A 72089-nucleotide genomic window follows, 5' to 3' on the forward strand; every position below is an offset into this window, starting at 1 on the left:
CACCCCCCCCCCCCCCCCCGCGCGCCGGCAGCCGAACCTTTTCTTCCGAGCGGGCAGGTACTCGCTAAGGACAATGCTCGATCGAGTGATTGTCCTTAGCAAGTATGCTCGCTCATCTCTAAATAAGACATATTCCATTTTTTTTATTTTGCTACAGATATCACAAAACAAGAATCATTATGTTAGAATTTTTTGAAATCACTAAAATAAAAAAAACTCACATAAATCTTAACTGCTCTTTCTGATCACTCAATATGTGACTAAAATGAGCATTAGATACTATATTTTGCATGGCAACAATGGAAGTATCTGAGAGGTATTAGGTTTTAATCTATATTTTTGATCTTCAATAACAGGAAGCAAACAAGACAAGGTGGCAGATGGAATCACTCAACCCTCTAACTGGCACTTTATCCTAAGAGAATACTTTGGACAGGTGATCATTGATGGACCATCTGACAGGAGTTTACAAGAAGAAATGTATACTGTAAACCTGGAGGACAATTAGATAAATTGTATATAATATATACAACACTGTTTTAGATAGATCGATTTTTTTTTACCCATTTTACCTATTCTTTGGATATGAAGATTTTGTTTTTTTTCCTCATGTACCTTTATGTACAGCAATATGGAGAGTTATGCAGATATCTGCTATAGTTATTTCTAATTAAAGAGGACCTCTAAGCTAAAATGATGTGTGCACAGCTAAGATGAAGAAAAACGAAAAGCTATCACAAGTGGTAGAAAAAAGTGGTGTGTCTTAGGGCTTTTCCATGCAAGTAGAATATTTCTGTAAAACACGGTTTAAGTCTTCAACAGACAAACGCATGTTCAAATGTAAATTGGCGCAAAGCAGCGAGTTTACTCATGAACAAGGTTTGAATATGGCAATAAACAGGCTGTTATGTGCAGGTCTGCGCATTGTACTGTCATTTTCGATCTCGCAATGACTGTTCACACGCGCATGTTACTCCCTTTCCGTGCAATAGAATGGCTATTTAAGCCTAGTAAGTGCCAGCTGTCTTCTTTTTCCTGCGTTTTACACTATGTCAAACTCTTACCCTTGCTTTTTTGAACCTGCCATAGACTTCTATGACAGCTTGCTGCGTAAAACACAGAAAGATAGGGCAGATCATATCTTTTCTCACAAGTAATTGCATGCAAGGGCCACAATCATGAAAACTAACCTGCTGAAATTATTGGGCTCTTTTTGTCACGTTTAGTGAGCGTGATTTTGTTGTCTAAGCCAATAGGGCTAATGCCAATGGCCGTATTTCTGCCGCGAGAAGATCAGGGAGGAGAAGATGCGGTAAGTAGATGCGGTAATTCCCGCCTGGGGAGGAATAGGTAAGTATTAGAGATGAGCGAGCACCAAAATGCTCGGGTGCTCGTTACTCGGGACGAAATTTTTGCGATGCTCGAGGGTTCATTTCGAGTAACGAACCCCATTGAAGTCAATGGGTGACCCGAGCATTTTTGTATATCGCCGATGCTCGCTAAGGTTTTCGTTTGTGAAAATCGGGGCAATTCAAGAAAGTGATGGGAACGACACAGCAACGGATAGGGCAGGCGAGGGGCTACATGTTGGGCTGCATCTCAAGTTCCCAGGTCCCACTATTAAGCCACAATAGCGGCAAGAGTGCCCCCCCCCCCACTGTCAGCATAAAGATCATTCTCCTCTGCCATAGCTGTAACAGCTGTGGCAGAGAAGAACGATGTTTGCCCATTGAATTCAATGGAGCCAGCAATACAGCAGGTTCCACTGAAAGCAATGGGCTGCCGGCGATCGCAGGATGAATTGTCGGGAAGGGCTTAAATATATAAGCCCTTCCCTGCAATTCATCCAGAAATGTGTTACAATAAAAATATATACCGGCGTATAAGGCGACGGGGCGTATAAGACGACCCCCCAACTGTCATCTTATACGCCGGCAATACAGTGGAGCAAAGAATAAAAATCATTACTCACTTCACCGGTGCTTCTGCGGTGCTCCTGCAGGCTGTCGCTCCCTCCTGGTCCCCGGCAAAGCATTGCTTTCTGGACGCAGTGGTTGAAATCCCCGCCTCCAGAAACACACGTGCCTTCAGCCAATCACAGCCATTCAATGACATCATTGTCATTGGCTGTGATTGGCTGAAGGCACGTGTGTTTCTGGAGGCGGGGATTTAAAGCCCTTCGTAGAGAAAGCAATGCTCTGCCGGGAACCAGGAGGGAGCGACAGCCTGCAGCAGCGGCGCAGAACACCAGGAGAAGTGAGTAATGATTTTTATTCTTTGCTCCGCTGTATTGCCGGCGTATAAGGTGACAGTTGGGGGGTCGTCTTATACGCCCCGTCGCCTTATACGCCGGTATATATTTTTATTGTAACACATTTCTGGATGAATTGCAGGGAAGGGCTTATATATTTAAGCCCTTCCCGACAATTCATCCCGCGATCGCCGGTAGCCCATTGCTTTCAGTGGAACCTGCTGTATTGCCGGCTCCATTGAATTCAATGGGCAAACATCGTTCTTCTCTGCCACAGCTGTTACAGCTGTGGCAGAGAAGAATGATTTGTCTTCTATATGTTCTCAATGGGGTCGGCGCTGCTGCCGCCGGCCCCATTGAGTGCATATAGAGAAGAGAACAGAAATCGCAGATCGCACAAAGGTGCGATCTGCGATTTCTATGGCCTAAGAAGGACCGTTGGGGTTCTTGAAGCCTAAAATCACTCCTAACACTCTCCCTATAGCAGCTCCGGCATCAACAACACTTTCCCTAAACTATGTCAGAAGGCATCTGTGGCGAGCCGCGGGAGGGGCAGATTTTAATACTCGGGTGACACCTAATCTCGCCAGCCACTCACAGCAGGGGGGTGGTATAGGGCTTGAACGTTGCAGGGGGAAGTTGTAATGCCTTCCCTGTCTTTCTATTGGCCAGAAAAGTGCGCAAATTTGTCAGGGAAGAAAATGAAAGTAACCCGAACACCGCGTGGTACTCGTTACGAGTAACGAGCATCTCGAACACCCTAATACTCGAACGAGTATCAAGCTCGGACGAGTATGCTCGCTCATCTCTAGTAAGTATAGATTTTTTTTTTTTAATGACAGAAACCCATTTAATTATAATTCCTCAGTTCTGGCAAGAAGAATGTGACTTAAAATGGGACTCCACAATCAAGTTCTTCGCTTCTCTTTTTTTTTAATGATATTGCTTTCCATGATCATGGATGGTGTGGAGGTATTATGATTGTTAATATTGGTCTCTATATCATGGCAGCATGGAGTTAATTATGTGGGTCATGATGATTACAGTGATACTGTGTGTGTGTGTGGATCTTTTTGTTCCACCAGGGACGCCACAATTTGATCACTTCCATAATGCTTTGGTATACTCACTCTAGTGAAGTAATCCCTATGCATGTAAAAATGCAAAGCAATTAATTAGGCTATGCTGAAGGCTCAGCTGAATAGGCATACAGCTCTGATATGCATGAAGGTCTTTCCTAGACCTCTTGCTGCCATGATGACCCAATGGCATCCTGTTGTTGCATTTCTGGGGGGCCAGATGGCATCTAAGGAGTTAAATGGCAAGGATCAGAAGTTCCTTTAATTCTGTCCATCACAGACGTGCAAGTGTGCCAGCCAGCCTGAATTTTGGCATGTTCGCTTCATAAGACCCCCTGTCCAGGGCAGTGATTTCGGTGGCGGTAAATCGCCGGCGAATCACGCTGGCTGAAGCTTTCCATAGCATTGCTATGGAAAGCACTGGCCCCATGTCCTCGAGCAGAGGATCATTGTGATTCTCCGCTCGCAGCCGGCAATTCGTAGCATGTTGCAAATTGCCCCGATTCTCCGTGGTCAGCCTATCTGTCAGATAGGCTGACCTGCGGAGAACCGTCTGCTGGCTCTTGCTCCGGGGCGGCGGCTCCCGTGGCTGAGATACGCCGCGGGATAAGGCAATGCCCATGGACAGGGGGCCTAAGACACCCGGCCCCCCCACCATACACACCTTGGGGGCAGGTTGGGAGTACATCCTCTAGAGCCAAAAATGTAGTATGTCCAGCTGCTTACTATTTAATTAGCGATTATGTATGTTCATGCAGGCAAGGTGAATAAGCCGTGTGATGAACGTAACAACCCACCTATAAATTGATACAACTCTTGCCAAGACAATAGCAATGAGAGTAGTTATTAGATATGAGTGCACTTCTACAAATTTACGTATATGATGTTTTGCAGACTGGGAGATTGTCTATTAGAGCTGTATTACATGCATATACGATAATAGAGGCTGAAATAATAAAATATTGTTCCGATCTATTTTTCAGTCTCTGCTTTCTTAAATGGGGGCAATTTGAAATTTGTTTACCAGTCAAATCAAATTTTCATATTCACTTATATCTCATAATTACTATTATTATTGTCATTGATATTACTATAAACCCCTTCATGGTAAGGAATAGATGCCCTTTTTTTTGCTCATGTCTAATAATAATTAGAAAATAAATTTTTTTGCTAATAGTTTTTGACATTTTTAGTATGCAGATTGCTTTCTGTGATTGCAAAGTTCACAAGAATAAGCTGGAGCTGTATGAATAATAAATAGAATTACAATATCAATTAATATTTTTATTATCACCATCATCATAATGGATGGCCTGAGAATACATAACACAAACAGCAGTTTGCATCCTCTGCAGTGTGATAGATGATTACTTATTCTGTAGGTGAATGTTGCAATCCTTATCTGTTATCTTCACACTTCAAAGCTTCTAAAGGATGAATTACAGGTCAAATTCACAAACTGCTAGACTTTAAATTTTATTAAGTGTTGTAAACTGATCCAATGACTTTAAGCCCTTTTTTACTTCTTATGAATGCATTAGTTTTCTGTTGCAAATGCATTTGGTAACAAGCCAGTGTTATGTATAAGGTAAAAACAAGGGTTTTCTTGCAGGTTGTATGAATGAATGATGATGTCACAGCAGTAGACTTTACACATGACATTTTTCTTGCTGCTGGTTCCTGCTGTTTAGGAGCAGAGCTGATTATAATCCAATAATTGATATTTCTATTACCCTAAAGACATTATAGGAGAAAACTAAAACAGCCATAAATGAAAGGACTAGAGAAATAACTTAATTTTTCAGACTTCTACTGCATTATGAATACCCTTGTCCAAACAGCAATATATTTTCCTCACAGCATTGTTTTAATATTTGAGTAGAGATGAGCGAGCACCAAAATGCTCGGGTGCTCGTTACTCGGAACGAAATTACCGTGATGCTCGAGGGTTCGTTTCGAGTAACGAACCCCATTGAAGTCAATGGGCGACCCGAGCATTTTTGTATTTCGCCGATGCTCGCTAAGGTTTTCATTTGTGAAAATCTGGGCAATTCAAGAAAGTGATGGGAACGACACAGCAACGGATAGGGCAGGCGAGGGGCTACATGGTGGGCTGCATCTCAAGTTCACAGGTCCCACTATTAAGCCACAATAGCGGCAAGAGTGCCCCCCCCCCCCGCACTGTCAGCGTAAAGATCGTTCTCCTCTGCCATAGCTGTAACAGCTGTAGCAGAGAAGAACGATGTTTGCCCATTGAATTCAATGGAGCCAGCAATACAGCAGGTTCCACTGAAAGCAATGGGCTGCCGGCGATCGCAGGATGAATTGTCGGGAAGGGGTTAAATATACAACCCCTTCCCTGCAATTCATCCAGAAATGTGTTACAATAAAAATATATACCGGCGTATAAGGCGACGGGGCGTATAAGACGACCCCCCAACTGTCACCTTATACGCCGGCAATACAGTGGAGCAAAGAATAAAAATCATTACTTACTTCTTCAGACGATCTGCGGCGCTGCTGCAGGCTCTTGCTCCCTCCTGGTCCACGGCAGAGTATTGCTTTCTGGACGCAGGGCTTGAAATCCCCACCTCCAGAAACACAGCCAATCACAGCCATTCAATGACATCATTGTCATTGGCTGTGATTGGCTGAAGGCACATGTGTTTCTGGAGGCGGAGATTTAAAGCCTTTCGTAGAGAAAGCAATGCTCTGCCGGGAACCAGGAGGGAGCAAGAGCCTGCAGGAGCACCGCATAACACCAGGAGGGAGTGACAGCCTGCAGGAGCGCCGCAGATCGTCCGAAGAAGTAAGTAATGATTTTTATTCTTTGCTCCACTGTATTGCCGGCGTATAAGGTGACAGTTGGGGGGTCGTCTTATACGCCCGGTCGCCTTATACGCCGGTATATATTTTTCTTGTAACACATTTCTGGATGAATTGCAGGGAAGGGGTTATATATTTAACCCCTTCCCGACCATTCATCCTGCGATCGCCGGCAGCCCATTGCTTTCAGTGGAACCTGCTGTATTGCTGGTTCCATTGAATTCAATGGGCAAACATCGTTCTTCTCTGTCACAGCTGTTACAGCTGTGGCAGAGAAGAATGATTTGTCTTCTATATGTTCTCAATGGGGTCGGCACTGCTGCCGCCGGCCCATTGAGCGCATATACAGAAGATTTATGGCCTTTAGAAGGACCGTTGGGGTTCTTGAAACCTAAAATCACTCCTAACACTCTCCCTATAGCAACTCCAACACGATAGCACTTTCCCTGAACTAATGTCAGAATGCATCCGTAGCGAGCCGCGGGAAGGGCAGATTTCAATACTCGGGTGACACCTAATCTCGCCAGCCACTCACTGCAGGGGGGTGGTATAGGGCTTGAACGTTGCAGGGGGAAGTTGTAATGCCTTCCCTGTCTTTCTATTGGCCAGAAAAGCGTGCTAACGTCTCAGAGATGAAAGTGAAAGTAACCCGAACATCACGTGGTGCTCGTTAAGAGTAACGAGCATCCCGAACACCCTAATATTCGCCCGAGCATCAAGCTCGGACGAGTACGTTCGCTCATCTCTATATTTGAGGCTTTACTGGTATGACTAGCAAATATTACATCTGACCAGAAGTGCACTTTATCAGTACCTGTAGCATAAGTATAGGGGGTGCACAGGGTGCTGTCGCACCTGGGCCCAGGAGGCCTAGGGGGGGCCATAAAGTTTCTCTTCCCCATATTGCAAACCAATATTATCAATGAAGCTTTATAAGTGGGGTCCCGGTTCAAGATTTTACACTGGGGCCCAGCAGCTTTAAGTTAGGCCTCTGATTGGTACAATTAAATTGACTAGGTTTAAAAAAAAAATTTGAGTATGATCTTGAGTAACAAAGTTTTTGTCACTGCTGGCCATTGAATTACTTGATATAGATACTAAATGTATAGTAAAATCACAAAATTCCACTGTGTCCCCGAAAATAAGACAGTGTCTTATATTAATTTTTGTTCAAAAAGGTTTAACTTTTTTACATGTATAGCTGCCTGGACACTATTTAAATTGACCTTTTAAATTAACTGTTAGCAGGGCTTAATTTTGGAGTAGGGCTTATATTCCAAGCATCCTCAAAAAGCCTGAAAAATCATTTTGCATCCTCAAAAATTCTGGAAAATCATGCTATGTCTTATTTTCAAGGTATGTCTTATTTTCAGGGAAACAGGGTATAATGCAGTATTTAGAGAACATTAGCCATAGAGGCGCAGCATTATTGGATTGTGACAACACCTTCTTTCATTCAAACAATCAGAACCAAAACTACAATGTATTCAAAGGAGAATAAAATCTGAATGTGGGTTTAAATAAAACATAGAACATTTTAAAGCTTAAGGGGGTTGTCCCATGAAAAGAAGTTAAATATCTGACGGGTGCAGGTCCAGTATGGGAGAGATAGCTAAGTTAGAGCTAAGCCTGACTATCTCCAGCAGTCCAATTGAAATTATTTGAGTGCGCAAACATGACCACCACTCCATTAATTCCTGAATGCTTAGGTCCCCATTCTCGTGATCAGTGGGGGTCCCAGCTGTTGGGTTCCCACTGATCGGGCATTTAACTCATATCCTGTTGATAGGGAATTACTTCTTTTCATGGAACAACCTCTTTAAATCTTCACTCTTTTACCCTATATTGCTTTTAGGTTCAACATTTTTACTGATTAGCTTCATAATGTATCTTTATAGCCGTTAGAGCTCCGTGTTTTATTACAGTCGCTCCACTAAAAGGAGCTTAGGAGCTTTTTGTATAGTGTTTTATTATTAGAGTCCATCGGAAAACACTATGCCGTACACTCCTAATTTCTCTCTAGTGGTGGCTTCTTGCAGAAAGTGCTGTTGTGGGGAAGTTAGTGAAATGAATGAAAACACATTTTGAGAAAAGAAATATCCTTTATCCTAGTAGTATGAAGTTGTTATTAGGGGGTTGGATGGAGGTTTATCGTATACTTGATTACATTGTCAATGCATTTTTTTTATTATTGTAACAGTTAGGGCTCCCACCCACTTGCCTTTTTTTTACGCGTTTTTTTTCAAGCGATTGTCAATGGGACTTTCTAATGTTAAAAATGCTTTGCAAGTTGGTGCGTTTTTAATAGAGATGAGCGAGCATACTCGTCCGAGCTTAATGCTCGTTCGAGTATTAGGGTGCTCGAGATGCTCGTTACTCGAGACGAGCACCACGCGGTACTCGTCTCGATTAAACGAGCACTGACCATTGAATTCAATGGAGCCAGCAATACATCCAGCTCCATTAAAAGCAATGGGCTGCCGGCGATCTCAGGATGAATTTTCGGGAAGGGCTTAAAAATATAAGCCCTTACCTGAAAATCATCCTAAAATGTGTAAAAATAAAAAAATAAAAAAATGTCAGCATAAAGATCGTTCTCCTCTGCCATAGCTGTAACAGCTGTGGCAGAGAAGAACGATGTTAGCCCATTGAATTCAATGGAGCTGGCAATACAGCCGGCTCCATTGAAAGCAATGGGCTGCCGGCGAGCGCAGGAGTGAGACCCCCCCTTCCTCGCACTGCGTGCTTGTTGTTAATGGAGCCGCGGCTGCTGCCGGCAGCTCCATTGAAAACAATGCTCTGCTGGTCGCCTGCATTCTTTTCCAGGGAAGGGCTTTACATATAAGCCCTTCCCTGAAAAAGAAACATTTTAGTGCAAAACAAAAAAAGAATTAAAAAAAACGTACCTCTCCGCCGCTTCTGTGACCCCTGCGAGCATGAAGAACACATCTGCCGCATGCGGCAGATGTATCCTTCACTCCCTCTAGTTAAAAGAATTCCCTGCTGCTACATCTGCGACATCTATGGCAGATGCAGCAAAAGGAATTCTTCAATTCTCAAACGCAGCTGTCACACATGACAGCTGCGGTAGAGCATCCTGCTGCCGGCATCCTGTCAATGGCTTTTCAGGGAAGGGCTTGAAAAGCCATTTAAAATAGTGCAAAAAATAAAAAAAAATAATTCTCACCTCCCTTCAGCTGCCGGGGCTCAGCAGCGACTTCTAGCGCTGTCCCAGGCTCTGTAGTTCTGAGCTATCAGCAGCTGGGGATTTAAAATCCCCACCTGCTGGTAGCTCTGATTGTGGTTGGCTGAATTGCCTCAGCCAATCACAATCAGAGCTACCAACAGGAGGGGATTTTAAATCCCCAGCTGCTGATAGCTCAGCAGCGCTACAGAGTCGGGGACAGCGGCAGAAGTCCCCGCTGAGCCCCGGCAGCTGCTAGTGGCTTTGCAGGGAAGGGCTTCATAAGCCCTTCCCTGAAAAGCCTTTTAAAATAATAAAAAAAAAATAGATACTCACCTCCCTTCAGCTGCCGGGCCACAGCCGCGTCTTCTCCTGCTGTCCCCTGCACTGTGGTGCTGAACTGCTGATCTATCAGCAGCCGGGGATTTAAAATCCCCGCCTGCTGAATGAGCTGCCTCTGATTGGTCACAGCCTCACCAATCAGAGGCAGCTCTCACACCCATTCATGAATTCATGAATGGGTGAGTGCTGCCTCTGATTGGCTCAGTGCAGGGACCAATCAGGGGCAGCTCTCACTCACACCCATTCATGAATTCATGAATGGGTGTGAGTGAGAGCTGCGTCTGATTGGTGAGGCTGTGACCAATCAGAGGCAGCTCATTCAGCAGGCGGGGATTTTAAATCCCCGGCTGCTGAATTCTACAGAGAGCAGTTCAGGAGAACTGCCGGCCAGACGCGGCTGAACTCCGGCTTCAGCAGAAAGGTGAGTATCCATTTTTTTTTTTAATTTGACACATTTTAGGATGATTTTCAGGTAAGGGCTTATATTTTTAAGCCCTTCCCGAAAATTCATCCCGCGCTCGCCGGCAGCCCATTGCTTTCAATGGAGCCGGCTGTATTGCCGGCTCCATTGAATTCAATAGGCTAACATCGTTCTTCTCTTCCACAGCTGTTGCAGCTGTGGCAGAGGAGAACGATCGTTATGCTGACAGTGCGGGGTCTCACTCTTGCCACTATTGTGGCTTAATAGTGGGACATGGGAACTTGATATGCAGCCCAACATGTAGCCCCTCGCCTGCCCTATCCGTTTCTATATCATTCCCATCACTTTCGTGAATTTCCCAGATTTTCACAAATGAAAACCTTAGCGAGCATCGGCGATATATAAAAATGCTCGAGTAGCCCATTGACTTCAATGGGGTTCGTTACTCGAAATGAACTCTCGAGCATCACTGAAAGTTCGACTCGAGTAACGAGCAGTCGAGCATTTTGGTGCTCGCTCATCTCTAATTATAGGTAGACATTAGAGATGAGCGAACGTACTCGTTACGAGTACTTACGCACCCGAGTACCGCCATTTTCGAGTACTTCGGTACTCGCGCGCAAAGATTCGGGGGGCGCCGGGGGGCGGGGAGAGGAGTGGCGGTGCGGGGGGTAGCAGCGGGGAACAGGGGGGAGCCCTCTCTCTCTCCCTCTCCCCCCCACTCCCCACTGCTACCCCCCGTGCCGGCATGCCGCCCCCCGAATCTTTGCGCGCGAGTACTGAAGTACTCGAAAATGGCGGTACTCGGGTGCGCAAGTACTCGTAACGAGTACGTTCGCTCATCTCTAGTAGACATTTGATCTTATTTAATTTGGGGTTTACAACAAGACCAGGATCATGCTGTTAGGGTTGTACTGGCTGGGATCTGTTGTACCACATAGGTTTCTAGCAGCACAGCCCTGCAGCTTGTCTTGCTAATGTAGGGACCCGCAAGACAATGAGGAGCCTTGATCATGGCTTACAGGCTTAAGTATTTTGGCCAATATACGAACCATAACCTCGTACTCTTACAGCTATAACATCTGCTTATGTGTTCAGGTATGCATGGCGAGTGTGTGTCATCAGTTGGTTTCTGTTTGTGTCTTCTGCCAGTATGTCCAGTCTGAGTCAGTTTCCTGACACTGTTCCTGGTGGTCCCTAACCTCTGTTTAAGCACGTTCGTGTGGGCCCAGTTTTTGTTTGCCCACATAAAGGTAACACATGCCCATAGCTAAAATACTTCCTGAAATATAGAAGTTTGTTGTGGAAGTGGAATAAACCTGCAGCTCTCAATCTTGTTGGTATTTCTACAGCCCACATCACACCCTAAATCCTAGTTAAATTTAAAACAAGCTGATGATCATAGATGTAGGTTGGATAAATCCTGAAATATAGCAAGTTGAGGTGTGTCCCCCTTTTTAGATGGCTTTTACTTTAAAGGGGTTGTCCCGCGCCGAAACGTTTTTTTTTTAAGCCCCCCCCCCCCCCCCCCCCCGTTCGGCGCGAGACAACCCCGATGCAGGGGTTAAAAAAACAAACCGGAGAGCGTTTACCTGAAACCCGGCGGTCCGGCGTCTTCATACTCACCTGCTGAAGATGGCCGCCGGGATCCTCTCTGTCTGTGGACCGCAGGGCTTCTGTGCGGTCCATTGCCGATTCCAGCCTCCTGATTGGCTGGAATCGGCACGTGACGGGGCGGAGCTACACGGAGCCGGCATTCTTCACGAGCGGCCCCATTGAAGACAGCAGAAGACCCGGACTGCGCAAGCGCGGCTAATTTGGCCATTGGAGGCCGAAAATTAGTCGGCACCATGGAGACGAGGACGCCAGCAACGGAACAGGTAAGTGAAAAACTTTTTATAACTTCTGTATGGCTCATAATTAATGCACGATGTACATTACAAAGTGCATTATTATGGCCATACAGAAGTGTATAGACCCACTTGCTGCCGCGGGACAACCCCTTTAACTTCAGTGAAGAAGGAGAAGGGAACTGCGGGGAACTATGGGGGGCATATCAGATCATGTTTCTGTATAACTGTAAATCTCCCCAGGGATAGGGTAACATGGACTTTTATTTATATTATCATCATCAACCATATTTGCTCTCTGATTGTCACATACAGATGATACATATCATCACATAGGTATGGTATTGTTCTCTGTATACAGTACTGTCAGGTTGCCTTTTGAGCATATTGTATTAAACCAACTTTATTTGTCTTTCACACCTTAAAACCATAAAATATGATCTTCATCTTGAGAGCCAGAAGGTGTTGTGATTTTACTGCTCTGTCTTTATCAGTACAATGCCAGTGCACATTGTGTGTGTCTACAATGAAATGCAGGCAGCAATGTCATGATTAGTGTCCTTCCTTCTCTCTATCAGTCTAAGTTCACCATTACAGTTAATCTTTTCTTCCTTTAGTTCATGTTAGTTGTTATTAAGAGGACAGGCAGTGTAGCGTTAAAGAAGCATTCACATCTTTTCATACACGTTGAGCATATACTGTATGAGGGACATTAGATGAGTGGAGCAAATATGGGGGCATTATAAATGAGTAGAACATATAAGGGGCATTATAAAAGAGTGGAGCATGTAAGGCGGAATTATTACTGAATGGGGTAAAATGGAGAATTATTACTGAGCAGTAGCAATGAGTTAATAATGGAATAATCAATTTGTGTTAGTATTGGGCGGATTCCACAAAAATTATTGGGAACAACAAATCACACTCCCAATTTTGATGAACACCCTTTCTTATAGCACACTGGCAGCAGGGCAGGCAAGCACTTCTAAAGCATGTTGTGTAAACTCTGGCCACTCTTCCAGTTTAGACACCCAAAAGTCAAAGGGGCCAATGCCATATCTGAGTACATTAACACAGGAGCTGACATACCATTGGACCATCATGGATAAGTGTTGCCTGTGACTAGTAGTACTACCCTGTGCTGTTGCTGCAGGCTGTGACAGGCTAAAAAACTATGCCACACTTCCTTTAGACTTCCCCTGCTACTGGTGATGGTGCTGTTGTGGTGAATTTTTATTGATTGTGGATGCATCCCCTTGGCCAAGGGGAAATGCTCTGCTCAATCTGCTTAAGGCCTCATGTCCACGGGGAAAATCAGGCCCGCTACGGATTCTACATGGAGAATCTGCAGCGGGTCCCTCCTGCCCCGCGGACATGAGTGCTTAAAATAGGAATTTAAAAGAATTAACTCACCCGCAGCGGGCCGGGAGGGTCTTCTCTTCCTCATGGCTGGATCTTTTTTTTCGGCCGTCGGATAAACTCGGCACGCCGGTGGCACGTCGCCGGCGTGCCGCGCGCATGCGCCGGGCACATCTGCCGAGCTGAAGCAAGAAAGATCCAGCCGTGAGGAAGAGAAGACCCTCCCGGCCCACTGTGGGTGAGTTAATTCTTATTTTAGGTCTCCCGCGGATCTGGACGGCTTCCATAGGCTTCAATAGAAGCCTGCGGGAGCCGTCCCCGCGGGAGACCCGCACGAAAATGGAGCATGGTCCAGATTTTTTCATGCTCCATTTTTTTAAAATCACTTTTATTGACCATCCGCGGGTATTTATCTACCCGCGGGTGGTCAATGCATCCCTATGGGGTGCGGATCCGCGTGCGGGAGAAGTGTTGAAATCCGCTGTGGATTTTAATTCTTCTTTTGCCCGTGGACATGAGGCCTAACAGTTTATCCTGATACTACTGCATTTTAAGGTCCCTTTCCACTACATAAATAAGATTTGTCATTTTAACCTTGTAGTGGGGATCATGGTAATGATCTGATGATTTGATGTGGGCTATGTGATAGTCCTTCTGCAGGCACTGCAGCATAAAAGCACTCATATGCATCAAAGTGCATGAGGGTGATGACCCACATTCCTTGGGTTGAGGCCTAAGAGTATCCTCCAGCTGGTCCCACCATCACATAGAACAGCTAGAGTTAGTGATTAATAGAAGGAACATTGTGTAGCCCCCTTCCCTGCCTCTGAACCTATTTTTTTCTCCCTCCTCCTCTTCCTCCTCTATACTTCTCCCACAGGTGGAAAAACATGTAGGAGAAGATGCTCCCCTTTCTTGTGCAAAGCTACCCTCCTTGTGGCAGTATCCCTTCTTCCTTCTCCTCCTGTAGCATCTGTTGCAGCAGGCAGACAACAGAGATGGTCATACTGATCAGTGCGTCAACATTATTGATCATTTTGGTGGCTTACTCAGAATATGCTAAAGCAGCACACAGGTCTTTCATCTACAGTAACTCCACAGGCGTCAAGTGACTGATCTCCATACAGCATCTACTAATGGTATACACCATCTGGTACTCTATGATCACTCTCTGCTGCTGGCTTAGCTTCTGCAACATATGCAATGTGGAATTCCATCCTGTAGGTATGTTACAGGTGGGACAATTGGGTGGCAGCCCAAGCTGTCGCTGCACTTCCACCAGACAAGAGGCAGTTGGCCTTTTTCATCAGTGGATATACACCTGGGTAATTGTTTAGGAAGTGTGGCACTACCAGGTTTGTCACAAGGTATGGGCCAGGCAAGTTACAAGTGTGAGACTGCAGAAACGAGGGGCTGCCAGCAGGTTGGCCTCATTGTCACACACGACCTTGCCTGACTTCTGATAGTGTAGTCAGCCATGTATCAGGCTGGGCCTGCAGACCATCAATGGCTCTTTGGCCATGTGGCATATGAGACATATGAGTTTTAAGACAGCATTTTGGCATTTACCATGTGCACTTCTGCATGGAGGCTGTATTTTGTCACATACGGATAATTGTGCCAATATGAAGGGTGTTGAATATTGGTATAAAGAGGGGAAGGAATATCAGGAGGCGGGGGTAAAGAGGGGACAGACAAGGGTTGATGTCCCACAACTCTTGGGGGCTACCATAAAATGGGGACCACCAGTTTCAGTTTCATGTCCCACCTGCAAGACATTGATCCATGTGCTGTTAAGGATATGTAACTTCCCTGGCTATTCTTGCTGGACCACATGTTCATGGCCAGGCACATCCTCTCGGAAATACTACCTGTACCTAAAGCCACACTAGAAAGGCAGCAGGATCTTAGGGAGGTAAACAAGTGGCTCCGGAGTTGGTGCAAGAAGGAGGGATTTGGGTTCCTGGAGAACTGGGCTGACTTTGCGGTCGGCTACAGGCTCTACCGTAGGGACGGGCTGCATCTAAATGGGGAGGGTGCAGCTGTGCTGGGGGAAAAGATGGCTAGAAGGCTGGAGGAGTGTTTAAACTAGGGACTGGGGGGGAGGGTAAAATGAGAAATAGTGGGGTAGCCAGTGTAATTAGCGATCTGGGTCCAAGCAAAGGGAATGGGGGACGAGCAGGGGGTGGGGTTAGTACAGTTAGAACTGATAGATCAGCCATAAGTACGAATAGCAACAAAACAAATTTAAAAAACAAAAAAAATGAAATAAATTGTATGATCACGAATGCACGAAGTCTGATCGGTAAAGTGGGCGAGCTTGAAGCAAGAATGACTGATGAAAGTTATGATATGGTCGGAATTACTGAAACATGGCTTGATGATAAGTGCGATTGGGCGGTGAATTTGCAGGGGTACAATCTCTTCAGAAGAGACCGAAGGAACCAGAAAGGGGGAGGGGTATGTCTGTACGTCAAATCGAACTTGAAGCCGAGGCTACGGGAGGATATAGGGGTAGGAGACGAACAGGTGGAATCTCTGTGGGTAGAAATACAGGGAGGAAAAAATAACAAAATCCTGATAGGGGTCTTCTATCGACCACCAAAAGCAACAGAAGAAACTGAAGACTTACTACTAAGGCAGATAGAAGAGGTGTCAAAACGAAACGAAGTAATTATCATGGGGGACTTTAATTACCCAGATATAACATGGGAGAACGAAACCTGCAAATCTCACAGGGGTGATAAGTTCTTGAGAGTAATTAAAGACAATTACCTGAACCAACTTGTGCAGGAACCAACAAGAGGGAGAGCCATTCTGGACCTAGTGCTAACTAACAAACCGGAACGTATAAAGGGGGTGCAGGTGGAGGGGCACTTGGGGAACAGCGACCACAATATAATCAACTTCCAGTTGTCAATCAATAGGAAGCCTTATCAGGGAGTGACAAAGAAACTAAACTTTAGTAAAGCAAAATTTGATGAGCTTAGAACTACTATCGGTAACATTAATTGGGACAACATCCTCAAAAATATCAGTACGGAGGAAAAATGGGAAAAGTTCAAAAGGATCCTAATCGCCTCATGTGAGCAGTTCATTCCCTTTAAAAATAAAAGAAACTCAACTAAAAGGAAACCAATGTGGCTCGACAAGACGGTACGAGGGGCAATAAACGAAAAGAAGAAAGCGTTCAAACTACTAAAGCAACAAGGCAGCGAACAAGCGCTAAAATCATACAGGGAAAGAAACAAAATATGCAAAGATACGATCAAAACTGCCAAGGAGGAAGCAGAAAGACGGATCGCAAAAGAGAGCAGAAACAACCCGAAGCTATTTTTCAACTACATAAACAGCAAAAGGATTTGCAGGGAGAGCGCTGGCCCTTTAAAAAACAATGCAGGAGAAATCATGGATGATGACGAAGGGAAAGCAAATCTACTAAACAGTTTCTTCTCAAGTGTGTTCACCAAAGAAAAGGAAATGCCATACGAGATGCAGGGGAATAAAACGAACCCCTCACAAAATATCTCATACCTAACGCAGGAGGAGGTGCGGAAGCGTCTAAAGAAAACTAAAATTGATAAATCACCGGGCCCAGATGGATTACACCCAAGGATACTAAAGGAACTAAGTGACGAGATAGCTAGGCCGCTATACCTAATATTTCTAGACACTATCAAGACCGGAGTAGTACCATTGGACTGGCGCATTGCCAACGTGGTCCCAATTTACAAAAAAGGGAGCAAAAGTGAGCCTGGAAACTACAGGCCAGTAAGTCTCACTTCAGTAACGGGAAAAATTTTCGAGGGGATTCTGAGAGACGCAATCGATGAGTACCTCAAGGAGATTAAGGGAATAACTCCTCACCAACATGGATTCATGAAGGGTCGCTCATGTCAGACAAATCTGATCAGTTTCTACGATGAAGTAAGCTCTAAGCTGGACCAGGGAGAATCTATTGATCTTGTATATCTGGACTTCTCTAAAGCCTTTGACACCGTGCCACATAATAGGCTAATATACAAAATGAGGCAGCTCGGACTGGGCGAAAACGTGTGTAAGTGGGTAAAAAATTGGCTCAACGATAGAAAGCAGAGGGTGGTAATAAATGGTTCGTACTCTGATTGGACCACAGTCGCTAGCGGGGTGCCACAGGGTTCAGTACTAGGCCCCACTCTGTTCAACATATTTATCAATGACCTGATAGAGGGGCTGCACAGCAAAATATCAATATTTGCAGATGACACAAAATTATACAATATAATTAATGCAACGGAGGACAATGTGCGGCTACAAACGGACCTGGATAAGCTGGGGGCTTGGGCAGAAAAATGGCAAATGAAGTTCAATGTTGAAAAATGTAAGACTATGCACATGGGCAGGAGAAACGGATGTCACCAATATTCACTTAATGGGGTACCACTAGGGAAAAGTGATATGGAAAAGGATCTGGGGGTATTAGTGGATAATAGACTAAACTGGAGTAACCAATGCCAGTCAGCTGCTGCAAAGGCAAATAAAGTCTTGGGGTGCATCAAAAGAGGTATAGGGGCGAAGGACGAGAACATTATCCTTCCATTATATAAGGCACTTGTCAGACCTCATATGGAATACTGCGTACAATTCTGGACACCGGTGCTCAGGAAAGATGTCACAGTGCTTGAGGGGGTTCAAAGAAGAGCGACTAAACTAATACATGGAATGACGGGACTGGAATACCCAGAGAGGCTGTCCAAATTGGGACTATTTACTCTAGAAAAAAGAAGGTTAAGAGGCGACCAAATAACCATGTATAAGTACATGAGGGGACAACACATGGATCTCTCCCGCGATCTGTTTACACCCAGGACCACGACGGTAACAAGAGGACATCCGCTACGATTAGAGGAAAGTAGGTTTCATCACCAACACAGAAAGGGGTTCTTTACTGTAAGAGCAGTTAGACTGTGGAACTCTCTACCGGAGGAAGTGGTGATGGCAAAATCCACAGAGGCGTTTAAAAGGGGACTTGATGTCTTTCTGGAGAAGGATATTACAGGATATAAATTTTAGTTTAAGTGTCAATCCTGGTATATAGGCAGGTAGGAACTATTAGGGGTTGATCCAGGGAACAGTCTGATTGCCATTAGGGAGTCGGGAAGGAATTTTTTCCCCAAAAGGGCTAATTGACTTCTGGCCTTGGGGTTTTTTGCCTTCCTCTGGATCAACACAGTAGGATAGACAGGCTGGACTAGATGGACAATGTCTTTATTCGGCCTTACATACTATGTTACTATGTTACTATGTTACCACTGACAGCTATCTTCAGCACCATGGCCACTTTATTACTCACATAATGGTGCAGGGCATGAATGACTTTCTGGGTAAAGAAATGGTGATTGGGTAACCACTGAGTCCCCCAGCAATCCTAAGAATGATGTACCATGTATGCTCTATGTAAATGGAGCAGCAGTACGACATTCCTGATAACTGCTCCATACACTTCTATGGGATAGAGAAAGAAAGCAGAAAGCATTGATCTCCCTCTGTTCACTAAAAGAAAAATGAACAGTGGCTATGCATACAAACCCCTACTCTATTCACATGAAGCATTCAGGGTGCGTTGTTCTTGGGTAGTGGCCAGCCAAATTCTCAAACAATCATGAGTCGGAAAAGCCAATTGCGACTTCCAATGAAATCAATGGGAGTACAAATAAATGTGTGTGTATGTTTTCTTTTCTATGGATGTGGCTCAATTGTTAGCACTGTTGCCTTTCAGTTGTAGTGTTCTAGGTTTAAGTCAAGGATAACATTTCCATGGGCTTTGAGAAACGTCATCCAGATGTTGTCCTTTGTCAGATTTAAACCTACAACTCCATCACTGTAAGACAGCAGTGCTGACAACTGAGCCACCGCACAGATTCTTTCTTCTGTAGAGGAGGATTACAGGAAGAAAAAACATAAAGAGAAAATAGAAACACCATTCAGATGTTCTTCTTCCACTTTTTCCCCTCTGGAGTAAAAAGGACAGCTGTGGTGGCTCAGTTGTTAGTACTGCTGCTTTGCAGTGCTGGAGTTGTAGGCCCAAATCTGACCAAGGACAAAAACTGAATGGGTTTTTCTTATCTTCTTTTTTGTGTTTATTCTTGTTGTTCTTCTTTTCTAGAGTGGGTCAAACACGTGTGGTGGCTCAGTTGTCAGCACTGCTACACTACAATGCTGGAGTAGTAGGTTCAAATTGGGCAACATCTTGATGAGTTTTTTTTTAATCTTCTCTTTTATGTTCCTTTTTCCCTTGCTCCTGCAGAGCAGAGAGGACAGGTGGGTGACTCAGATATTAGCACTGCTGTTTTGTAGTGCTGGTGTTGTAGGTTCAAGTCTGAATAAGTGCAAGATCTGGATGGAGTTTTTCAAAGTCCCTGCAGATGTTATCCTTAATGGGATTTCAATCTAGAATCCCAGCACAGAAATGCAGCAGTTCTAACAACTGAGCTACATTTGTAGAAGAAAGCACACACTTATATTTGTAAAATGATTTTCTGGCACGTTTTGCTAAAAATGGAGTCAAAGATGACTTGATCTGATTATTGCATAAATTGGCCTGATTTTATCACCTGGCCAATCACAATGAGAAACATTATTCTTGCGTAAAACCATCAGCAATCTGACATTAATCACCTAGCCTGTGAAAAGGTATATTTGCTTGTATATAATGCCTCATGTCCACGGGCCCGCACGATTTCCCAGTGCAGAATCCCGCAGCGGTTTTCAGCCATGCCCACAGACATGAGGCCAAAAAACACATTTACTCACCTGTCCGGATGTGGCACGGGTCTTCTCCGTCACGACCGAATCTTCTTTCTTCTGCATGGTGGATGCGCTTGGGGCGCTGTGCTTTTTTTTTTTTTTTAAATGTCCTGCTTTCCTGTGAATCCGTGGCACAAACACAGTGTCAGCTGCGTCTGTACCACAGCGCGGACGGCTTCCATTGTCCTTAGTGAAAGCTGTCCGTGCGGGAAAACTGCAGAAAATGGGGCATGCTGCAGTTGTTTTCCCGCGCATGCGATCCGCGTGCCAGGAGAAAATGACAGGCACGGGTATTTAATTACCTGTGGGTGCCCAATGATTCCCTATGGGTGTGAATCGCATGCTCAGGAGACCCGCGCGGATTTCTAAATCCCATTTTCCCGTGGACATGAGGCCAAAAGGGCAAACAGTAACATAATATTCCTGTCGTATATAAACATTATAACTAGTGATGAGTGAGCATTGCCCTTAGCGAGTACCTGCCCGCTCGAGAGAAAAGGTTCGGCTGCCGGCGGCGGGCAGGGAGCGGCGGGGGAGAGCGGGGAGGAAAGGAGGGGAGATCTCTCTCTCCCTCTCTTTCCCCTGCTCCCCCCTGCTGACTGCCGCAACTCACCTGTCACCCGCGCTGGCAGCCGAACCTTTTCTTCCGAGCGGGCAGGTACTCGCTAAGGCCAATGCTCGCTTGAGCAATTAGCCTTAGCGAGTATGCTCGCTCATCTCTAATTATAACATAAACTAATCTATATTATTGCTATCAGGTTTTCACAGCGGTGGTTACAGCAAAATAAATGTAGCAAATCCAGTAGATGTAGAAATCTAAAATGGTTTGATGTTTTATCTTAAATCATCATCACTGCAGGTTGTCTAAAAAGTTTTAATACTTTATCTGGACAATTTTACAAAGGTTTTAATAAGTAATGATCTGTATTCCCAAGATCGTCTGTATTACCTTTGTAAAAGAATAGACGATAGCATAGTGATTTACTATCATCATTATATATTCTGCGTACCACTAGAGAACAGGATGAAAGTGCTTGTCTTCTCTTACCAAACCTTGCCGTTACTAAGACTTGCAAGTTTCATCTTCATCCATCTGCATCCCTGAAAAACTACCTTTTCATGTACCAAGAGAGCGTGAGAGCCTTGGCTGCATTCATATAAGGTCGCAACAGAACTTCTTAAATGACGTTTCTGTCCAACATGCCAACTTCACATACACTACAGGGTAGAAAACACATAAGTACACGCCAACATTTCCTTGCCGTGAATACGTCGGGGTGCATTCATTATGTGTCTCGCTCACAAGCTGATACTTCCTATTTGTGTCTTATGCACAATTTAATTTTCTAAATGTCAAGGATAAATATTCAAGAATGCTTTCATTAACCTCATTCTGCAAACTGTGATTACAGACTTATTTTTAACAACCAATACAAGTCTGATGTAAGAAATAGCAGAAAATATAGAATTTGTGAATGTATAAAAACTGTAATATCCAAAATACAAATCACTTGGCGGATTTGGTCTTTATCACTTAAAACAACATAACAGATTTTGTTTTATGTTTTAAGGGCAGAGACACACGAGCAATTGCCACAGTGCAGCATATTTGCGCATGAAAGAGGTTTGAAGAAGGCCATAGTCAGGGTGCTGCGTGTGCGCCTGCACGTTTTACTATCATCTTTGCACGTGCAAGGCTAGTTCACACGTGTGCCTGTCACACTCTTTTCATTGAATTGAATGGCTAGTTAAGCCTAAGGCCTTAGTCACACGGGCATTTTTTCCCGTGATTTGCGGATCACATGACGGATGCGCATGCGCAAATCGGGCGAAAAAACGCCCGTCTGACCGAGGCCTAAGGGTGCATTCACACGTGCGTGTGCATATGTGTACATTGGTGCACACAAAACCGCGCACCCACGTATGTGCACAAACACACGTGAATGCAGGTCCGTGCCCATTGCCTACACAAACTCTTCAAGCCCTTCTCCAAAAATCCCTGCAGGGCTTGCCAGCAGCCCATTGCTTTCAATGGGGCTGCAGAAGTGCCGGTCCTATTGAAAGCAATGGGAGAACATTGCAATCCTCTGCCACAGCTGTCACAACCGCGGCAGGGGAATTCTTTAGCCCCGCAGGGAGTCCCCTTGTCACTGAAGAGAGGACTCCCTGCGGGCATGAAGGAATCCTTTGCCACAGCTGTGGCAGGGGATTCTTTACTCCACAAGGGGAGTCACCTTGTCACTGAACACTATAACAGTGCTGTCACAGTGTTCAGTGACAAAGGGATTCCCTGCTGGGGAATTTCGACACACACCACAGACCTATGGTGCACGCATGTCCTATGTTTTGCAGGTACGTGTTTGCACACCTGTAAAGCATGGAGAAGTGAACACACCATAGGGAATCAATGTTCTAATAGACGCGTGGTTTTGTGCGCACCTATGTACGCACATGCTCGTCTGAAAGCATCCTAATAAGTGCCAGATTTCTTCTGTTTCCTGCATTTTGCATATTTTCCAACCTGACATAGACTTGTATCCAGTTTTGGAAAGCTAGTCCTATTTTTTTTGTGTGCGTGCAAAATGCACACACAAAACATGCTTTAAGGTTGAACACATTGAAATCAATAGGTTTGATTCCCTGGGTATAGCGCAGCAGATTTTGCGTGTGCAGAAACGTGCACAAACACCTCGATGTCTCTCTGCTCCAAGTCCGGTGTCACACGGCCATAGGAGCATTTATGCGAACATTTGCACCACCTATTTGTGCTATATATATGTATATTGGTGTTGCGTATTCGTGCATGCATGTTTATGTATTACTGTACTTTTTGCACACACCAAAATAAACACAACAATGCTCCCAGTCATTAAAAGGGGCAATCAGTGTAATTAGTTAAATATCTGCTATTTTAATATGCAAATGCGCAGGAAAATAGAATATGCTGCATATATTTTTGTGCTAGCCATAGGCAAATGAACCCATTGAAATCAATGGGCTCTATACATGCATATTATGCATGCAAAACACTGCGCAAATTCCTTAGTATGCCACAGGCCTAAGAGCTCCTGCACACGAGCGTAAGTGCAAATTCAGCTGTTCCCTTGTAAAGTATTTGCGCGGTGAACGGGTTTATTTTCCACCTGTAACAGCCTATCCCTTTCTTCTTTTTCAGTGCACAATAGCTGTGTTTTTACCCTCGCTTAATGTACCGCTAGCAATACGCCATGCTGTCATCATGTCATCACCCATAAATATTCAACATGTGCAGTGAGACGCTATCCAGGGGTGTTTTGGGCTTTGGGAGCGAGTAGCTGATGTTCAAGACATGTCTTCTGATGATGAGGATGCTCTTTTGTTGGCAGGCACATGAGTTGGCAGAGTTTGTTCCAAAAAGGAGGGGGAGGTTCGGGGTTCATTCTCTGAGGTCCCAGAGTGCCAGCCTCTGATCTACAAAATTCCATCCTCACTCGATGGTGGAGGCTTCCAAAAGGAGACTCTCCTAAACACTCTTTAACATGTCTGCCGTGTCTTGCCTGCAATTATCTGCAAACTTTATAGCACTTATACAGGCGGCTGTGGAAAAACAATGCTTCCCAAGTCATGTTCATGCACAATTTGTGCTCATTTTCATGCCTCCCTAGACTTCTATGGAGCCTTTGGTGCGCAATTCCTCACAAAAATAGAGCATGTCGCTTATTTTCTCGCGTGATGGAAAAATGAACAATGTGAGGGAACCCATTGAAATCAATGGATTCTATTTTATGCAGTTTCTACGACCGTATTCCTGCATGCAAGAATGGGCACAAAATTGCCCGTGTGCAGGAGCCCTAAGACACCAGCAATGTAATGTGCACATGGTAGATGGAGAGTTCCGATACAAATTTTGCATTAGGGTTCAAGAGCTTCAAATTATGCAGTATACAGTATAAAATCTGTACTGAGGGATGCATAAGTATTCATTTTCAAGGATTTGCACCATGTAGATCAACTCAGCAGATACTTATTGGAACACATACTAGGGACCAGAGGTGTAACTTGAAGATTTGGAGCCGAACGCAAAATTGTGTAACAGGGCCCCCCAACTATAACTTATTCATACTACTAGGCTCCCTATATGGAGAAGAGAGGCCTTATGGGCCCCTAAGGGTCCTGGGCCCGGGTGCAACCGCATCCCCTGTATTCTCTATAGTTACGCCCCTGCTAGGGACTCACGAATATAACAAGGCTGTGCAACAGCAGAGTTGCAAATAGGTCTGTATATTCACACGGGCGTATGCGTTCTTACGTTCGCCAGCCGGTGACGTAATAACGCGTGAACAGGCCCACAAATCTAACGTTTGTGTGCCCATTCAGACGCCACGGGCCCAGCGCACATACTCTGAGCCCACAATGCGTTAGGCGCGGGGGAGACAGGTTAGCTCTGCTAAGCTGTTCTCCCCCTTCCCTCCCCTCGCCGGCTCTCTGAAAGGGCAGGATCTAGTGTGCTAAGCTCCCACCCCCTCTCCGCCCCTTGTCACAGCCAGTAATGGGAGGGGGGAGGATGGGGCGGAGAATTCTATGGCAGCTTTCTGTGTAAAACATACATTTTCTCGCACGTAGGATTTCTACGCGAGAAACACGGCCTTGCAAATGAACCCATTGAAATCAATAGCTTCTCTATGTCATATTTAAGAGCTTGATTTTCACGCACGCAAAACCTGCTCAGACACATTTGTCTGTTTAAGCCCTTACATAGATATGTTTAAGTCCATGTGAAGAAGGAATGTAATAAAGTGTAAATAACCTCTACGACTCAATTTCTTTTCTGCTTTTTCCCTTTCCCGCCCTGTTAAAGTAAAAGCAAACTTTGCATTTTTTACACAGGCTTTACTGACCATAACCACTAGTTTACAAATTCAATCTTTCACATTAGCATGCTACCAGTGGAGAAAATGAACACTTTAGAAATCCGCCAAGTAGTTGATCTCCAACAGTTTTATTTGTGCTGTACAACCAGAGATCAGAAGCCGGCTAATTAGTCTCTTAATGGTGTGGGCTTCAGCACTGATAGATTAGCCAGGGAATTTGTTGCAGAATGCAAGTGATCTCAAACATTAATTCCAACTTTTTATGAGCCTTTTTAATGTCTGACATGCTGCTCCTTTGCTATTGTAATGCATAGATTTTATCATATCTGTTCAGTCCTTCTGGGCATGAACTATTATTTACCGTATTTATACTATAATAATATTTCACTGTTTTCTGTGTTTTTAGTACATCTGTTTTGTTAGGTTATGCAAACAATTATTGCTTCTTGTTTGTGATGCACAAATCTTATTTTATTACAATCATTCATAGAAGTGTCTCTCTTTTTTGCCAGACATGGGGAACAAAAGTTTCCTGAAATGTATTGCAACTAGAGATGAGTGAGCACGCTCGGATAAAGCAGTTACTTGAGCGAGCATCGCTCTTCTCGAATAACTGCTTACTGGTCTGGGCAGGCTCGGGGGGGGGGGGGGGGAGGTTAGTGGGGGGCGGCGGAGGGTAGCGGGGGGAGAGTGAGAGAGATCTCTCTCTATCTTTCGCTAACACTCACTGCTCCTCACTCACCCACGCCGCCCCCCCCCCCCCGAGCCTGCTCGGACCAGTCAGCAGTTACTCGAATAGAGCGATGCTCGCTCGAGTTATTGTTTAATCCAAGCGTGCTCGCTTATCTCTAATTGCAACCAATGAAGCAGGCATTACCAGTAGCATCTGAACACACATTATGGGAGTTATCATCATTAGTCATGTATAGCAACTGAGGGCATTTACACCTGCAAGTTTTACTACCTAAAAGCCTTATTCACACAAGCATTTTTACACAGCGATTTTGCCGCAATAAAACATCAGCCAAAAATTGCGACCATGTGAAGCGTTGGATTCCAATCCATTCATTCTAGAGATGAGCGAACGTACTCGTCCGAGCTTGATACTCGTTCGAGTATTAGCGTGTTCGAGATGCTCGTTACTCGTAACGAGTACCATGTGATGTTCGAGTTACTTTCAGTTTCCTCTCTGAGACGTTAGCGCACTTTTCTGGCCAATTGAAAGACAGGGAAGGCATTACAACTTCCCCCTGCGTCGTTCAAGCCCTATACCACCCCCCTGCTGTGAGTGGCTGGGGTGATCAGGTGTCACCCGAGTATAAAAATCGGCCCCTCCCGCGGCTCGCCTCAGATGCGTTGTGAGATAGCTGAGGGACAGTGCTATAGTGTTGGAGCTGCTGTAGGGAGAGCGTTAGGAGTTAGTGTAGGCTTCAAGAACCCCAACGGTCCTTCTTAGGGCCACATCTAACAGTGTGCAGTAGTGTGGAGGCTGCTTTTAGCAGTGTTGCACTTTTTTTTTTTTTTGCTATATCGGCCGTGCAGAGCATTGCGCCCTGCAGTAATACTACAGGGACAGAAGTGGTGGTTAGGCAGGGAGAGTGTTAGGAGTTAGTGTAGGCTTCAAGAACCCCAACGGTCCTTCTTAGGGCCACATCTAACCGTGTGCAGTATTGTGGAGGCTGCTTTTTGCAGTGTTGCACATTTTTTTTTTTTTGCTATATCGGCCGTGCAGAGCATTGCGCCCTGCAGTAATACTACAGGGACAGAATTGTGTAGGCAGGGCCAGAAGACATCTTATAGATTGAATATACGCAGTGGTCCTTTGGAAAAAAAGATTAGAAAAAAATCTATTTGGCCTGCCTGTCACTCTGCTCAGTGTTCTGGGTCCGTGTGTGCTGGGGGTAAAATTTCTCCAAATAAATACGCAGCCAGCTAAGTGTTACAGCAAGCTTGCGCAAAATTATTTCCTGCCTCTGAAATTACCGCTCTGTTGCACTTAATAACAGACAGTGCAACACTGCAGTTCCGTGACACACACATCAGGGACAGAATTGCGAAGGCAGGGCCAGAAGACATATATAGATTGAATATACGCAGTGGTCCTTTTGCAAAAACATCTTTGAAAAACAAATATTTGGCCTGCCTGTCACTCTGCTCAGTGTTCTGGGTCTGTGTCTGCTGCGGGTTGTAGTTCTCCAAATAAATACGCAGCCAGCTAAGTGTTACAGCAGGCTTGCGCAAAATTATTTCCTGCCTCTGAAATCACCGCTCTGTTGCAGTTAATAACAGTGCAACACTGCAGTTCCGTCACACAGTCCAGGGACAGAATTGTGTAGGCAGGGACAGAAGACATCTTATAGATTGAATATACGCAGTGGTCCTTTTGCAAAAAAAGATTTGAAAAAAATCTATTTGGCCTGCCTGTCACTCTGCTCAGTGTTCTGGGTCTGTGTCTGCTGGGGGTAAAATTTCTCCAAATAAATACGCAGCCAGCTAAGTGTTACAGCAAGCTTGCGCCAAATTATTTCCTGGCGTTCCGTAAGCGAACTCAGCCTCAAACCACAGGCCAATAAGCGGCACATTTAATTACAGTGTTGTGTTTCTGCATTCCTGGTAATACAGCATGCTGAGGGGTAGGGGTAGGCCTAGAGGACGTGGGCGCGGCCGAGGACGCGAAGGCCCTAGTCCGGGTGTGGGCACAGGCCGAGCTCCTGATCGTGGTGTATCGCAGCCGACTGCTGCGGGATTAGGAGAGAGGCACGTTTCTGGCGTCCCCACATTCATAGCACATTTAATGGGTCCACGCGGTAGACCTTTATTAGAAAATGAGCAGTGTGAGCAGGTCCTGTCGTGGATGGCAGAAAGTGCTTCGAGCAACCTATCGTCCACCCAGAGTTCTGCGCCGTCCACTGCTGCAACTCAGAATCCTCTGGCTGCTGCTCCTCCTTCCTCCCAGCCTCCTCACTCCATGAAAATGAGACATTCTGAGGAGCGGGCAGACTCCCAGGAACTGTTCTCGGGCCCCTGCTCAGATTGGGCAGCAGTGGTTCCTCTCCCACCAGAGGAGTTTATCGTGACTGATGCCCAACCATTGCAAAGTTCCCGGGGTCCGGGGGGATGAGGCTGGGGACTTCCGGCAACTGTCTCAAGACCTTTCAGTGGGTGAGGAGGCCGATGACGATGAGACACAGTTGTCTATCAGTGAGGTAGTAGTAAGGGCATTAAGTCCGAGGGAGGAGCGCACCGAGGATTCTGAGGAAGAGCAGCAGGACGATGAGGTGACTGACCCCACCTGGTTTGCTACGCCTACTGAGGACAGGTCTTCAGAGGGGGAGGCAAGGGCAGCAGCAGGGCAGGTTGCAAGAGGCAGTGCGGTGGCCAGGGGTAGAGGCAGGGCCAGACCGAATAATCCACCAACTGTTTCCCAAAGCGCCCCCTCGCGCCATGCCACCCTGCAGAGGCCGAGGTGCTCAAAGGTCTAGCAGTTTTTCACTGAGAGTGCAGACGACCGACGAACAGTGGTGTGCAGCCTTTGTCGCGCCAAGATCAGCCGGGGAGCCACCACCACCAGCCTCACCACCACCAGCATGCGCAGACATATGATGGCCAAGCACCCCACAAGGTGGGACGAAGGCCGTTCACCGCCTCCGGTTTGCACCGCTGCCTCTCCCCCTGTGCCCCAACCTGCCACTGAGATCCAACCCCGCTCTGAGGACACAGGCACTACCGTCTCCTGGCCTGCACCCACACCCTCACCTCCACTGTCCTCGGCCCCATCCACCAATGTCTCTCAGCGCACCGTCCAGCCGTCGCTAGCGCAAGTGTTTGAGCGCAAGCGCAAGTACGCCGCCGCGCACCCGCACGCTCAAGCGTTAAACGTGCACATTGCAAAATTTATCAGCCTGGAGATGCTGCCGTATAGGGTTGTGGAAACGGAGTCCTTCAAAAGTATGATGGCGGCGGCGGCCCCGCGCTACTCTGTTCCCAGTCGCCACTACTTTTCCCGATGTGCCGTCCCAGCCCTGCACGACCACGTCTCCCGCAACATTGTACGCGCCCTCACCAACGCGGTTACTGGCAAGGTCCACTTAACAACGGACACGTGGACAAGCACAGGCGGGCAGGGCCACTATATCTCCCTGACGGCACATTGGGTGAATTTAGTGGAGGCTGGGACAGAGTCAGAGCCTGGGACCGCTCACGTCCTACCCACCCCCAGAATTGCGGGCCCCAGCTCGGTGCTGGTATCTGCGGCGGTGTATGCTTCCTCCACTAAACCCCCCTCCTCCTTCTCCTCCTCCGCAACCTCTGTCTCGCAATCAAGATGTGTCAGCAGCAGCACGTCGCCAGCAGTCGGTGTCGCGCGGCGTGGCAGCACAGCGGTGGGCAAGCGTCAGCAGGCCGTGCTGAAACTACTCAGCTTAGGAGATAAGAGGCACACAGCCCACGAACTGCTGCAGGGTCTGACAGAGCAGACCGACCGCTGGCTTGCGCCGCTGAGCCTCCAACCGGGCATGGTCGTGTGTGACAATGGCCGTAACCTGGTGGCGGCTCTGCAGCTCGGCAGCCTCACGCACCTGCCATGCCTGGCCCACGTCTTTAATTTGGTGGTTCAGCGCTTTCTGAAAAGCTACCCTCGCTTGTCAGACCTGCTCGGAAACGTGCGCCAGCTCTGCGCACATTTCCGCAAGTCCCACACGGACGCTGCCACCCTGCGCACCCTGCAACATCGGTTTAATCTGCCAGTGCACCGACTGCTATGCGACGTGCCCACACGGTGGAACTCTACGCTCCACATGTTGGCCAGGCTCTATGAGCAGCGTAGAGCTATAGTGGAATACCAACTCCAACATGGGCGGCGCAGTGGGAGTCAGCCTCCTCAATTATTTTCAGAAGAGTGGGCCTGGTTGGCAGACATCTGCCAGGTCCTTCGACACTTTGAGGAGTCTACCCAGGTGGTGAGCGGCGATGCTGCAATCATTAGCGTCACCATTCCTCTGCTATGCCTCTTGAGAAGTTCCCTGCAAAGCATAAAGGCAAATGCTTTGCACGCGGAAACAGAGCCGGGGGAAGACAGTATGTCGCTGGATAGTCAGAGCACCCTCCTGTCTATATCTCAGCGCGGTGAGGAGGAGGAGGAGGAAGATGAGGAGGAGGGGGAAGACACAGCTTGGCCCACTGGTGAGGGTAGACATGCTGGTGGCCTGTCATCCTTTCAGCGTGTATGGCCTGAGGAGGAGGAGGAGGAGGATCCTGAAAGTGATCTTCCTAGTGAGGACAGCCATGTGTTGCGTACAGGTACCCTGACACACATGGCTGACTTCATGTTAGGATGCCTTTCTCGTGACCCTCGCGTTACACGCATTCTGGCCACTACAGATTACTGGGTGTACACACTGCTCGACCCACGGTATAAGGAGAACCTTTCCACTCTCATACCCGAAGAGGAAAGGGGTTCGAGAGTGTTGCTATACCACATGACTCTGGCGGACAAACTGATGGTAAAATTCCCATACGACAGCGGTAGTGGCCGAAGGCGCAGTTCCGAGGGCCAGGTAGCAGGGGAGGCGCGTAGATCAGGCAGGATGTACAGCACAGGCAGGCCAACACTCTTTAAGGCCCTTGACAGCTTTATGGCTCCCCAGCAAGACTGTGTCACTGCTCCCCAGTCACGGCTGAGTCGGCGGGAGCACTGTAAAAGGATGATGAGGGAGTACGTAGCCGATCGCATGACCGTCCTCCGTGACGCCTCTGCCCCCTACAACTACTGGGTGTCGAAGCTGGACACGTGGCCTGAACTCGCGCTGTATGCCCTGGAGGTGCTTGCTTGTCCTGCGGCTAGCGTCTTGTCAGAGAGGTTGTTTAGTGCGGCTGGGGGAATCATCACGGATAAGCGTACCCGCCTGTCAACCGACAGTGCCGGCAGGCTAACACTCATCAAGATGAACAAAGCCTGGATTTCCCCAGACTTCTCTTCTCCACCAGCGGACAGCAGCGATACCTAAGCAATACGTAGGCTGCACCCGCGGATGGAAGCATCGTTCTGTATACCCATCAAAAACGGGAACCTTTTCGCTTCATCAATCTGTGTATAATATTCCTCCTCCTCCTCCTGCTCCTCCTCCTGAAACCTCACATAATCACGCCGGCAATTTTTCTTAGGCCCACAAGGCTCAGTCATATAATTTTTCTAAACAATTTTTATACGTTTCAATGCTCATTAAAGCGTTGAAACTTTCACCTCCAACAATTTTTATTTTAACTGGGTTGCCTCCTGGCCTAGTTACCAATTAAGCCACATTAACCAAAGCGATTAATGGGTTTCACCTGCCCTCTTGGTTGGCCATGGCCAATTTTTCTGATGTACATTAGTACTGTTGATACAGCAATTTTTGTGGGCCCTCGCCTACAGTGTAATCAAATGATTTTTTAGCCCACCTGCATTACAGCTGACGTTACATCCGCTGTGTTGGGCAATGCAATGGGATATTTTTATGTACCGCCGGTGGCTTCCTGGCACCCACCCATGCTGTCGGTCCACAGGGAGTTGTAAATGCATCTGTTTCCACTTCTAAAGAACCCCAGTCTGACTGGGGCATGCAGTGTGGGCCGAAGCCCACCTGCATTAAGCACGACATTACTACCTCAGCTGTGTTGGGCAATGCAATGGGATATTTTTATGTACCGCCGGTGGGTTCCAGGGAGCCACCCATGCTGTGGGTCCACAGGGAGTTGTAAATGCATCTGTGTCCACTTCTAAAGAACCCCAGTCTGACTGGGGCATGCAGTGTGGGCCGAAGCCCACCTGCATTAAGCACGACATTACTACCTCAGCTGTGTTGGGCAATGCAATGGGATATATTTATGTACCGCCGGTGGCTTCCTGGCACCCACCCATGCTGTGGGTCAACAGGGAATTATAAATGCATCTGTTTCCACTTCTAAAGAACCCCAGTCTGACTGTGGCATGCAGTGTGGGCCGAAGCCCACCTGCATTAAGCACGACATTACTACCTCAGCTGTGTTGGGCAATGCAATGGGATAAATTTATGTACCGCCGGTGGCTTCCTGGCACCCACCCATGCTGTGGGTCCACAGGGAGTTGTAAATGCATCTGTTTCCACTTCTAAGGAACCCCAGTCTGACTGGGGCATGCAGTGTGGGCCGAAGCCCACCTGCATTAAACATGACATTACTACCTCAGCTGTGATGGGCACTGCAATGGGATATTTTTATGTACCGCCGGTGGGTTCCAGGGAGCCACCCATGCTGTGGGTCCACAGGGACTTCACAATAGGGAGTTGTACCTGCCTGTGTCTATGAATTAAAAAGCCCGGTCTGACTGGGGCATGCAGACACCTTGACAGAATGAATAGTGTGTGGCACATAGGTTCCCCATTGCTATGCCCACGTGTGCAGCTCCTGATGGCGGTGGCACAGGATTATATTTCTCATTGCTTCTGTACAGCATTGTGGGCTATCGCCCCGCCCCTTTTAAAGAGGGTCGCTGCCTAGCCGTGCCAACCCTCTGCAGTGTGTGCCTGCTTTTCCTGTGGCAGACGCACTTATAAATAGACATGAGTGTGGCGTGGCATGAGGGCAGCTGAAGGCTGGGCAGGGACAGTTTGGTGTGCGCTGTGGACTCTGGGTCGTGCAGGGGGGTTGGGCAGCATGTAACCCAGGAGAAGTGGCAGCGGAGTGTCATGCAGGCAGTGATTGTGCTTTGTTGGAGGTAGTGTAGTGCTTAGCTAAGGTATGCATTGCTAATGAGGGCTTTTCAGAAGTAAAAATTGTTGGGAGGGGGGGTGGCCCACTCTTGCCGCTATTGTGGCTTAATAGTGGGACCTGGGAACTTGAGATGCAGCCCAACATGTAGCCCCTCCCCTGCCCTATCCGTTGCTGTGTCGTTCCCATCACTTTCTTGAATTGCCCAGATTTTCACACATGGAAACCTTAGCGAGCATCGGCGATATACAAAAATGCTCGGGTCGCCCATTGACTTCAATGGGGTTCGTTATTCGAAACGAACCCTCGAGCATCGCGAAAAGTTCGTCTCGAGTAACGAGCACCCGAGCATTTTGGTGCTCGCTCATCTCTAATTCATTCACATGGGCGATTTTCAGGCACGTGAAAAAAATCACATCCTTCATGGATTTTTCACGCCCCATCAAAGATAGGTCTTGACCTATCTTTCGACTAAAAACACTGGAAGCTCCAATAGACTCCTATGGGAGCTGAAAAAAAGGGAGGGGAAGGGAGTTTACCTGTGTCCGGCGCCCGGAAAAGAAGACAGCTGGCTCTATTAAAGCATTAGCAGTCATTACGAGGATTTCTGCCACCAACAGAATTCTGCGTGGCAGTGTATTTTTCACGCCCATGTGAATGGACGAGAAAATGCTAATTAAACTCTAGACTCGATCACGGCTATTTTTTACTGATTTGATTTCAGCAGCTACACAGCCTGCATAAAATACATTGCCTTTAAGTGGTTGCACATTGACCATGCCATTTCTCCATTAGTTACCGCCATCAACAAGGATGATTGGGTCTCAAGTTTGAATGCGAAAAAAGGCAACATCTGCATGGAATTTGCAACTTCTCTGTGTGTTAGTGTGAGTTCCTTCCCACTGACAAATGACATACTGATAGGGTTGTTTGGAATTTAGATTTGGGGCGAATGATGATAGTGAATGATGACTGATGCTGTATAGTGCTGTGGAATTGATTGGTGCTATATTGCTAAAATCAATGATGGATCAAGAGCAAGAATAATAAATAATATGAAGTAATGTCTTTTGTCTTATTAAATTGTTTATACGGAGTACAATTTCATTACTTCTGTATGGTATGACACACTATGTTCTAGTGTGGGGTGCACAACTCCAGCCTTCAAGGGCCGTAACAGGTCATGTTTTTAGAATATCCTATAGTAAAAACTTCGGTGGCAATGTCTGAGGCACCAACAATAATTACATCAGCTGTGCAATACTGAGGGAATCCAGAAAACATGACCTGTTGGGCTCACTTAAGGACTGGAGTTGTGCAACCGAGTTTTAGTCAAACTACTAACGATGACCTGTCCGTCTGTGCATGAGTGACTGGGTTTGTGAGTAACTTACATGCTCCTCCCCTGATCACATGGTGGTGACGTCATCACAGGTCCTTCATCTCCACTGCTGTACTGCTTCTGATCCCTGTTGTATAGGATGAACAATGTATGTAGCAGTGCTGTGTGTGAGGGGAATGCAGCACAGCTGTATGCCGCATTGCACCACCAGAATCACTGGTACTATAATTTCCGAATAATTAGTAGTGGTTCAGAAAGGAATAATTATTTAATAGTTTTGTAAATAGTTTCAAGAATTTATTCCTATTTATCTCTTTTCGGTCCACACTTAATTGCGACTCATCATTTTGTTCTACCATTGTGAGAGGTCATGGATTTGCATCTTTTGATAAATTACTTTTGTTAGCACCAAGGAACATTTAATGATAAAATGACAATTAGCTATGATAAATGAATTGTCCTATGCAGAGTACACTCAATAGGTTTCTATTATATGTGTTATTGTTATTATGTTTCCATTGCTTCCCATGCATAAACGCAAATTAGATAGGAAAAACTTCCTACAATTCAAATTCAACATGTCCTTTTATTTCAAGCAGATTTGTTTGTATGAATTAGGGCTGGAGTGGCTGATTCTACCATTACTAAATTTAGCTTAGATAATTGCAGGCTTATTTACTGTAATAAGACAATGACAAGTACAGCCATATTCAAATTCATTTTGACCTTAGCAGCTTGAAAACTTCAACAACATTTTTGAGCCACATAAACATGATTAATACTTAAAGGGAAGGTAGTTTCTCATTATATTTAATAAAGCTCTTTCAAAATCCTTTGTGTGTGTTGCATAGCGCCGGCCACAGCCAGGAAGTAGGGTTGCGGTGGCATCGAGACGTCAGCTCACGTGACCTCGCCTTCAGCTCATACGCCTTGTCATTTATTTTTGGGTGTTGATGAGTGTCTTCTTCCTGTCACTGCAGAAGGCTTGCGTTGGTGTCATCTATCATAAATCCTTCAGTGTATCATGTTTCTTTCCCCACAACCCTCCTATAACGTCTCTTGTGATGTATGGACTGATTGCCCGAAAGGGAGGTGTTTCCCCTAGCTGACCGATTAACCATAATGGAAGTGTATTTATTCTGGGTGCACCTCTTTATGGGTGCCAGCTAGAGATGAGCGAACCTACTCGTTTAGGGCAATTACTCGATCGAGCATCGCTTTTTTAGAGTAACTGCCTAATTGGGCGAAAAGATTCGGGGACACCATGGGTGAACGGGGGGTTGCAGGGTGGAGTGGGGGGGGGGGAGAGAGAGCTCCCCCCAGTTCCCCACTGCTACCCCCTGCAAAACCCCACCCCCCAGCGCCCCCCCCCCCCCGAATCTTTTCGCCCGATTAGGCAGTTACTCGAAAAAAGCGATGCTCGAACGAGTAATTGCCCTAAACGAGTATGTTCGCTCATCTCTAGTGCCAGCCATTGTCCTGCCTAAGCTGTTTGATGAGGCAGCAGACTCCTGTCAGCTAAATACCCGTGGTTATATATTTTGTGTGGGACTTCATTTCTACCTTATACTGTGTTATATGCATTCCACCTGCAATATACATCTTCCCTTTCCTCTATCTAGAGATAGACTAGGCCCCCTAGGGACTTGACATGCGTACATCCCTATCAGGTCGATCATCCTGCTTCTGCCACACCGAGGTTGGTTATATATAGCATTCCTATTCTTGTATTTCTGTTACCGTTATTTGCCATATTTTGTCTTCCCCACATTTTGGTGATGTGGCGCACACAGAAGGTCAACAACTGTGAAAGTTTGAGAAAGCGCCACGTGACACAAAACAGCTTTCTGTGTGCATCTTGTCCTCCTTTTTTTCTCCTGCACTTTTGCTATGGTATAAAGTACTGCTATTTAATATCATCAAATTTGGCCTGCTGATTTTACTTTGTGTATATATATTTTCATGTAATTGAGGACATTAATTATGTCTTGGTCTGACGTGTTGGAGATGTCAGTAAAGGGCACCATACTTGCATCTTGCATGAATGTAACAGCCTGTATTTACTCTCTCTCTCTCTAGCCTAGGCGTTGTTCAAGAAATAGTTGAAAATGCCAGAGCACTTTATTATACTCAAGGGAGTCAATAGGCATAATGTGCAGAAATGCTGGTGAGCATATACTGTATTGACGGCTTGCTTTCCAGGCTAAATATTTCTTCGGAAACTGATATTCAGGAAAGTGTGTATAACCCTGCACCAAAAGTATATGCCAAGTAGCTGCAACCGTGAGTAGGCCACTACCCCTGCCTACCAGGATATATAAAATACATAAGCAATAATGTGCAAACAGTGCACTAAACTTGAAAGGTATACCAGAAAGAGGAAGAAACCAGTGCTTAGGTCTCGGAGGTCTCAATATGTGTCAGAGATTTTTTTGGCTTTTTTCAGCTTCAGTAGTGAGGCTATGTGGTGTCACTCCCAGCCCACAGTTTCTGTGTATGCAGCTTCCACCATCCGGAGTGGCTGCGTCTCACATGTGTGCTCTTTGCTTTTTTCTTAAACTACTGGTCATTGCTTTTTGCTCCCGTCCTGCATCCACCTTTGCTGGTTAGTGCTTTCTATATTGGCATATCGTTGTTCTTTTTTGACATGCCTTTCAAGTTTAGCACACAGTTTGCACATTATTGCTTTTGTATTTCTTCAGGAAAGATATCTAATAGAACTTAGTGATTTTAGAGAAGGGATGTAAAATTGATAAGCTTGGTAGAACTCTTAGGTATCACATGACAAGAAGAGCGCACTAGTACAAGTACAGGTCTTCCATTGTGCCAAACACTTTTACATCCATCACCCATATTGTTTCACAGCGGAGGAAAATTACACAGACCCTCTTAAACAGTTTAATGAACGCTTCACAAAGGCTGAACCTTTAATGAACAGACTTTTATATATATAGGAAAGGAATAGCTGTGTGATTTCCCCTTTAATGACTTTGAACAGGTAATTACAAAGAAACTCATTATGTTAAGACAAAAGCCTGACCAGACCTTCTAAATTGCTGTCTAAGTCACATAAGTATATATTTTGGTTTAAGCTAATCTTGTTTGCAACTTCTTGAAGGGCATTGTCAGTGTTTTGCATTTCACACCTTGTTGGAGTAAAGATTTTCTAGTCTATGGATTTTCTGGTCACAACTAAAATTTTACTGCCAGCACTTTGTGATTAATAATCCTCATAATTTATAGACTTTTGATAGCAGTAATAAATACAGGGAAATGAAGCAAATTCCCGAGAACACCATTCTTTTTAAGCCTCGCTTCTTCTTCTAGAAGAATTTTTTTGTCATGTGTGATTTGGAAACAGCAAAGTGTTTTCACTGCATCTATGCATTTTCAAGTCAACGTGTCTTTGCCCTCGGGAGTCTTAAGAACAGTTCTATACTTTCTGCCTCAGTCAATAAAAGATATCAATCGTGTAAAAGGTTTAAGCATGGAAATCACACTGGCTTTAAATAAACAATGGTCCGGAGAATTTGAAGTCCTCTCCTGGCAAGTGTTTTCTTAATAATTTAGTAGGACATCATAATCAAGGCAATATTCATCTCGTTATCATTTGAAAGATTGTAGAACATTAAAAACAGTGTATGAAAAGGTCAGTCTACGGCAGAAAAGGACATTGCTTTCTGTTTGTGAAAAGAAAATCGATAACTTAATCAAAGCAACATTTAACCTTTTCCTACCAATCCATTGCTCGCTTCCTCTCGCCCTCTCTAAAAAGCAGAGTCATTTTGTACTGGCTGCTTTTCAGTTTTTATCTCAAATGATGTTACGTCTTGGATAAATTGGAAATTAGCATCTTGATTTACATGAAAGCTTTAGCATTTCAACAGATTCACATTAGGTTTTCCATTTTTGCAGCTAAATGGGTGAATGATGAAGACACAAAAACTCAGTAATCAGGTCCTGTTTTCTAATTGTTATGTTTGGTAAAAGTGAAGGCACAAATGACTCACTAGTTTGACTGTAATAAAAGACTGATATCTACAATGCAAGAAAGCATTGTTTATACATAATTTTTTGTATATTCCATGGAATATCATGTTTAATGCAAATGGAAATTTGATTCATATGACAAAAAGATAATTTGCAAAAAATTGGAAAACTAACAATTAATGCTCACAGGGACAACACTAGTAGTGAAGTATGTGACACTAATGTATCTGTACAATGCAGTTTTCTCGACGCCATGATGGCGTCGGGTTGGTGATGCTGCAGGCTCTGATTGGCCGCAGCTGTCTCTTGACTTGACTTCCACCATACGTACAAACTGTGACCTGCTGCCAGGGCCGTGGGAGCCATTCCGCTCTGACCCAGAGTTGTAGAGGAGTGAGTTTAGTCTTTTTTTTTATTTTATACCAGATCCAGCTGTTGGAATTTTCTTAATACTAGGACAAACATTTTAATTCTGAAGGTGAAAGGTGAGGGTTACGTATTTTGTCAGATGCATAACCTTGGAGATCAGATTATATTTTTATATTTTCTTGCTGCTGCAAGATGAATGGATGACCCATTTAACAATACAGAAGTGCAAGTAAAAATATCATTAGCCATGAAAAGCAGCAGGTGCCAAAAAAAAACTGCATAGCCAAAGACTAAAGTATTAGCTGGCAGCAAGATTTTGTAATTGGAGGCTAATCAAAAATGTCAAAGGGATTCCCCCAGAATTTTAGAATTTTATTAGCTTCTTCCATCATTTCTTGTACGCAGCATTATTCATTATTGCACTAAGAAACATAGTTTACAGTAGTTTAGTAGTCAATCTCCCTAGAGGTTACTGGTACTACAAAAATGTGTTCACTTCAATGACTCTTAAATATCTAATATAATTCCATGAGCAATGACTGCTGGTTGCAGACTAGAGGTCATGGAAAATATGGGCAACATTTCTCATTTAATGCTAAGAAAACATAATAAATATTATACACAGCAGTGTAAGGGCATTGGAGCGGAATTTCAGTGTTTGAGGGAATTCAGTAAGTTTAACAGCTCTCCTTTGGGAAACTCCAAATAACAAATTGTGATATCATAACTGTTTGTACCAAGTCAAATTAAGTCTGTTACACTGGAAAATATATCTTTGATACATTTGAATGGTACACAGTCACATTCATACTAAATTTGAACAAAAATTATCATGTTCAGCACATTATCCGCCTACTACTTTTGATGGATCTAATGGAGGCCAGTACATGATCTCAAGTGAAATACAGCAGGTGTAATATCTTCCTTGTGTAGGTGGGGGAATTAACTGTTACCATTGCAGTTGGTGCATATTTAAATATTACCATAATCAAAAACTTTTTTCTTTTCTAGAATAGGCAGCTTCTTGCTAGTTGTTGTAGTATGATGCATGCAGCTCTCCTAGGACTGGCAAGAAAGATAGGGCAGTCAGTGTGCAGATAGCAGTTCAGGAAGAACTTAGAAGTCTCTGTTCTATGTTCAACATGGCTTCCTTTCCACTGCTGTGTTGGGATTGAACAGTTAGGTGTATAAGAGGTTCATCTATAATATGTATATACATACTCTAGTGGGATTTGAAAGTGTTACACCAAGGAGGAATTGGTGGAATTTTATGAAACATGACAGATATGTACAGAGTTGTACCTAGAATAAATGATAGCAAATTGGAATGAATCAGACAAACTTTGTTACTATTTGCTACATGTTCCAGTAAGACGTGTGCCCCCCATGAGCACCTATATACTTCCTTACAGGCATAGAACCAATAAGTGTTCAGATATCTTGTTGGGATATGTCTTTCCATGCCTGCATGCTTTGTGCAGTCAGTTGTTGTACAGTTTGTTGTGGTTGTCCATATCATTTAATGTGTTTACCTATGGTGTCTCAGATATGCTCTATTGGGGTTAAATATGGGGACAATGTGGGTCCATTGCCATGACACTTTGCAAGGTGTATCTGGTGATGACTGCAGTATGTGGATGAACATAATCCTGTGAGAAGATACCATTTTGGCAACAGGGTGAATCACTCTATCCACATACTGATGGGCAGTTATTGTGCCTTCAACAACCACCAATTCAGTCCTGCTGTTATAACTGATTGCCCCAAAACTATCATTTCAGGGGTTGAATTTGTGTTGTGCTCTAAAATCATAGCAAAATGGGCACTTTCTCCAAAATGCTGATGGATACATTGATGGTTATCCCTTTGGCCTAGATGGAATTAGGACTTGTCATTAAACATAATATGATCCATTCATGGGATCAGAGAATAAGGAGGGACCTCCAGGGTCATCTGGTCCAACCCTCTGCCCAATGCAGGATCACTGAATAATCCCAGACAGATGTCTGTCCAGCCTTTGTTTGAAGACTTCCATTGAAAGAGAATTCACCACCTTCTATAGCAGCCTGTTCCACTTATTGATCACCCTCACTGTCAGAAAGTTTTAATCTAATTTCTGTCTCCTCCCTTTCAGTTTCATCTCATTGCTACTAGTCTTTTCTTATGCAAATGAGAATAGGGCTGATCCCTCTGCAGGGCAACAACCCTTCAGATATTTGTAGACAGCTATTCATTCTTTTCTCAGCCTTGTTTATTGCAAGCTAAACATTCCCAGATCCTTTAACTGTTCCTCATCAGACATGGTTTGCAGACCACTCACCATCTTGGTAATTTTTCTCTGAACTTGCTCCAGATAGTTGATATCTTTTTTAAAGTGGGGTGCACAGAACTGGACACAGTAATCCAAATTATGTCTAACTAAGGAAGAGAAAAGAGGGATAATTACCTCATGTGTTGTAGACTCTATGCTTCCCTTAATACATCCTAGAATTGTGTTTGCCTTTTTTTGCTGCTGCATCACACTAGTGAATCATGTTCAATCTGTGATCTATTAGCATTCCCAAGTCTTTTTCACATGTGCTGCTACTTAACCTAATTCTTTCCATTCTGTATGTTCTTTTTTTCATTTTTCTTGTCCAGATGTAGGACTTTACATTTCTACCTGTTAAATACCATTCTGTTAGTCACTGCCTACTGTTCAAGCTTGTTTAGATCTTTTTGAATTCTCTCTTTTCTAGTGTTAGCGTTCTGTCCTAGCTTTGTGTGGTTGGCAAATGTGATCAGTTTCCCCTCATCTTCCTCATCTAGGTCATTCTTACAGTTGGATGTGCAGCTATTTATGACCACTATTTGAGTACAATTACTCAGCCAGATGTGAATCCACCTAACAGCTGCCTTATCAATCCCATTTTTGGTCATTTTTTTCAATAAGAATGGTATGAGATACTTTGTCAAAAGCTTTACTAAAATCAAGATATACTATAGGTACTGCATTTCCCTTAAAACCCAGTCCATAATTCTGCCATAGAAGGAAATTAGATTCGTCTGGTATGACTTGTTAGTTAGAAACCCATGCTGGTTCTTGTTATTTACTCCTTTCTCATCCAAATACTTGCATACATGCTGTTTAATAATTTGTTTGAAGATCTTTCTCGGTATAGAAGTCAGGCTCACAGACCTGTAGTTTCCTGGGTCTACCTTCTTCCCTTTTTTGAAGATAAGGACAGAATCCCTTTGATTTCTCTTCTACCTTCTAGAACATAAAGTTGTCAGTAAAAGTGGATAAGAATTTGTTGGACCCATTAATTTTGCCTGAAAGAGATTTCAAACAAATGTCTGGATAGTTCAAGAAATCTAGATCTTGAGATCAAATCTTCTGTGATCACTATATCGTGCTTTTTTGAGAACTTGGCTATCTGATGTAAAGACACAATGAAATAAACTCAAAAATTAATAAGCTCCCACCTAGGAGAAAGAAATCTGTCTCTCTTCCTCCTGGATGAGAGCTAATTTAGAAAGCTCTTTTCTCTTGGAGCTGTGTCTGGAGTATAAGACTTCCTACTCTAAATTGTTGTTCTCCTCAAGGAGAAACTTCACCCCCAGATCAATTAATTTACCATTAATTTACTATTCTTAACGATTACAAAAAGGAACAATTTAATTTGTTTTGATCATAAATTTCACATATTTCATACTTCATTCAAATTTAACAGACATTAGAATTAGAACAGTATTTTCATTCTTGAGGTTTACTGAGAAGATCTGCAAAATAGCACTGTAGTCACATGTATAGAAAAAAGTGTATAATTTTCTGATCTATAATGTGTTGATAATTGAATCTCAATAATATAAAGATTTCTGCAATGCCTGAGGGTGAATATTTTTAAGTGTGTTAATGGACAATGTCCATTAAGACCTTTGTCATTTAGTGGAATGTGCATTGTCAAAGTCCTTATTTTGTTTAAAGCATACCTGAGTTTTCAAAATGTTTTCTAACATATAACAGGTTCTCTTTACCCTCTCATTTGCTAATGCTTTGCACCTGGTTTCATTTTTTTCTGTTATCCGGATGTTTGAAATCCTTTTTTAGACATGGAGGCTGTTACAAGCCTACCATTTTGCCAGTAGTTCACTGTCCTACACTTCCTTTCCCTTACTTCCCATGCTGCATTGTATTATTGTTTCTGGTCCAATCAGCAGGAAGGCAATATCTGAATGCCCCCCCCCCCCCTTTGCTGTTCCAGAACGATTGAAGGAGTTAGACATTTAAAGGTACTCTAGCCAAATGAGTAGTAAACGTAAGTAATATGCACAAACATGTGCTGGAACAGCAATAGAGGCAGAGAATGTGGAGATTGATTACACAGAGTCTACATATCTGTCGGTCTATTAGTGCATAGTGGCAACCTGGAAAACCAGAAGGGGGTTGGACAGCACTTCTGTAGATGGAGGCAGATTGGTTTCAGCCAGTTCTTTTAGAGGAAAAGCTTGCAGGAATTGTTTTCGTAGTGTCTAAGGTGTACATGTAGACAAAGTGCTCACTCATGGTGGGTGAGACCCTGTCCCAAAGGACATCCAAGGAGAGCAGATGTAAGGAGAAATTCTAGGGAATCAACCGTACCCCAGATATAAACAAAAAATTACAGTGACAAGAAAAAAAGACTCCTGCGCTCAGGGTGCCCACAGAAACACCAAAGCACCAAACTAATTTAGAGATGTAAAAAGCATTACATCAGAAGAGGACCTCTATGTGCAGTTAATTAAAGAAGATGGTAAGGAAGTGATGAATCCTTAGTATTTAGATAAAGTGGATATTTATTGTGAAACAATAGAGAGTGAAACATGTTTCAGAGCTAGTGTTGCTCCTCTTTCAAACACAAATCCAAGACTGGCTCTGTTTCAGTTTTTTCTTGTCACTGTCATGGTGGCAATCTGTGTAGATAGACCCTCCCTCACAGCTAAGACAACATCCCAATTACCACAGAAACCCAATAACTAACAACAGGCAGTGGATTACAGAGGAGCCGGAAAGGTGACCACTAGTGGCAGCCACTTAAGCCTTGATCTACAGTGGCCAAACAAATTTAATTAAAGTATATTACAAGATTGATGTGAAATACACACAGGCTATTAGAGGAGCATAAGTTGTCTGAAATATTAGTGCCCCTCTAAATTAACCAACTGATCCTTCTTTAGGGTACATTCACATGTAGCAGATTTGTGGCAGATTTTCTGCAGCTGAAAAAATCTATAGCAAATGCGCAGCGATTCCATGCTAAAATCTGCACTGTTTGGTGAGGATTTTTAACCCCTTAGTGGCCACCCTAGAGTGTTTTTACGCCCTGCTGATACAGGACATGTATGAAGGGAGATCACGTGACTATCTCCTTCTATACACCACTGGTGCCGGCTATTTATTACAGCTGATATCCGCAGCCAACGGCTCTGACAAGCTGCGTGGTTGTTAAATGTCATTGTGCATTCTGACAGCAGCATTTAAAGCCCCCGACCGATGTTCAGGGGTCCCATAAGGCCCCCTGCGATGAGATTGCAGGGAGCCGTGCTGGTGTTATGGCAGCCAGGGGCCTTCTTAAAAGCCCCAGGGCTGTAATGGCAGAATGGCTATCAAGCCATCCCCGTGGGATGGCTTGGTAGACTGCATGTCAGATTGCAGTATGCTGTATCGCTATGGCATTATATCATACTGCAGGAGCGATCAAGGCATCACAAATTGTGGTCCCCTAGGGGGACTAAAAAAAGTAAAAATCAATAAAGTTTTAATAATTATTTCTAAAAAAAAGTAATTAAAGTTTAAAAAAAACTTTTGCCATATTTCTAATAAAGTAATCTAAATAATAAAACAAAAATACATATTTGGTATCGCTGAATCTCCAAAAGTCCGATCTATAAAAGTAATGCATTATTTATCCAGCACAGTGAGTGGCATTCTTGAAAAAAATGAACACCAGAACTATGCTTTTTTGGTCATCCTGTCTTCAAGAAAGAATGCAATAAAAAGCGATCAAAACGTTGTACACATTCTGAAATGGTACCAACGTAAGCTACAGGATGTCCTGGAAAAAAGTGAGCCCTTGAACAACTATATTGATAGAAAAATAAAAAAGTTATTGTGCTCAGAAGTTGGCAGCAGAAAATAATTGAAAAAAAAATTATATTTTTGAGAAAAAATACAAGTAGTATAGCAAAAAAACAAAATAGGTTTGGTATTTTAGTAATCATACTGACCCATAGAATAAAGTTATCATATCATTTTTGTTAAAGTTTGTGCAACGTAGAAGCAAGATGCACCAAAAGATGTCAAAGTTTCATTCCTTTACCATTTCCCTCCACTTGAAATTTTTTTAAAGTTTTTCAGTACATTATATGGTACATAAATAGTAAATTGCAAAATACAACTTGGCTCGAAAAAAAAAGCCCTCATACAGCTATGTCGAATTGAATGGGTGAAACATGCTGTGCATTTACAACAAATACTGTGATTATGTCAAATATATTGAGTATTATACTTAATGAAATTTATGAATTGTAGTATGCTAATATTGCTAGCCTTTCACCCTAGAAAAAAATGAAATATGTAAATTAAAGGCAAAAATGTGAAATAAAACTTAATTTCATTTAATGAGCTGGAAACATGTAATTGCATTTAGGTGAGGATTGAGGAATAATGATGAGTGAACATTTTCGGTTTGGCTAGTTTGCTGAATTTGAACAAAAAACTGGGTTTGGTCTGAATTAGTTCAAACAGGACCCAAATGTCACCAATACACCTAAAACTCAGAAGAAGTAGAAACTCCTTTTTAATGGGTTCAGCTAAGATGAATTTCCTATGGTTCAGGCTCGTGCTGAACCAAACTTTTAGAAAAGTTTGACCCAAAACAGGGTTTGACTGTTTCAGTCCAATCAACACTAGTGAGAAATTGGCCAAACCAGAGGCGTAACTTGAAGCTCCTGGGCCCCGATGCAAAACTTGTAACAGGGCCCCCAACTATAATGCTTTACTTCATCACCAACACCAACACAGAAAGGGGTTCTTTACTGTAAGAGCAGTTAGACTGTGGAACTCTCTACCGGAGGAAGTGGTGATGGCAAAATCCATAGAGAAGTTTAAAAGGGGACTTGATGTCTTTCTGGAGAAGGATATTACAGGATATAAATTTTAGTTTAAGTGTCAATCCTGGTATATAGGAAGGTAGGAACTATTAGGGGTTGATCCAGGGAACAGTCTGATTGCCATTAGGGAGTCGGGAAGGAATTTTTTCCCCAAAAGGGCTAATTGACTTCTGGCCTTGGGGTTTTTTGCCTTCCTCTGGATCAACACAGTAGGATAGACAGGCTGGACTAGATGGACAATGTCTTCATTCGGCCTTACATACTATGTTACTATGTTAATAGTACTGGGTTCCCTATATGGAGAAGAGAGGCCTTATAGGGCCCCTAAGGCTCCTGGGCCCAGGTGCAACCGCATCCCCTGCATCCTCTATAGTTACACCCCTGGGCCAAACATTGGAAAGATTCCCAAAGTTAGTTGGGAATCTTGGGAACTAAAAAGAGCCATTATGTATTACTGTTTATTCACACAATGGTAATGGTTTCTGTTCACAATGGCTATTGTTTCTGGATTCACAGGAGCGTATACGCGCATGCATTTGTGCCACGCTTTTGCAGAATGGGCCTTGCTCAACAGTGTGTGCAACAGCGTTTTTTACTGTACTTTTTCCACACACCAAAAAATAAGCAACAATGCTCTCAGCCATTGAAATGCCCATTTAGTTGTATGACTTCAAAATGTTGTTTTTCCCTGTGCAATTGTGCAGGAAAATGGAACAGGCTGCATAATTTTTTGCGCTACCAAATTGCACATGCAAAATACTCACATGTAAATAAACCAAATGAAATCAGTGGATTCTATTTCCTGCACATCATCTGCACAATTACGTACACAAATACGAACATGTGAATCCAGCCTAAAGGAGGCATGACTCTTATGATGGGCATAATTTTAAATCAACCAAGCAAATTCTGATGGACTACATAAACCTATAATAGGGTTTGTCTATATTCTGTCCAGGATCAAGTAATTTTGACAAAAATAGTGCCTCAGAGTATACTTTTCTTGCACCCAAATACATTAGAACTAGAGATGAGCGAACCTACTCGGCCACGCCCCTTTTTCGCCCGAGTACCGCGATTTTCGAGTACTTCCGTACTCGGGTGAAAAGATTTGGGGGGCGCCGTGGGTGAGTGGGGGGTTGCAGCGGGGAGTGGGGGGGAGAGGGAGAGAGAGAGGGTTCCCCCCTGTTCCCCGCTGCTACCCCCCGCTCCGCCATGCCTCCCCCGACCCCCCGGTGCCCCCGAATCTTTTCACCCGAGTACGGAAGTACTCGAAAATCGCGGTGCTCGATCGAGTAATTACTCGAAACGAGTACGTTCGCTCATCTCTAATTAGAACCTTTGACAGAAAGCAAATAACACACATGTGAACAAGGTCTTACATATTGCATATTTTACTGTACATAATATCTCTCTTGTAACCTGCCTTGTTAAAATAGTGTCAGTTTTGTGAGAAACCAGTTAACCTATATTTTTTCTATAGGATATGTGTTAAGATTGTGCATCTGGGACCTGTGGTTCTACAGGTTTCCTTGTGTACAACTTCACAGGTAGGAGTTAATTGAGCTGGCTGGGTGCAATATTCTCCACCAGCTAATCCCCCTCATCTGCGGTAGATAAATACTAGCAACTCTTGTGAGAGATTGCTGGTCATTCATTGTATCTCTGTGTTAATCAGACTCAGAGCTGGTGTTTGCATGCTTGTCTGTAGTGTGTCTCTCTCCTTCCCTGAAGACAGTCTGGACACCTGCTGTCCCTCCCCTCCTTGTGGTTTCTGTGGTGCATGAGCAGGTGCGGCCTCCAGACATCTGATGTCATATGTGTGTTAGGTGGGTGATGCCTTACACTGATCTCTGTATCTCATCATGGTGTCTGACTCTCTTTTCCCTTGGAATAATGACACTTGGACTAACTATGGTTTGCTATCTGGATACATGGGAGCTCTGGGTGGGGTTGCCTTTCTGTGTTGTATGCACAACCTGGTTTGTTGGTGTGACCAGCGACTTGTTCCATATGTCTGTGCAAGTGGCCAGACGTGCTCTATGTGCAGTCCTGTTCCGTGTGGTTTGCATTACTCTGTATGTTGGTGTGAACAGCGACATGTGTCTTGTCTGGCCACTTGCACAGACATGTCCTCTATGTGCTGTTTTGTTCTGGGTTTCAGTGTGTGTGAACAGTGTCATGTCCTGTGTGTTTTGTTCAACTCTCCAGTGTCCTAATCAGGTCCCAGATGAAGACAGTGGGGCCGACCTTATCAGGACAATCACCCAGCTTTTAGGCAGAGGTGCCCCACTTTCCCTGAGTAGTAAGGGACAGGGGTACTTCCATCACTGCCTGGAGAGGTGTAATTTGTGAGTGCAAATGCTGTGTGAGTGTTTGTAGTTTTAAATGGGAACAATCTTGCATCTGTACAGAGGCGTGGTGCTTTAGTGTGCCAAGCGGACATTACAATATGTTTTGGGAGACCAAACTAAGCAGAAGAAGTGAATATGTAAGGGAAAAGCCCAGTTTTCATGGTTATTCTAGTTAGATTTTGTCACTGTTGTTACTGTTTGTAATTTATGGCACTTTAAAGGGGTTGTCTCGTGAAAGCAAGTGGGTCTATACACTTCTGTATGGCCATATTAATGCACTTTGTAATATACATCGTGCATTAAATATGAGCCATACAGAAGTTATTCACTTACCTGCTCCGTTGCTAGCGTCCCCGTTGCCATGGTTCCGTCTAACTTCGGTGTCTTCTTGCTTTTTTAGACGCGCTTGCGCAGATGCATCTTCTCCCTTCGGCTGGTCTTGGAAGCATCGGTGTTTTGGCTCCGCCCCCTTGTACGCATCATCGCGTAGCTCCGCCCCATGACGTGTGCCGGTTCCAGCCTCCTGATTGGCTAGAATCGGCACGTGACGGGGGGGAGCTACGCGATGAAGCGTACAAGGGGGCGGAGCCAAAACGCCGATGCTTCCAAGACCAGCCGAAGGGAGAAGATGCATCTGCGCAAGCGCGTCTAAAAAAGCAAGAAGACACCGAAGTTAGACGGAACCATGGCAACGGGGACGCTAGCAACGGAGCAGGTAAGTGAATAACTTCTGTATGGCTCATATTTAATGCACGATGTATATTACAAAGTGCATTAATATGGCCATACAGAAGTGTATAACCCCACTTGCTTTCGCGAGACAACCCCTTTAAGAATGGTATGCTCAGCAACCTTGGGGTATGGCTGCTCTTTCTACAGGACACACTACACCAATTTCCATGTAACTACCTTTGCTGCAAAATAATGCTATTTTCTTAGAACTTTTATAAAAAGGAATTATCCAAAGAATCCAAATTCTTCAACAGTTAATGAACAGTTCTACATAACCTAAAACTATGATAATTTCTTCATTAATTACAATAGTAATTAGTAGAGATGAGCGAACACCAAAATGTTCGGGTGTTCGTTATTCGGAACGAACTTCCCGTGATGCTCGAGGGTTCGTTTCGAACAACGAACCCCATTGAAGTCAATGGGCGACCAGAACATTTTTGTATTTCGCCGATGCTCGCTAAGGTTTTCATGTGTGAAAATCTGGGCAATTCAAGAAAGTGATGGGAACGACACAGCAACGGATAGGGCAGGCGGGGGGCTACATGTTGAGCTGCATCTCAAGTTCACAGGTCCCACTATTAAGCCACAATACCGGCAAGAGTGGGCCCCCCCCCCTCCCAACAACTTTTACTTCTGAAAAGCCCTCATTAGCATGGCATACCTTTGCTAAGCACCACACTACCTCCAACAAAGCACAATCACTGCCTGCATGACACTCCACTGACACTTCTCCTGGGTTACATGCTGACCAACCGCCCCCCCTCCCCCCCACAGCGCACACCAAAGTGTCCCTGGGCAGCCTTCAGCTGCCCTCATGCCACACCACGCTCATGTCTATTTAGAATTGCGTCAGCCATGACGAGGGACCGCAGGCACACACTGCAGAGGTTGGCACGGCTAGGCAGCGTCCCTCTTTAAAAGTGGCGGAGCGATAGCCCACAATGCTGTACAGAAGCAATGAGAAATAGAATCCTGTGCCACCGCCATCAGGAGCTGCACACGTGGGCATAGCAATGGGGAACCTATGTGCCACACACTATTCATTCTGTCAAGGTGTCTGCATGCCCCAGTCAGACCGGGCTTTTTAATTCATAGACACAGGCAGGTACAACTCCCTATTGTGAAGTCCCTGTCGACCCACAGCATGGGTGGCTCCCTGGAACCCACCGGCGGTACACAGAAATATCCCATTGCATTGCCCAACACAGCTGAGGTAGTAATGTCGTGCTTAATGCAGGTGGGCTTCGGCCCACACTGCATGCCCCAGTCTGACTGGGGTTCTTTATAAGTGTACAGATGTAGTAAAAACTCTGTGTGCACCTACAGCATGGGTGGGTGCCAGGAAGCCACCGGCGGTACACAAAAATATCCCATTGCATTGCCCAACACAGCTGAGGTAGTAATGTTGTGCTTAACCCTTTCCAATCCAATTTGTATATGGTTTTCCTAGGGGGCTTACTCTTTTTCTGCCGTTATACAACGGCGCTATATGCTGGCTAAAGCCAGTACTGCATGAGCTGACACGTAGGATAGGCTCCGACAGCAGAGAGGCTGGCAATATACAGTAAGAGAACACCGACGGACGTCTACCAACAACGGAGCTGTACAGCCTTAAACCCTAATGTCTTCACAGGTCACACAGTGGACTGGAAAGGGTTAATGCAGGTGGGTTTCGGCCCACACTGCATGCCCCAGTCAGACTGGGTTTCTTTATAAGTGGAAACAGATGCATTTATAATTCCCTGTGGACCCACTGCCTGGGTGGGTGCCAGGAAGCCACCGGCGGTACATAGAAATATCCCATTGCATTGCCCAACACAGCTGAGGTAGTAATGTTGTGCGTAATACAGGTGGGCTTCGGCCCACACTGCATGCCCCAGTCAGACTGGGGTTCTTTAGAAGTGTACAGATGTATTAAAAACTCCGTGTGCACCTACATCATGGGTGGCTCCCTGGAACCCACCGGCGGTACACAAAAATATCCCATTGCATTGCCCAACACAGCTGAGGTAGTAATGTCGTGCTTAATGCAGGTGGGCTTCGGCCCACACTGCATGCCCCAGTCAGACTGGGGTTCTTTACAAGTGGACACATGTAGGTTAAACTCCCTGTGGACCCACTGCCTGGGTGGGTGCCAGGAAGCCACCGGCGGTACATAGAAATATCCCATTGCATTGCCCAACACAGCTGAGGTAGTAATGTTGTGCGTAATACAGGTGGGCTTCGGCCCACACTGCATGCCCCAGTCAGACTGGGGTTCTTTAGAAGTGTACAGATGTATTAAAAACTCCGTGTGCACCTACAGCATGGGTGGCTCCCTGGAACCCACCGGCGGTACATAAAAATATCCCATTGCATTGCCCAACACAGCTGAGGTTACGTCAGCTGTAATGCAGGTGGGCTAAAAATTAATTTGATTACACTGTAGGCGAGGGCCCACAAAAATTGCTGTATCAACAGTACTAATGTACATCCCAAAAATTGGCCATGGCCAGCCAAGAGGGCAGGTGAAACCCATTAATCGCTTTGGTTAATGTGGCTTAAGTGGTAACTAGGCCTGGAGGCAGCCCAGTGTAACGAAAAATTGGTTCAAGTTAAAGTTCCAATGCTTTTAAGCGCATTGAAACTTTTAAAAATTGTTCTGAAAAATTATTTGACTGAGCCTTGTGGCCCTAAGAAAAATTGCCCGTTCAGCGTGATTACGTGAGGTTTCAGGAGGAGGAGCAGGAGGAGGAGGAGGAGGAATATTAGACACAGATTGATGAAGCAGAAATGTCCCCGTTTTGGATGGTGAGAGAGAACGTAGCTTCCATCCGCGGGTGCAGCCTACGTATTGCTTACGTATCGCTGCTGTCCGCTGGTGGAGAACAGAAGTCTGGGGAAATCCAGCCTTTGTTCATCTTGATGAGTGTTAGCCTGTCGGCACTGTCGGTTGACAAGCGGCTACGCTTATCTGTGATGATTCCCCCAGCCGCACTAAACACCCTTTCCGACAAGACGCTAGCCGCAGGACAAGCAAGCACCTCCAGGGCATACAGCGCGAGTTCAGGCCACGTGTCCAGCTTCGACACCCAGTAGTTGTAGGGGGCAGAGGCGTCACCAAGGATGGTCGTGTGATCCGCTACGTACTCCCTCACCATCCTTTTACAGTGCTCCCGCCGACTCAGCCGTGACTGGGGAGCGGTGACACAGTCTTGGTGGGGAGCCATAAAGCTGGCCAGGCCCTTAAAGACTGTTGCACTGCCTGGGATGTACATGCTGCTCGATCTACGCACATCCCCTGCTACCTTGCCCTCGGTACTGCGCCTTCTGCCACTAGCGCTGTCGGCTGGGAATTTTACCATCAGCTTGTCCGCAAGGGTCCTGTGGTATAGCAACACTCTCGAACCCCTTTCCTCTTCGGGAATCAGAGTGGGCAGGTTCTCCTTATACCGTGGATCGAGCAGTGTGTACACCCAGTAATCCGTCGTGGCCAGAATGCGTGCAACGCGAGGGTCACGAGAAAGGCATCCTAACATGAAGTCAGCCATGTGTGCCAGGGTACCAGTACGCAACACATGGCTGTCCTCACTAGGAAGATCACTTTCAGGATCCTCCTCCTCCTCCTCCTCCTCCTCAGGCCATACACGCTGAAAGGATGACAGGCAATCAGCCGGTGTACCGTCAGCAGCGGCCCAAGCTGTCTCTTCCCCCTCCTCCTCATCCTCCTCATGCTCCTCCTCCTCCTCCTGTACGCGCTGAGAAATAGACAGGAGGGTGCCCTGACTATCCAGCGGCATACTGTCTTCCCCCGCCCCCGTTTCCGAGCGCAAAGCAGCTGCCTTTATTGTTTGCAGGGAATTTCTCAAGATGCATAGCAGAGGAATGGTGACGCTAATGATTGTAGCATCGCCGCTCACCACCTGGGTAGACTCCTCAAAATTACCAAGGACATGGCAGATGTCTGCCAACCAGGCCCACTCTTCTGAAAGGAATTGAGGAGGCTGACTCCCACTGCGCCGCCCATGTTGGAGTTGGTATTCGACTATAGCTCTCCGTTGTTCATAGAGCCTGGCCAACATGTGGAGCGTAGAGTTCCACCGTGTGGGCACGTCGCACAGCAGTCGGTGCACTGGCAGCTTAAAGTGATGTTGCAGGGTGCGCAGGGTGGCAGCGTCCGTGTGGGACTTGCGGAAATGTGCGCAGAGCCGGCGCGCCTTTACGAGCAGGTCTGACAAGCGTGGGTAGCTTTTCAGAAAGCGCTGAACCACCAAATTAAAGACGTGGGCCAGGCATGGCACGTGCGTGAGGCTGCCGAGCTGCAGAGCCGCCACCAGGTTACGGCCGTTGTCACACACGACCATGCCCGGTTGGAGGCTCAGCGGCGCAAGCCAGCGGTCGGTCTGCTGTGTCAGACCCTGCAGCAGTTCGTGGGCCGTGTGCCTCTTATCGCCTAAGCTGAGTAGTTTCAGCACGGCCTGCTGACGCTTGCCCACCGCTGTGCTGCCACACCGCGCGACACCGACTGCTGGCGACATGCTGCTGCTAACACATCTTGATTGCGAGACAGAGGAGGAGGAGGAGGAGGAGGAGGGTGCTTTAGTGGAGGAAGCATACACCTCCGCAGATACCAGCACCGAGCTGGGGCCCGCAATTCTAGGGGTGGGTAGGACGTGAGCGGTCCCAGGCTCTGACTCTGTCCCAGCCTCCACTAAATTCACCCAATGTGCCGTCAGGGAGATGTAGTGGCCCTGCCCGCCTGTGCTTGTCCACGTGTCCGTAGTTAAGTGGACCGTGGCAGTAACCGCGTTGGTGAGGGCGCGTACAATGTTGCGGGAGACGTGGTCGTGCAGGGCTGGGACGGCACATCGGGAAAAGTAGTGGCGACTGGGAACTGAGTAGCGCGGGGCCGCCGCCTCCATGATACTTTTGAAGGACTCCGTTTCCACAACCCTATACGGCAGCATCTCAAGGCTGATGAATTTTGCGATGCGGACGGTTAACGTTTGAGCGTGCGGGTGCGTGGCGGCGTACTTGCGCTTGCGCTCCAACAGTTGCGCTAGCGACGGCTGGACTGTGCGGTGCGAGACATTGGAGGATGGGGCCGAGGACAGCGGAGGTGAGGGTGTGGGTGCAGGCCATGAGACGGTCGTGCCTGTGTCCTGAGAGGGGGGTTGCATCTCAGTGGCAGGTTGGGGCACAGGGGGAGAGGCAGGGGTGCAAACCGGAGGCGGTGAACGGCCTTCGTCCCACCTTGTGGGGTGCTTGGCCATCATATGCCTGCGCATGGTGGTGGTGGTGAGGCTGTTGGTGTTGGCTCCCCGGCTGAGCTTTGCGCGACAAAGGTTGCACACCACAGTTCGTCGGTCGTCAGGCGTCTCTGTGAAAAACTGCCAGACCTTAGAGCACCTCGGCCTCTGCAGGGTGGCATGGCGCGAGGGGGCGCTTTGGGAAACACTTGGTGGATTATTCGGTCTGGCCCTGCCTCTACCCCTGGCCACCGCACTGCCTCTTGCAACCTGCCCTGCTGATGCCCTTGACTCCCCCTCTGAAGACCTGTCCTGTGTAGGCGTTGCACACCAGGTGGGGTCAGTCACCTCATCGTCCTGCTGCTCTTCCTCCGAATCCTCTGTGCGCTGCTCCCTCGGACTTACTGCCCTTACTACTACCTCACTGCAAGACAACTGTGTCTGATCGTCATCGTCCTCCTCACCCACAGAAAGTTGTTGAGACAGTTGGCGGAAGTCCCCAGCCTCATCCCCCGGACCCCGGGAACTTTCGAATGGTTGGGCATCAGTGACTATAAACTCCTCTGGTGGGAGAGGAACCGCTGCTGCCCAATCTGAGCAGGGGCCCGAGAACAGTTCCTGGGAGTGTTCCCGCTCCTGAGCAGGTGTCATTGTAGTGGAGTGAGGAGGCTGGGAGGAAGGAGGAGCAGCAGACAGAGGATTCAGATTTGCAGCAGTGGACGGCACAGAACTGCGTGTTGACGATAGGTTGCTCGAAGCACTTTCTGCCATCCAGGACAGGACCTGCTCACACTGCTCATTTTCTAATAACCGTCTCCCGCGTGGACCCATTAATTGGGCGATGAATGTGGGGACGCCAGAAACGTGCCTCTCTCCTAATCGCGCAGCAGTCGGCTGCGACACACCGGGATCCGGAGCTCGGCCTGTGCCCACACCCTGACTTGGCCCTCCGCGTCCTCGGCCGCGTCCACGTCCTCTAGGCCTACCCCTACCCCTCAGCATGCTGTATTACCAGTGATTTGATTTCACAGGCAGGAAATAAATTGGCGCAAGACTGCAGGCCAAATATAATTTTTGCACTTTTTGGAAAACGAACGGCCCCACTGCCTTTAGTGAATGAATAATCTAAGTTTAATAACTGTGCTGTGTCCCTGCTAAAGTGTCACTGAACGTGAGGGTAGCAGAGTTATTATAACTCTGGCAGAGCAGGTATTTTTTTTCCCAATTAAGGAAAGCAAATGGCGAAGCCAGCAGTAAAGCGTAGCTGGGTGCGTATGATTTAGCACTGTTCTTCACGCAGCTCACACGTCTCCACCGCCCGTAAGGACGGACAGAGGCTGGACAAATTGATTTGTTTTCAGTTTTTTCCCACCAAAAGGCAGCACTGCGTATATTCAATGAACATGAGAAGTTTAATAACTGTGCTGTGTCCCTGCTTATGTGTCACAGAACGTGAGGGTAGCAGAGTTATTATAACTCTGGCAGAGCAGGTATTTTTTTTCCCAATTAAGGAAAGCAAATGGCGAAGCCAGCAGTAAAGCGTAGCTGGGTGCGTATGATTTAGCACTGTTCTTCACGCAGCTCACACGTCTCCACCGCCCGTAAGGACGGACAGAGGCTGGACAAATTGATTTGTTTTCAGTTTTTTCCCACCAAAAGGCAGCACTGCGTATATTCAATGAACATGAGAAGTTTAATAACTGTGCTGTGTCCCTGCTTATGTGTCACAGAACGTGAGGGTAGCAGAGTTATTATAACTCTGGCAGAGCAGGTATTTTTTTTCCCAATTAAGGAAAGCAAATGGCGAAGCCAGCAGTAAAGCGTAGCTGGGTGCGTATGATTTAGCACTGTTCTTCACGCAGCTCACACGTCTCCACCGCCCGTAAGGACGGACAGAGGCTGGACAAATTGATTTGTTTTCAGTTTTTTCCCACCAAAAGGCAGCACTGCGTATATTCAATGAACATGAGAAGTTTAATAACTGTGCTGTGTCCCTGCTTATGTGTCACAGAACGTGAGGGTAGCAGAGTTATTATAACTCTGGCAGAGCAGGTATTTTTTTTCCCAATTAAGGAAAGCAAATGGCGAAGCCAGCAGTAAAGCGTAGCTGGGTGCGTATGATTTAGCACTGTTCTTCACGCAGCTCACACGTCTCCACCGCCCGTAAGGACGGACAGAGGCTGGACAAATTGATTTGTTTTCAGTTTTTTCCCACCAAAAGGCAGCACTGCGTATATTCAATGAACATGAGAAGTTTAATAACTGTGCTGTGTCCCTGCTTATGTGTCACAGAACGTGAGGGTAGCAGAGTTATTATAACTCTGGCAGAGCAGGTATTTTTTTTCCCAATTAAGGAAAGCAAATGGCGAAGCCAGCAGTAAAGCGTAGCTGGGTGCGTATGATTTAGCACTGTTCTTCACGCAGCTCACACGTCTCCACCGCCCGTAAGGACGGACAGAGGCTGGACAAATTGATTTGTTTTCAGTTTTTTCCCACCAAAAGGCAGCACTGCGTATATTCTATGAATAACAACTGTGTTGTGGCCCTGCCTATACAATTCTTTCCCTGCAGTATCAATGGAGGGTGGAATGCTCTGCAGAGGCGATTTTGAGAAGCCCAAAAAAAATGCAGCACAGCCAACAGCAGCCTGAACAGTACTGCACACGGATAAATATGGCCCTAGAAAGGACCGTTGAGGTTCTTGAAGGCTACACTCACTCCTAACACTCTCCCTGCCTATGCAGCACTTCTGTCCCTAATGCCAGGTGCAACGGTCTGCAGAGGCGATTTTGAGAAAAAAAAAAATGCCACTGCTAACAGCAGCCAACACACAGCTATCAGTGGCCCCAATAAGGACCTTTGGGGGGTCTTGAAGCCTACACTAACTACCAATTCTTTCCCTACAGCAGCTCCGGTATAAACAGCACTGTCCCTCATCTAACTCACACCGCATCTGAGGCGAGCCGCGGGAGGGGCCGACTTTTATATTAGGCGAACACCTGATCTCGCCAGCCACTCACAGCAGGGGGGTGGTATAGGGCTTAAACGTTGCAGGGGGAAGTTGTAATGCCTTCCCTGTCTTTCAATTGGCCAGAAAAGCGCGCAAACGTCTCAGGGAAGGAAGTGAAAGTAACCAGAACACCGCATGGTGTTCGTTACGAATAACGAACATCCCGAACACCCTAATATTCGCACGAATATCAAGCTCGGACGAACGCGTTCGCTCATCTCTAGTAATTAGTGATCTTGTTCTACATATACTAATGATTTTCTAAACTTAAAGTTTGAAAGGTTGCTTAAGAGAAAATCTGTAAATTGTACAAGATGCATTCATCATTTGAAATGTATGTCTTCCTTTAAATACTTTTATGATAATAGTATTTGAAAAGCTAACATTTTGTTAAGGTCACAAATGTTGCGATTTATAGGAATATTAGTTTTAAAATTAAGACCTTTCAAATATGTGCTTCTCTGGTTTTATTATTTTTACAACCTCTCATCCTTCATGCATTTTAATTTCTAGTATTACATTCAACCTTTTTCTTCTATTAGTATCACAATTGTATTTTTTAATATTTAATTTATTATTTGTAGTATTACTAGTAAAATGCACTGGATCTTGAATGTTAATCCTCTTTACATTATTTACCAGGGATTAAGTCAATTTGGCATTAGTCATGAGTGGTCATGTTTGTACAAATAAATTAAATTCTACCTTCAGTGAAAAATAAAAACTTCATAGTATTCTTCAATCATTTAGGCTTAAAGTGTTTTTGTTCACACTTTAGCCATTTGTGTGGCAGACCTCTTCTTTTTAATAATTAATTTATGGGAATTTACCATGCTACAGATACAGTAAAGCTACAATTCGGTCCTAGTCACTATGTCTACAAGCTTGTAAGTTCTCTCCATTTGCATATAGCACACAGACAGCTTTTTTTTTGGGGGGGGGGGGGAATGATCAGGTTATTCTAGTTCTATCTCCATTCTTCTCTCAGCACAGAAAAAATATAGAAATAGAAGAAAAATATGAAGTGGAGCAACCCCCAGTGTGGAAAAATCTAAAGTGAGGAACCTGGAGCTAACGGGGATGGGAAGGAAGCTACTTTTTTTATCTTCTTAGGAAGGTGCTGTTCCCGACTTCGAAACGTTCTTTCCATAGGGTAAACATATGAAATCGCAGACAAAGAAAAAACTAAAATAAAAACTTGATAGCCATCTTTGTCTGAAGGTTGTGCCATATTCAGCACAGAAGAAGTAAAGGGTGGCAGAAACTCAAGTCTCTTCCTTCTCTGGCCCATATTATAACAAATAGAGTGTGTACACTACAAATAAATCAAGCTATTTAATAGAATAGAGCAATCATTGTTTAATACTACATTCGAAAATTGAATTTACATACTTAAATCATAAGATTTTTTTTAAAAGGACAGTATAGGCAATGTTTAACTTTCTGATTTACTTGAATAAGAAAATCTTCCTTCGTTATAGTGAGTGAAAATGCCTTTTCAAATACTCTAAATCTTTTTCAAATTCCATGAAAATCTAATTAACTTAGAGGGGTTGTCCCCTGTTCATCAACTGTTTGCCAGGATGGCATGCTTATGCACTGAGCTGATTCGTGCAATAAGCACACAGCTCTGTTCTTAGTATATTGGCAAAGTTTCCATTTATTTTAGCACACAAGTGCTCTGATCCAGCAAACCACTAATCAGCAGGAGGCCCAGGCAATGGGCACCCATCAATGTACTATGAGAATAGGCTATCAGTAGTTTGCCACTGGACAACCCCTATAAGCAATAGTGTACTCAGTACAATCATTTGAAATCTTTTATTTTTCAATACAATTTTTGAGATTTTTCATTGTCTTAGAATAGTATCAATTAAATATGCAAAGTTAAAACAAAATAATAACAAAAGTATAGAAAATAAAAAAAATAGTGCAGTCATCAGAATATTAGAGGATCTTCTAAAGAGTGTTTTTTAGAGAAGAAAGGTTTCCAATAAAGCCATGTTTGATACAATTACAGATACATTTGGAATTTGAGATTTGAAATCCCCATGGACTCATATGTATAGAACAAAAAACGTAACTCTCATGTGGGGAAGAATGGTAACCAGGGATCCCACCAAACATGAAAGTCAGAGAGTCTACTTTGTCTAGTTAGGAATAAATGTTCATATAGGCTATGTCATTTCTATCAAGGATTTAATAGATAGAGAGGCAGCAGACTTCCAGTTTGTTACTATCGTAAAAAGAGCTGTTGTGCAAATATGGCAAGATAGCCTTTTAGTATCTGGAGGGAGATTTTCAACTCCTAGGGCCAGTAGGTCCATAGCTGGGTTAGGTTGAATGTTGATCTGAAAATTCTGTGGAAGAAGTTTAAAGATAGAACTCCACCAGTGTTTAATAACAGGGCATTCCCAAAGGATATAAGAGTGCCAGTATAGCCATAATTCCTCCAGCACAAATTAGAGGCACCTAGAAGTAGATGAGACAGTTTGAAGGGGTAATACCATAATAGAAGCAGTATGTGATAAACTTCTTGAAAATCGGCACATATCAAGGCTCTTAAAGCCAATCTTATGGCAGGGAAACATTGGGAAATAGGATGGGTTCTGCCTTCACTTTTCAAATTAATCATATGTATTTTTTAGAAGTCTACGCCTCTCTATTTACACAAGTATATGTATATAACTAAGTTCCTGTTTAGTAGCATTGGAGGGGAAATCAAAGATTTGCTGGGGAAGTTTTAGCATGTTTGTGGATGAGTAACCAAGTAGTTTTAACCCTGACATATGAAAAAAGGTCCCTCTGGGAGAGGTGAAATTGTTGCTCTAGAGTTTGAAATATTTAGATTTTTCCTTCGTTGAATAGATCAGGGAGAGAGGTTATGTCCCTTTTGATCCAAGGGTTAATATTTATGTCAGGGATAAACAACTCAAGGGTCTCTATTGGGAGTTGAATAAAATCATACTGGGTAGTATTTTTTAATAGATTCTATCACGGTGAGCCATGATGAAAAGGAAGTTTCTAAAGTGGGAGTAACATATCGTGGTATTTATCATGTAGAGATGCAGGCCATAAGGTGAGTGTAGGTGGATCCTACCCAGCAAGTTTTGTTCAATAGCAGGCCAACTCTTTGATGGTGAGGGTTTCCACCATTGCCTAAAGTGGTTTAACATAATAAGGACTCATTCAGACAAGCTTGTTTATGTGCGTACATAGGTGCGTACAAAACCTCACGTCTATTTAGAACCATTGGTTTCCTATGATGTGTTCACATGTCCGTGTTTTACACACGTGCAAACGTGTGCACCTGCAAAAGATAGGACATGTGTGCACCGTGTAGGTCCGTGATGCATGTAAACATTCCCTGCGGGGAGTCCCTTTGCACTTAACACTGTGACAGCACTGCCAACAGCCCCATTGAAAGCAGTGGGATGCAGGCAACCTCCTGCAGTGATTTTCGAGGAAGGGCTTTAAATATAAGCCCTTCCCTGAAAATCACCCTCAGCTTGTGTAAAAAAATAAAAAATTATATACTCACCTCTCCACTGCTGTCGGGGCTCAGGCGCATTTTCTCTGCTTGTTCCCCGACACTGTACTGAATCTCTTTCAGCAGGTGGGGAGAAAAATCGCCGTGCGCATCAAAATGCGCATGAAACTTAGACTGACCGGCGAAAAAATGATTTTGGTGCGCACATAAAACGCCGAACGCAGATAGGCGCGATCTACGAATTGTCGTGTCCTATAATTTATCACATATCCGCATAAAAAGCGGACATGTGACCGATACCATAGCGAACCATTGATTCTATATATGCGCAAATCGCATGCGCATGCGCAAATCGCGCGAAAAAACGCCCGTCTGACTAAGGCCTCAGGTTGTATAAGGACAAGCAAATTTTAGCCAAGTAATAAAAACCAGGGAGAAAACCAGCACTGAAAAGAACAGTAAGATTTACTTTTGATATTAGAAAATAATGACAGATTTTGACCATGGGTTTGTCAACATGCAAAAAAAAAAAAAAAAAGAATACAGAAGAAACAAGAAAGAGACTCATCATGCCCAAAAATGCAGTACTTTGATGTACTGATCAAAGATATAAAACAAATGATTTACATAAGCCAGTGAATGAAAAGGCATATCATATCGGTAGGTCACTTGGAACTCTCATCATCCCTTGTCTGCAGGTCCCAGATGATATTTTCAACTCCTCGTGTCTTAGTTAATATCTTTAACTTTATTGTTAACATTATTAAAATCCATAAACAGCATGAAAAAGGATCTTGAGATTTCACAGTATACATATTGCTGACCTCTGATATAATATGCCTTTTCATACCTTGGCTTATCTAAGTGCTCTCGTTATCCTGTATATCATTGTTCTGTAGAAATAAAGGGAAAACAAGTTATTTGGTGCTGTGCTGGGATGTAGTATGTTTTAGGTTTGTTATAATAAATATAACAAGTGAATAGGGATGCACAAACTCCCTTTCCTAATTCTGCACAACTCCTTTAAATGAGATGGGCATCTTAGATTACAAAAGTGTCTAAACAATTTCTAGTAAAAAAAAAAAATTAATTTATTGTTTTAAATTAATTTAGCTTTTAATAAGTACATGTATTATCAGCTTTACAAGATGTGTCATGCCTTAACTAGTCCCTTTATTTGACATATACCAAGATGTGTGGTGCAAGATGAATTTAAAAAATATATATATATTGTAGAGGTGAACTACAGAGAATGGCCTGTAGGGGGCAACAGACAGGCATTCTGGTGCCTGAGAAAGGGAAAATGCCCATAGGTGTGGTCAGGACATTGGATATAAGGGTACATTCCTGCTACACCCAGGGAAATGTTGGCTGAGAGAGCCAGAGAGGACCTGTGCAGCAGAGCAGAGCTGAGCTGCTGCAGGCCGGTGGCCTAGGAAAGGCCAGAGCCCGACAGGGGTGACCACCCTAACCTTGACACCCAGGTGGGGTGTGTAAGTGGACTTTTATGTTTTGTTGAAGAACGTTATATGGACTCTGTTTACCTTGGTTGTACTCTGTATAAAGACTGGCAGGAGCCAGGTTTAAAGGAAATCCGCGTCTCCAGACAGTAATTCTACATGGTCGGTGCCCATTCCGGTCTGAGAGTTGGCGATCCACAGGCAAGTGCAACCCGCTTGCTACATATGGTGGAGGATGCGGGCACAAGTGGAGTGGCACACAAAGCAACATTTAAAGAGCCAGGAGGCTGAATTTGCAGTTGCCTTAGGGGTGACAAACATCGGCTGGAGGCAGTTTAAAGGGCCAGGAGGCCAAGTGTACTGTTGCTGCTGGGTAGAAAGACTGGATATTCAGCAGCAATCCAAAAGAAAAGAAAAAACTTTTTATCTTAATCCATTGATGTCTTTAATGATCACTGGACATGGTTAACAGAGACAGCAACATTTCGATCCATTCAGCAGGATCTTTCTCAAGCTTACAGTTGCTGCTGGAGCAGCATATAAAGGGCCAGGAGGCTGAAAAATTGCGGTTGCTGTGGGAGCAACAACGGACCAGACTGAGGACATCTGTGAGGCAAGTTGGTGAACTTGTTTCTTTATTTGCTCATGGTGGACTGTGTAGTCAAGATGGAGGCTGTTGCAGGAGGCAACCAAAAAGAGCCATGCTGGGGGTGTCTACAAATGGACTTATGTATGTAGGGTGTCCAGTGGTAAAGTGGCCAGTAAAACCAGATGCCATTTGTTGGCCATTCATCACCATAGGCTCTCAGGTTAGAAAAAAAAGTATACATTTAGACCCTTCACCCATCACTCTCCAGGGTGTGCATTTACGTCCTTGGCATGAGGGGTTTGCATGAAATAAGATCAGTGAATACAGCATGCCTTGATAGACTGTCTGTCAAAGTGTGAAATAATGCTATATTGTGGTATTGTATTATACTGTATGAGCAATCAAATGGTCACAAGTTGAAGTTCCCTATAGGGACTAAAAATGTAAAAAGGAGCAAAAAAAGTATTATTAAATACAAGAAAAAATACAAACATAATAAAGGTTTAATCCTCCCTCCTTTCCTTTATTTTAATGACAAAAAAAAACAAAAACATATTTGGTATCGTTGCATCCATAAAAGCCCAATCTATCAAAGAAAGGCATTATGTATCCGACATATTGAATGTCATCAGAAAAAAAATACACAAAGTTAGGATTGCGTTTTCTTAGTTACCATGTCTCCAAGAAAAAAATGTAATAGTCCAGCAAACCCCATAAATTTGGTTTTGTGGTAATTGAACTGACCCATAGAATAAAGTTATGTCATTTTGCCACAGTGTGCATATTGTAATGTTTTTTTTTTCCATTGCATGCCACTTAGAATTTTTTTTTAAATTGTCCTTACATTTTAAGGTGCATTAAATAATATCATTGAAAAATGCAACTCATCCCACAAAAAACAATTCCTCTGATTTCTTCATTGATGGATAAGAAAGAGTTATGATTTTTCAAAAATCAAGAAAAAAAAAAAGTGTCATTAGGGGTATATATATATATATGTTTCTACTGGATAGTTGTGACAAATGTTTCTACCGGTGGCAATAAGTCAGTCATCTATTGCCAACAGTCTCCCAGTTAAAAAAAAAAACACATTTAATACATATTTTTTGTTTGTTTTTTGAATGGTGCAAAACTGTATTGTTTTATATTAGTAGAAATTGGAGTCCTAAGTAAAATCTAATGTAAGGGTGGAAACATGCAGTTCCAGTGTAGAATTACTTCTAACAGGTTCTGCTTTATCTATATGTAAAGTCTTTATTTGTTGAACCTAAAGGCACTGGAATAACAAATTATATCCAACTTCAAGATTCCTGCAATAAAATGAATATTCCTTTCTCACTTCAAAATGGCAATATGATTATAGCTTACAGTAAATATCCCTATTATAGATTACATAACCGTAAATTCTAAGTCATTTTACTCCTTTGCGGTTCATGGTGGCTGCTGATCTCACACAGCATGAAAGTAGACAGGCACCATTTCATTAGCTATGATTTCAAAGGTTCATTAAAGCTAAAGTACGTCTTTGCCTGTAAAAAAATCACATTCTGAACTAAATAAAACTTTAGATACATCAGGTCACTTTTTTGTAGAAACAATGCAAGGTGAGGTCATAGAGAAGTAGCACTGTAGTTTGGCTAGAATAATAATTATAATTATCCAATGTATAAAACTATGTACAAGAACATGTTACTTACATATTATATTATCCTAAGTATACAGCAATAAAACACAGCAACACAATGCACAGTAAGCTTGTGCCTGTTTCTTGCTTGTAATTAGCGTATTGCATACTATTTTGATAATGAACATAGACTAAGTTCCTCTTTAATATGAACCTCCCCCTCCAAGATTTTTCTTGAGCTGCACCAGTTCTCTGGAATGTGCTATCCCAGGCAATTAGGTTAATTCCTAATGCCCGGTTTAAAGCATACCCTAAAACCACATCTTTTTATGGAGGCCTATCATATTCCCTAATGTAATTCTTCTCCATTTTCCATCTTATACAGTATCAGAGTATGTTAGGCTGAAAAAAAAATGTCCTCCCCCCAATGTTGATCCAGAGAAGACAAGAAACTCTTCCCAACTCCAAGTCTGGCAATCTGAATAATCCCTGGATCAACAACCCTTCTCTGAGGTAATCAGTGGCTTTAACATCTAATATTGTAACGCTCAAGAAAGGTGTCCATCCTCTTAAACTGTTTTATTGAATTTGCCATCACCACATCCTCAGGCAGAGAGTTCCATAGTCTCACTGCTCTTATAGTAAATAACCCCGATCTATGTTGGTGTAGAAACCTTCCTTACTGTAAACCTAGAGGATGCCGCCTTTTTACAGTTGCATTTATGTGTATAAAGAGATTTTGGGAGAGATCTCCGTATTGACCCCCTGAGACATTTATACATAGTTATTAGGTCACTCCCCGGCCATTTTTTTTCTAAACTAAATAACTAAATTTTACTGTGCAATCCTTCTACCAGGTCATTAATAAATATATTAAAAATAATAGATCCCAGTACTGATCACTGTGGTTCCACACTAGTAACGGCACTGGCGTAACTATAGGGGATGCAGTTACACCCAGGCCCAGGAGCCTCAGGGGGCCCATAAGACCTCTCTTCTCCATATAGGGAGCCCAGTACTGGTATGAATAAAGCATTATAGTTGGGGGCCCTGTTACAGGTTTTGCATTGGGGCCCAGGAGCTTCAAATTATGCCTATGCATTAAGGGGTTAAGAGAAATTGGGGGCCCCAAGATAAACTTTTGCATCCAGGCCCGTGAGCCTTTAGCTACGTCACTGATGTAGGACATATGTCTTTGGCAGGATGAGGGTTAAAAAAACCTAATTTTGCTTAACAAACCTAAATATATGCAAAAGTATGTACCCTGATTAGGTCCCTGTAACTAAAAACCACCCTCTGCTTTCTATTATGGAGCCAGATACTTACCTATTTACAGGCATTCTCAACCAAACAAAGCATTTTCATCTTATATACCAACCTTTTATGCAGCACAATATCAAATGTTTTTGAAAAGTCCAGGTACATAAGATCCAGTGACTTTCCCCAGTCCATTCTTGAACTTACTTACTCATAGAAGCTGATCAGATTAGATTGATAGGAGTGACCCTTCATAAACAAATGGTGATATGGAGTTATACAGCTATTTTCCTTGGGGTACTCCAGGATAGCATCACTTAAAAAACCCTTAAAAAATGTAACCACAGTAGAAGTAATGCTGATATGCAGGTTACAGGTGACATTTTTGAGCCCTTTTGAATATTGGCACCACATTGGCAATGTGCCAATCCATTAGAACATATCTTGTTAGTACAAAGTCCTTAAATATAAAAAAAAGTCTAAAGGCCCATTTAGACACAAGGATTATTGCTCAAAATTCACTCCAAAGCCGTCTTTTGAGCGATAATCGCTGTCTAAATGTGCCCATATTTCACTGTTCGGACGAATGACGGTTTTCAGTTCTGCTTGAAAATCGTCGTTAAGCAGAACAGCTGATAAGCAGGACCGCCTGCTGGGTTCTGCCAGCGGAGAGGTGATAAAAGCTGATAATATTGTTACATCTGTTCTGGGTTCTCAGCCCCGCAGAACAGCTGATTAGCTTAACTGCACTCTGTGTCTGCTGTCCATGGTGCTGAATTCTCCAGGAGAAACCCGTGGCTGAACAATGGAGCTAATTACAAAGCTCAGACCTTCTGCTGAGTTCTGCAACAGCTCCTAGAAGGTAATTTGCATGCAAATAAAGCAAATAAAGTACTAATACCAATTAGTGGCTATGGGTACTTTATGCAAAACGATCACTGATCTTTCAATCTTTTGAAAGATATGTGTGTGTAAATGAGCCTTAACACATTACTTAATCCTCTTAGAACCCATGGGTGTATGCCATCAGGACCTGGTGATTTGTCTATTTTAATCTTTTTAAGGCAGATCTGCACTTCTTTTTTGGTTAAACTGGTGAAATTAAATCAAAGGAGGTGTACTGGATTATTTTTTGTTTAAACACTTTGAAATCCAGTGGGCCAAATTAAATTCTAGAAAAAAATTAACAATGAAAAACACACTATCGCCTTTAAGTATTTTTGACCACACAGTGGATTTTATGATCATAAATTCTGGTATTAATATATTTTTATCTATATGTTCAATTTCAGATCTTTCATTGTTTTTTAACTATTTTTAAAATAATATATATTTATTGGTCCTAAAATTTCTGGTATGAAAAATTTCTGCTGTGGCAGAGGATCTTGATGTTCTCCCATTGCTTTCAATGGGGCCACCACTGCAGTGATTTTCGGGGAAGGGCTTTAAATATAATAAATCATCCTTAAAGAGCCTTCACACAAGCGTGTTTATGTGCTTGCATACGCGTGCACAAAAACACGTGTCTATTACAACCACTGAATTCCCTATGGTGGGTTCACATGTCCGTGTTTTACAGGCATGCACCTGTAAAAGAGGACACGCATGCACCATAGGTCCTACACACATTGTCTTCAATGGAGCCGTGGCTGCTGCTGGCAGCTCCATTGAAGTCAATGGTCTGCCGAAATCCTGAATTGATTTTCAAGGAAGAGTTTTAAATATAAGCTCTTCCCTGAAAGTCATCCCTTTTAGTTTAAAAAGAAAAAAAAAATAAATATATTTACCTGTCTGTCATTGCCGTGTCCCAGTGGGGATGAACAACACATCTGCTACATGCAGCAGATGTTTTCTTTATCCCTGCGAGAAAAAAAAAGAATTACCTGCTGCACCTGTCACAGATTTGACAGATGTGGCAAAGGAGTTCTTCATCCCCAGTGGGAATAAAGAATTCACTACTGCAGCTGTCATAGATGACAGCTGCTGTAGAGGATCCAGCTACTGGCATGCCTTAATTGTTTTTCAGGGAATAGCTTTAAATATAAACCCTTTCCTGGAAAACAACCCTAACTGGTGTAAAAAAAAAAGAAAATTATACTCACCTTTCTTTAGCATCCTGTCTCCACTGTCCCCGGCTCTGCACTAAAGTTCTTTCAGCAGGTGGGGAATTAAAATCTTCATCTGCTGAAAGAGCTGCTTCTGATTGGTTGAGGCACTCAGCCAATCACAGGCAGCTCTCAGCCATTCAAGTGAGAGTTGTCAACCCACTTCTCTACAAACCCAAATACCTCCTTTCTACACCAACTCTGGAGCCACTTGTTTATCTCCCTAATCTCCCACTGACTTTCTAGTGTGGCAGGTTGTACAGGTAGTATTTCAGAAAATACTACTTTGAAAGTCCTTGTCAAAAGCTTAGATCATAGCTCACTGAAATTGCTTTTAAGAACCTTCCACCTACCTCTAGCTTTGTCATTGGTGCCAATGTGTGCTATGACCAGTGGATCTTCAGCAGCCCCTCCCAGTAATCTGTCAATCCAAATGGGATGTGTCAAACTCAAACGCCAGGAAGATAACATACTGCTTGACAATTCCAGTCCTTGTGTCAGATTGCCTTCTCTGTTCCCCTAATAATTGAGCTCTCTACTACCAGGACCTGTCTAGCCTGCCCTGCAGTCCTATTTCCTTTCTTACTGAAGCAGGCATTCCCCACGTGGTTAGAGGTAGTTTCCTCTACCCCAGCTAGCTGCCTGATCATCCTGCACTTCCATGCTACCATCCACCCCCACATCTACTCCAGCGAGTGCCTGATCAGTGAGCAGCAAATCCCTTTCCCTGGTGCCAGTGGATCTCAGCATTGTAAGCTGCACCTTTAGATCAGGATCTGGGTTTACAAATGTGCAAAATGCTCACATTTTGCAGAGCAGAATGCCCCGTCGAACGTCTCTTCAAGGACTGCATGCATGGCACAAGATGTACACTGCATGGCATTGTCAATCACCGAGGCACATTCTACATGAGAATTGTACAGATAGATTAGATAAAAGTAACATATGCAAAAATTAAAGTAGATAAGTAGTAAATAAATGTAAGTGACTCTTCCATAGTCCCTTAATCCAAAATCACTAACCCCAAGTCACACACTTAGGCTGGGTTCTCACACGCCAGAATCTCGGTGGAAATCTAGTGGTTTGGCTGCAGCGAAAAACTGTGTGATCTCCGCCGGGAAAGTGCTGCTTCAAAACCCGCGAAACTTAGCCGCGGGTTATGAACGTGCCTGGCCACTCACTTTTCTATTGCCACCAGCGCTCCAATTGAGAAGAGCGTGCCCGCAGCGGAATACAAAAAATGGACATGCTGCGGCTGGCGAATCCGCGCTGTAGCGCCGGCTTCTGCCAGGCTTTGCCGCAACGGATTTGCTGTCCCGTGTGGAAAAGACTTCTGAGAAATCTCGTCCACATGGCTGGACAACCTAGGGATTAGCGGTCGCAGGCAGATTTGCCGTGGTGATATTCTGGACAGATTTTCCACGGCGAATCCACCGTGTGTGAACCCAGCCTTAAGAAACAACACAATTTAGAATACAGTGCACTTAGAATACAACTACCTGTATGGGAGAAACTTGTTGATATGGATGCAGTGTTGGCCTAAGGGTTTTGTAGGGTTGCAGCAGGGTTAGCCTCCGTTAAGTGGGGGTGCTCCTATCTGGGTGATCGCCCATAGTTAGGCACGGTGATCGCTGGTCCTGCATAGGATCAGTGCGCTATCAGAACACTGTGTTCAATATAGGCTAGCTGTACTTGGAAAATTATCTGTGTGTGTAGTGCCATCAATATCAAAGTTTGAGTCAACAAACTGTGAGTAATGCCTGTTGTATTATCCTTTACCCTAAGACGGCGCACATGTAGTTTTTGCTTTCATTTTTTGTGTATATTGGGCATAATAATGGTTTTAAAATATCTTTGAATAAAGGGTTATATTTTTTAAGTGGTATCCCCTAGCAGTGATAGTTGTGTGATTGTTGATCCCTCCCATTATACATCATTTTTGTAATGATATTATAAACCTGCACCATACTTCATATGTGCTGACCTTCCCACACGCAGATTTTAAAATTTGCATTGTGAGAAAAAATTGGCATGTCAATTTTTTTGTGCCATTTCTGTCCATATCAACTTCAGCGCAGACTTTCATAACAGTTAATACAATGCTAAAGTGATACAGATTTAGGCCTTAGTCACACGGGTGTTTTTTCCTGCGATTTGCGGATCGCATGACGGATGCGCATACGCAAATCGCATGGCCGGGGCCGAAAAATCGGCTGAGAAAACTGCTCCTAGCCGCGTTTCATTAGAAATGGGCCGGAGCTGTCCAGCGCATTGAATTCAATGGAGCCGGCAATACAGCCGGCTCCATTGAAAACAATGGGCTGCAGGCGATCTCACGATGAATTTTCGGGAAGGGCTTAAAAATATAAGCCCTTCCCTGAAATTCATCCAGAAATGTGTAAAAACAAAAAAATATATATACTCACCTGGTCCCGGCAGACGGAGTTCAGCCGCGGCCGGCCGGCAGTTCTCCTGAACTTCTCTGAGTAGTATTCAGCAGCCGGGGATTTAAAATCCTCGCCTGCTGAATGAGCTGCCTCTGATTGGTCACAGCCTCACCAATCAGAGGCAACTCTCACTTACCCATTCATGAATTCATGAATGGGTGAGTGAGTGCTGCCTCTGATTGGCTCAGTGCAGGGACCAATCAGGGGCAGCTCGCAGCTCTCTGGATGAATTTCAGGGAAGGGCTTATATTTTTAAGCCCTTCCCGAAAATTCATTGTGAGATCGCCCGCAGCCCATTGCTTTCAATGGAGCCGGCTGTATTGCCGGCTCCATTGAATTCAATGGGCAAACATCATTCTTCTCTGCCACAGCTGTTACAGCTGTGGCAGAGGAGAATGATTTGTCTACTATATGTTCTCAATGGGGTCGGCGCTGCTGCCGCCGGCCCCATTGAGCGCATATACAGAAGAGAACAGGAATCGCAGATCGCAGATAGGTGCGATCTGCGATTTCTGTTCTATAATTTATCGGATGAGCGCATAAAAAGCGCTCATGTGTCCGATATCATTGCAAAGCAATGGTTTTATAAAATCGCCGGGCGCATGTTCATGCGCAAATCGCGCGAAAAAACACCCGTCTGACCGAGGCCTTAGGTTTGGAATCCACAGGCGACTTCATAAGGATTTGCCCCATTGATTGGGGGTATATCAGCATTCTGATCTTCCAGAAAACCATTCTCAGAATTCTGCTGTTTATTAAACTTTCAAAAGCATGTCAGAGATATCCAACTTAGATCTCACAGTTTAATAGCCTGCGTGAATGAGATCTAAAGGTGCCTTCACACAGGCAATAAAATTGTGCAATGCGAGAGTGAGTAAAAAGGCAGAATTAGGAAACCAATTATTTTCAATGATTTCCTTCATATTAGTAATGTTTTCACTGATGTGATGTTGCGAGAAAAAAAAATTGCGGCATCCCCTATCTTTTTATCACATCGCAACGTACAAAATGTGCAAATTTTTTGCGATGCGTTTTTAACATTAGAAAGTCCTATTGACTTTTGTCATAAAAAATCTTGTGATTTTATCGCAGGTGGCAGCATTGTGAGATTACTCCCAAGAAAAAGCATCACATATGCTAAAAAATCATGGAAACAAAGATGCAATTTTCTCACGTAAAAATCGCGATCATCCGTTTGAAACTAGCCTTAGGCTGCCTGTCCATGGGCGGTGATCCGCTTGCGATAAATTGCCCGCGGATCACACTATGAAAAGCTTTCTATAGGCTTACTATGGAAAGCACAGCCCGAAGTCCATGAGCGGAGAATCACAGCGATTCTCTGCTTGTGGACTTGAAATCGTGGCATGCTGCAATTCTCAGCGGTGAGCCTATCTATCAGATAGGCTCATCGCGCAGACCTGCCAGTGCTATCCCCTGCTCCCCCGCTGCGGAATATCGCTAGTGATATTCCGTCATAGCCATGGAAGGGCAGCCTTACGGTATGTTCACATGTGCACAATCCACCTCAAAATCCTCTGCAGAGCTGTCAATTTCTGCCCCGTGTATTCACTTGAATACCTGTGGATATCACAATCGCCACATAGGGTGAAAGCTTTGGGAAAAGTAAATAATTGTATATGACTATGGATGAGCAAGCTCAACTTTGCACTAGGGCCCATGCAACTGTAGCTACAGCCTTGGTCATCTGACACTACAATTTTCGTGTGAACGAGGCTTATTACAATAGTGCGGATCTCTATTGTATATATACATTGCTCACAATAAAGTTTAATAGCCAGCAATTTACATGAGAATTGTGCTGTACGCTGATTGACATCTAGAATATCATACATAAATATAATTTTAATATCTGTTCTAAAGAATACTTAGTTGCATTAGATCAGAGCTCAGGGAATAAATTATGCAATAATGTATTTTTGCAGTGTTATTGTAGGCATAGATATTTAAAATGAAGGCTCTAAAGGTTTGCACATCATTTACGATTCATGAAGAGAATGACCATAACCAATTAGTCTTGGAAAAAGCTTTCAAAGGGCATTATTAATTTCTTTGAATTAGAGCATCACCATTTACTGTACAACATGATGATCTCAAATTAGGAGCAGGATGCAGACTGGATTCAAAGTATATTATTTAGTTAGATGCAATTTTTGTTCTACCACTGAGAAGACCAGTGCATTTTTATACTATGATTTACAGCTCTACATACGGTGAGTCTCTGAAACCCCAAAAGAACAAAATTGGAAATCACAGAAATAAGGACC

The sequence above is a fragment of the Eleutherodactylus coqui genome, chromosome 10 (genome assembly GCF_035609145.1).
Source record: "Eleutherodactylus coqui strain aEleCoq1 chromosome 10, aEleCoq1.hap1, whole genome shotgun sequence".
NCBI classification, from domain to species: domain Eukaryota; kingdom Metazoa; phylum Chordata; class Amphibia; order Anura; family Eleutherodactylidae; genus Eleutherodactylus; species Eleutherodactylus coqui.